Source organism: Rattus norvegicus, chromosome 3 (genome assembly GCF_021556685.1).
Source record: "Rattus norvegicus strain SHRSP/BbbUtx chromosome 3, alternate assembly SHRSP_T2T, whole genome shotgun sequence".
Lineage (NCBI taxonomy): Eukaryota > Metazoa > Chordata > Mammalia > Rodentia > Muridae > Rattus > Rattus norvegicus.
In genome coordinates this window covers 79,240,385-79,301,332 of record NC_141536.1, presented here as the reverse complement: position 1 = coordinate 79,301,332, position 60,948 = coordinate 79,240,385, and the positions used below count along the sequence as shown (strand labels likewise).

Below are 60,948 nucleotides of genomic sequence, written 5' to 3'. Positions count from 1 at the left end.
CACCCCTCATCAAGGAAACTTCTCTTTGCAACAGATAGAGACCATTATGGACTACCACAACCAATCAAAATGCAGAGTTGTGGGGCCCAGCTCAAACTGATAGGTCCATGACACAACAACTGCCTCAAAGGCTCTGGGGTCATTGCAGAAGAGGGGCTGGAAGGAGTGTAAGAGCCATCAGGAAGTTGCCTGTGAGAGTGTCTCCAAGAAATTTCAAGAGGTATGCCATGAAGTTTCACCAACATGGCTGCCTAAACAAGACTTGAGGAAGGGCACCAAAGCCTTCGCTGGTCTGTGGTGGTAGTTAGTACTGTGTGCTCATCAGCCATTTTCCTCATTTCTTCTCTCAAGTTCGTGCTTAAGTTCTGTCTCTTGTAAGCCAGATCTAAGCAATTTCGTTGGGCAATTTCCATATTCCTTAGTATTTCTATAACACACTTACTCCTATCATTTTGATCTATTAATTTCCTTTTTTACATGTGCATACAGGTGGTGTGTGTGTGTGTGTGTGTGTGTGTGTGTGTTATGCATGCATGCATGCATGCATATGTACGCATACCACATATGCAGTGGTGCCCTTGGGCCAGAGAAGTTTTAAGTGACTAAGTGACTGTTTACTTGATGTCAGCGCTGGGAATGGAACTTGGGTCCTGTGCAAGAGCAGCAGACTTACTGGCTGAGCCGTAATCTTCCCAGCCCTGTCATTTTGTGTTTCTGTTCACAAGTCCTGCTGGACCTGCTGTGTTGCAGAGGAGCACTCTGGGGGCTCTGCTGGGAACTCCTTTGCAGATCTAAGCTTTCTTTCTCCTTTCCTGAGCCCGGGGCCTCTGACAGCTGGCAGCACTCCATTCCTGTGTAAGGCATCTGTCTCAGCTCAGCTTCTGCTTTCTAGAGATCATACTCTCCTGTCCCCACACTGGGTTTCAACATTATCTTCAAGGAGAACCTTCCATGTTCTCACTGATCACAGATCTTTAGTACATTTCCCCCCGTTTTGTTTTGTGAGTTTTCTGGCCCTTAGAGACCTATTAGGTTTCTTGTGACTTTAGCCTTGTATTAAAATGCTCAGAGGGTTAACAGATTCGTTCTACAGAAAATTGGGTCTGGTCTAATTATTTGTTTTGTGTTTTAATAGATGGTGATTTAGTTTGATACAAGCAATCAGATGTAGCAGAAACAGCGGCCAGCTGGCACTCCCAGGGTTGAGCCCTCAGTATTTCTTGCCTGACTTCCATGAAGCTCGGATACCCTGCCACCGAGTTTTCTCCTCTTCCTCTTCCTCTTCCCCTCCCTTTCCCCCTCCCCTCTTTCCCCTCCCCCTTTCCCTCCCTCCTTCCTATCCTAATTTTCTTAGTTTGGATGTTTTGCTAGCCTCTTTCTGTTACCGTAAAAATGTTTAAATACCCGAGGCAATCGACTAAAAAAGAGGAAAGGTTTATTTGCATTCATAATCTTAATGTTTAATATGACTTATTTTTATTTTATGTGTGTGGGTGTTTTGCCTGCATGTAGAATTGCATGCAGTGCCAGCAGAGGGCATAAGATCATCCGGAGCTGGAGTTTACAGATGGTTTTGAGCCATGTGGATGTGGGGCATAGAACCTGAGTCCTCTGCATGAGCAGCAAGTGCTCTTAGCTGTGACGCCATCTCTCTAGCCCATTACTGCTTTGGAATTTTGTCTTTTCTGGAGTGTTAGGTTGGCAGGACCCTACAGTGTGCAGCCGTTCAGCCTGGCTTCCTTCACTTTATGAACATGCATTGAAGCTTCATGTCTCTTTTTTTTTTTTTTTTTTTTTTTTTTTTTGGTTCTTTTTTTCGGAGCTGGGGACCGAAGAAGCTTCATGTCTCTTGAGGCCATGCTTTGTATCACAGACTAGCATTGCTCTTTCTGGATGCCCCACTATTTGTTAGTCATTTGCTACCGAAGGATACCTAGATTGCTTCTGGCCTGGGTACTCTCCACTGTGCGGTGTTTGCCCTTGGAATCACATAGCTATGGACCATGGCCCCTGTTCAACACCATGACATCCTGTACCACATTCACTAGTCCTGAAAAGAATAAAACTTCAGAATCCAAAGTACCATTTGTTCTGTGCGTGTACCACTAATATACCATTCTCATTTTTAAAAAATGAAGTTGAAGCATTGAAAGTCAGAGACCAATTTGTAAATAAAGATTTTTTTAAGATTTTGCTAAGTATATTCAGACAGGGGTACCAACTCTGATCTGCCTTCAAATTAAGATTTGTAGTACAGTTGTTAGGGTTGAGTGGAGACTGAGGAGGGGCCTGCGGTGTGAATACTAACTAGTCCAATCCCTAAGCCTACATAAAGTGAGGACAGTGACCATGAATTCTCAGGGCATAATCTTTGTTAGTTATCTCTGAATCAACTTAGGGACACATATTCTGGAACCTTCTTGGTACTGATGAGAGGGCTCAGTAGTTAAGGTACTTGTTGCCACACCTGATGACCTGAGGATGATCCCAGAGACCCACATGGTGAAAGGGAACTGACTACCACAAGTGGGCTGACTTGTGTGTGTGTGTGTGCGTGCGTGTGTGTGTGTGTGTGTGTGTGTGTGTGTGTGTGTGTGTGAATAAACAAATAAAAGCTCCACAAAGCCTTTAGTGAACACTCACCACTCATAATCTTCACTGTTCCCTGGATTTTTGTCTGTTCTCTGCAGTCTCACTCCAGTGAGACTGTTAACTGTTCCCTGCAGCTTGGGGCTGTGTCTTTTCAGCATTTACAGTCATGATAGCACTGCCAGGCCCAAGTCCCTGCTGGTCTCTGGGGAAGCACCCTCAACCCTTCAAAGTTGCTTTGAATTGGTGGAGACTCGAAAGCCTCATGGTGATCATGCTCTAGGGCCAGCAGGATCCCTTCCTTCAAGCCAGGATTTTGCTGAGTCTCAGGCAGTGAGGCTGGGGCTCTCTCCATGCACAACTATCCCTGGCAGCTATAGGCATAGTGTGCCATTATTTTCCTTGGTTTGGACTTGCTCAGGAATACAGCAGCAGGCACTCCGCATGCTCTGTGTGATTGAAACAGGGAGGTGTGCCAAGGCTCTGGTGTGAAAATCAGCAGCTGAAAATCGGCTCGTATGTACCTTGCTCAGCACCGAATGTGAGAGCCAGCAGCCCTTAAAGCATCTACCTGTTTTGCTAGCCCGGGCCTGGGATGATGATTGAGTGAAGAGTGGTCCCCTGCAGAAACCAAGCATCTGCGAAGGTACAGAGCACTCTGCAGGTGCTTACTATGCCTGCAGCAAGGTTATTAGAAATGCAGAACTGGGGCTGGGGATTTAGCTCAGTGGTAGAGCGCTTACCTAGGAAGCGCAAGGCCCTGGGTTCGGTCCCCAGCTCTGAAAAAAAGAACCAAAAAAAAAAAAAAAAGAAAAAAAAGAAATGCAGAACTACTGACCAAAATCGTGATGGGGCCTGGAATATGCCTTTTTTTTTTTTCTGGAGTTTTAAGAATGTATTATTTGAGAAAGGATTTCATACACGTATCCCATGTGTCTTGATTACATCCCCAAGCCCCCTTCTCACTCCCTCATACCCCACCAGGACCATCTTACCTACTTCTCAAGTTCACATACATTTATTTTTACTCCTTGAGGCAAGGTTTCTCAAAGTAGACCTGGCTAGCCTGGAACTTGCTATGTAGACCAGGCTAGCCTTGCACTTAAAGAAATATGCCTACTTCTCATTGTAAAAACTTACTGTTTTTATTTATGTGTACTTGCGCATGCCTCCATGTGTGTTCTGGTGACTGCAGAGGGGCTGGGTCCTTTGGAACTAGAGTGACAGGCAGTCACGAGCCATCTGATGTGGGTGCTGGAACCAATCCAAGGTCCTCTGCAAGAGCAGTAACTCTTTTTTTTTTTTTTTTTTTTTTGGTTCTATTTTTCGGAGCTGGGGACCGAACCCAGGGCCTTGCGCTTCCTAGGCAAGCGCTCTACCACTGAGCTAAATCCCCAACCCCAAGAGCAGTAACTCTTAACGGCTGGCCTATCTGTCTCTCTAGCCCCATTTTTTTCATTAATTAACAAAACTAATTAATCAAACCCACTGAATTCAACTTATGCTGCCTACATGCACATCTGCCAAGATCCGTGTAATCTACTGGTGTCTACACCCCTGAAGACTTTCCCTTCCTCAACCCTCATTATCTACTAATAGCTCCATATTTAGGGGACAGGGGTAATAGGGGCTTTTGAAAGTATTTTCAGTATTCTAAATAATGAAAATGTGTCTGCAGGTACATATGTGCACATGTGTGTAGGTGCCCAAAGAAGCCAGAAGTATGAGGTTCCTCTGGAGCTGGAGTTACAATTGAGCTGCCTGGTCTTCTGGAAGAGCAGTTTGGTTTCTTAATCTGAGCCATCAATCTCCCCAACCCATAATATGCATTTTTATCACATCCCCTGGTGCAGATGATTTTCCAGCCACATGTGGAGAAACTGTGGCTTCAAAGAAAGGTCAAGGCAGGAAGTAAAATGTCTTACCAGAGGATAGTCACAGTGAAGAGAGAAATGGAAAGCAACATATAGTAAAGGGCCAACAGGACTTAGGGCCCCAGCCATGGACAAGATTGTTACTTGCAGGACCCGGCTCTTGTCGAGACACTTATTAATCCTTTCTTCCAACTCTGAGACCAAGTTCATTATCACAGTCAAGACTCACACGGAAGGTAGAAGCCATACACAACACCAGACAGGACAATGAAGTTAGAGAATTCATTCTGAAGCAGGCACAACAGACCAGGCTTCTGCTCCAGTTTCTGGGATGAAGGCCTAAGCCCCACTGGAAATAATGTAGTCAGGTTTGTTCTGGGTGGTAGAGAAGTTTGTTGAAGTTGAGCCTTGGAAATGCATGGTGGTACTTGGGATGGTATCTAGGGGCCACTGATCCCCACAGAACCAGTTCAAGGAAGGTACTGGTATGCCAGAGTTGCCAAAACAAATTAGTACAGAAAGGGGAATTTGAAACAAGGAAAATTAATTTTTTCAGAGACCAGAACAGGTACATGCTTCTTGCCTTTTCCAGCTTCTGTAGTTTTAAGTTGTGGCAATCACAACATCCTCTACCTCTGTCTCCCCCTGGTATGCTGGTAAGTTTTATGTCAACTTGAAACAAGCTGGAGTGATTTCAGAAGAGGGAAACAAAGTTGACAAGATGCTTCGGTAAGATTGGCCTATGGGTAAGTTTGTGGAAATATTGTCTTAGGGATTGATGTGGGACAGTCCAGCCCAGTATGGGTGGTCCTGGGGTGTATAAAAAAGCAGACTAAGCAAGCCATGAGGAGCAAGCCAGTAAGCAACACACATGCATGCACGCACGTGCGCGCACACACGCACATAGAAACACACATGCACATGCACACACACAGCTCTACAGCACCTCTGGCTTCCAAATCCCTGATCTGACTTCATCAATGATGAACCGTGATGTGGAAATGTAATCAAAGTAAGCACTTTCCTCTCCAAGTTGTTTTTGGTCATTGTATCTTAATCACAGCAGTGGTAAGCCTAAGTAAGTCACCTCGATCTCTCTCTTGTGCCTTTCTCAGCTTATAAGAATGTCAGTCCATGAAGTTGGACCCACCCTGATCCAATAGTCCCTCTGCTTAAATCCCTCAACAGAGATCTTATTTTGAGATAAGGTCACAAAAGTTTGAATGAATTTAGGGGATGCACATTCAACCAAGGATAGAGGAGAACCCAGAAATCAGGGAGAAGAGCCCTATATTAGCTAGTTCTCACTCTGTGACCAAATACCTGACAGAGAAATGACCTGAGGGAGAAGAGATTTATTCTGGTTTACAGGGTCTCAGTCCAACACTGCAGGTAAGGCGTGGTCACTGAGCAACTCCTTCTATAGTGAGGAGCACGAATAGAGGCTTGCTTACATCTCCAAAGCCATGAGTAGATAGCTAGAGCAAACTTGGGGATGGAAATAACCCTCAATGGCCCAGCCCCAGTGGTCTGTGTCTCCCAGCCAGGAATCACTTCCCAAAGGATTCACACCTTCTCAAGCAGCACCCCAATGGGGGACCATGTTTTCAAACACAAGAACAGTTGGGACATTTTACTTTCAAACAATAACAAGCCTCTTTGCCCTGTAGGTCCCTCTACTAATGAAGCTGAATCCAAGGTCAGGCAGCAGGGAGGACTCAAGTGTGCACACAGGATAGTGAATGGTGGTTCTGGAGCTGAGAGGCAAAGGGTTGACAACTGGCACAGCCCAGCCCCTTTCTCAATTGACACTGTGCCCTCTACACACATTCCTATCTATGTAGAGCATTTCAACTCCATTGCCACCTAGCAAGACAGAGTATTGTTCATGTAACTGGTGGAGTTGTCATCATTTCACCATGAACTAAATGAAATTCCAGAATTCAGTCTATTGCTTTGTTATGACTTCCTAGCTCAATGGTCCCACTGACTAATCTGTTAACTTAAAAAAAAACCAAAATTGCAGAAGCAACCTCCAGAAACACACACACACACACACACACACACACACACACACACACACACACACACACACACACACACACACAGTGGCTATCATACACAGATAGGCAATGGGCACACATATATGATTATCATGAGGACGGGGTGAGGCTGGAGCATTCATTCCTGCTGTTATCTGTGAAACCAGAGTCTACATTTATGGCTGCTTATTCTGTTGTCCACATTTCCCTTGCTTTTAGCCAAGAACCTTGGTTGCCTGGTTTCTTTTATTAGCAGAGTGGCCCAGATCCTCATTCCTAAAGATGTAAATTATTAATTATACTGTGTTGTCACTGTTGCTGGTGCTGCCGTTTTCTGGTTCCACTTGCTGTGGGCATGAAGTACTAAGAGGTGCCCAGGCAACGCCCTTGTTTCCAGACTCAGTTACTTCCTCCATTACATAGCAGCAACTCAAATATCCCCTTGGTAATTGGGACCAATCACCCCAGATGAAAGAACAAAGCTTTTCCTCACATTTTGGTTCAGTGATATTAAAAAAAACCCAAGAGGTCTAGGTGGAAGTCTTACATCCCAACTCAATGCGAATATTGTTTTACTCCCATACAGCAGCAGTTTCTTTCAGATAGCCCAATGGTTTTCAGGTAGTGAGGATTAAATCCTATGGGCCTGAGCCCACTGGGATAGTTCATCTGTTATGAAGTGAGTTTCTTGATCAGGAGCTATAAATATCCTGGGGATGCCATTGGTGAATAAGACATTTGGAAGCCCACATATGGTGTTGCTGGCCAAAGCAGGGTGAGCCAGGAAGATATCCAGAGTGTGTTTACACTGCAGTGAGAATGAGTCTCTACCATCTCCAAGATGGAAACGGGCCATGTAATCATTCTGTCGCCAAGTGACTTGGTGGCTGCCTGAGGCATGGTGACATATGGAGGACTCCATAATAGGTCACAGCATTTGCAGATTAGGTTTGGAATGGTAGCACTAGCCAGCTCAGCTTTGGCAGGGGGAATTCATGTCCCTGAGCCCATATATTCCATCCATTCTTCCACAGTGGCTATGTTTTGACAACCAATTGGACAGGCCCTGAGAAGAGGCTACCACTGATTGAGCATGTTACTATATCTAGCGATTACAGAAACCTCCTGGGCAGGGAGCGGGAGTGCCTTTCTTGAACATTCATACTGGACACAAACATCTTCAGTATTTGTCTACCCACTTTCCTTCCCCCCAGACTTCCTTGTCATAAGACTTCCCAATGCTGATCAAGTGATCCAGAAACCTGATACCCTCTCTTCATGACTCAGTAGAGCAATCTCTCAGCACAGAGTGAGCAGCCAATAATAGTTTTAGTGGGAATGAGCTAGGCATTATCATCCTTCTAAGTGTTTGATGGTAGCTGGAGCAGATTATAGACCTTTCTCAACCTACTGTGAGTCAAACTGGAGCTGCAGTTCCAGTTCTCACATAAGCACCCCAAACTCTCACTTTGACTGACTTTTACCCATGGACCACAGTGCAGTTCTAGGTTCTAAAGAAATTGCTTCAATTCTTTGTTTTTAAAATTGTGTGTGTGTGTGTGTGTGTGTGTGTGTGTGTGTGTGTGTGTGCACGCTGTCAGTGAGTGTGGAGGTGTACATGTGGGGGTCAGAAGACAATTTTGTGGAGATGTTCTGTCCTTCCACCATTCCATTGGCTCTAGGGACTGAACTCAGGTCATCACTCTTGCACAGCACGTACTTTTCCCAATCACCCATCTTGATGGACCAAGCTTCAGTTCATGTCCAGTAATCCTTAAAATGTGTGGGGATTTAATTTTTCAAAAGTATGATCATTCTACTAACTGGCTATAGTTACTTAGATGAATTTACAGTATTTATGTTCACAACGCAGGATTCTTCCTCAAGCAGATCTGGCCTCTTTCAATCAAGAGGTTGGACATAGGATAACTTAAGTCTAGAAACTACATGATAGACCACCTCTGTTCACTGTAACAACTGAGGCCAAGCTTTTGACTTCTAGACCTAGAAGTTGTTTGTTTCAACTAAGATCATAATTGGTCAGACTCTTCTGGCTACCATGCATGGAAGTGACTAACTGAGTTCACACTGGGTCAAAGAGCAAGGGCCTGGGCCCATCTCCATTACTGTCCCTACAGCATTCTACCTGCCAACAAGATGACAAGGATAAAAACGTGAACAAATAGTGAAAGAAAATGAATAAACCCATTCAAGAAATGAAAATGGAAATAGAACCAATAAAGAAAACAAATGGAAGGAAATCTGGAAATTCATGATCAGAAAAATGAAAAATGAAAAATTTAGGAACTCAAATAAGAACTACGGAAGAGATGGGGAAGGACACTACATACTAGTCAAAGGAAAAAAATTATCAGGAGGACATTTCAATTCTTGACATCTACACTCCAAATACAAGGGCACCCAAGTTTGTAAAAGAAACATTACTAGAGCTTAAATCACATATCTACCCTCACACAGTGATAGTGGGAAACTTCAATACCCAACTCTTGCCAATAGATAGGCCATCCAGACAAAAACTGAACCGACATTTGTGGAACTAAATGAAGTTATAAACCAAGTGTGTCTAACACGTATTTACAGAGCATTCCATTCAAACACAAAAGAAAAATTATGGAATTTTCTCTAAAATTGACCACATACAAAGCAAGTCTCAATTAGAAGAAAATTGAAATAACATCTTACCTGGCCACCACAGATAAAAGCTGGATATCAACAACAACAGAAACAACAGAAAGTTTACAAACTCATGGAAATGGAAGAACTCTCTACTGAAGGAAAAATGGCTCAAGAAAATTAAAGATTTCTAGAATTGAGTGAAAATGAATGCACAACATACCCGAACTTATGGGACGCAATGAAAGTTGTTCTAAGAGACAAGTTCATAACACCAAGTGACTCTATCTCTATATCTAATTAGCGAGATCTCATACTAGCCACTTACCAGCACACCAGAAAAGCTCTAGGACAAAAAGAAAGCACTCTCAAAAGGAGTAGACATCAAGAAATAATCAAACTCAGAGCTGAAATCAATAATATAAAACAACAACAAAAACAAAAAATCAATAAAACAAAGAGTTGGGTTTTTTTCTTGAGATAATCAATAAGATCAATCGACCCTTCTCTGAGTAAACTAAAAGGTGGAGACCTATAGTTCACCAAATTTGAAAATCCTAAAGAAATGAGTAACTTTCTTGATACATACTACTTATCTAAGTTAAATCAAGATCAGATAAGCAATTTAAACAGACCTATAACCCCTAGAAAAATACAGAAGCAGTTATTCAAAGTCTTAGAAACAAACAAACATACAAGCCCAGGACAAAATTTAGCACAGAATGCTACCAGACTTTCAAAGAAGAGTCAAGGTCAGTACTCCTCAAATTATCCCACAAAATAGAAACAGAAAGTACATTGTCCAGTTTATTTTGTTGTTGTTGTCGTTTTTTTTTTTTTTCCAGAGCTGAGGACCGAACCCAGGGCCTTGCGCTTGCTAGGCAAGTGCTCTACCACTGAGCTAAATCCCCAACACCTGTCCAGTTTATTTTATGAGGCCACAGTTACCCTGATACCCAAACCACAAAGACCCAACAAAGAAAGAGAATTATAGACTAATTTCCTTTATGAACATAAATGCAAAACTACTTGCAAACAGAATCCAAGAATACATCAAGATCATCCACCAGTATCAAGTAACCTTCATCCCAGAGATTCAAGGATGGTTCAACATCATAAATTGATAAATGTAATCTACCATATAAGCAAAGTGAAAGACAAAAAAAATTCTCATCTCCTTAGATGCAGAAAGGGCCTTTGACAAGATCCCAAACCCCTTCATGACAAAAGTCTTGGAGAGATTAGGGATGCAAAGGATGGACCTCAACACAATAAAGGCAGACATCAAAATTCTAACATGGTTTTTCAGAGATCTTGAAAGGACAATGTTTAGATTCATGTGTAGAAACACACACACACACACACACACACACACACACACACACACACCCCAGGATAGCTAAAACAATCCTGACAATAAAAAAACTGCTTGATTAGGCTGGAGAGATGGCTCAGTGGTTAAGAGCACTGACTGCTCTTCCAGAGGTCCTGAGTTCAAATCCCAACAACCACATGGTGGCTCACAACAATCTGTAATGAGATCTGATGTCCTCTTCTGGTGTGTCTGAAGACAGCTACAGTGTACTTAGAATGAATGATTGAATGAATGAATGAATATTATTTTAAAAAAACCCTGCATGGTCTCAAATTGTATTAAAAGCTATATTAATAAAAACATAAAAACAGACATGTGAAAAATTGAATCAAATTGAAGACCTAGACATAGATCCACAAACGCATAGACACCTGATTTTTTTATAAAGAGGCCAGAAATACACACTGGAAAAAAAGAATCTCTCTAACAAATGGTGCCTGTCAAACTTGATGGCTGCACATAAAAGAATCCAAATAGACCCACACTTCTTACCCTGCACAAAACCCAAGTCCAAATGGATGAAAGACCTCTCCATAAAAATAAACATAGTGAAACTGTTAGGAGAGAAAGCAGTGAATAGCCTTGAACTCATTGGCACAGGAAGAGACTTTGAACAGAAGAACACTAGCAGAGGCGCTAAGATCAACAGCTAATACATGGGACCTCATGAAACTGAGAAGCTCCTGCATGCCAAAGGACACCACCATTCAGACAGAGCAGCATCCTATATGAAGGGCTTATATCCAAAATATATTTTAAAAACTCAAGTCACTAGATCACAAGTTAAAAATGGGGTGCAGATCTAAACAGAATTCTCAATAGTGAAAACTCGAATGGCTGAAAAGCACTTTTAAAAATGTTCAACATCCTTACCTATCAGGGAAATGCAAATCAAAACTACTTTGAGATTTCATCTTAGACCAGTCAGATGGCTAAAATACCAACAGCCCCATGTTCCAGTGTCTTTAATACAGGAGAGTACTGTGCAGGTTATCAAAGGGAAAAGACATAAACACCAAGCCCGCACAACCCCCTTTGTTTTCTACAATACTGTACTGCCCACAAGGTACGCTAGGGAATTGTGGCATGGAGCTTGTAGGAGTAAGCACCAAGAACTGATTTGACTTAAGGCCCACTCCAGAAGATGGAACCCATACCTGACCTTGCCTAGGTGATCAAGAACCTGAGGCTAGATAGTGCAGGGACCTAGGAAAAAGCCAAATAGTGGTCTAAACCTAGAAAGTAGTGATACCATGACCCCTAATGATACTCTGCTCTTCTCATAGGTCTGTGCCTTCTTCAGTCATCATCAAAGACACTTCCTCCTGCAGCAGATGGGAACCAATACAGAGACCTACTGACAGACATCATGAAGAGAGAAATAGAACACTCAGCCCTAAATCAGGTGCCTTCCTCAAATCCCTCCCTGCAGGGAACCTGCAAAGAGGCAGCCAGAAGGGATGGAGGACTCCAAGAAACAAGGCCTCTAAATCCACAGGAACAAAGCTTGCATGAACTCACAGGGGCCGAAGCTGCACCAGGTCCTCTGCAAACACAGCATGGCTTCAGGTTTAGTGCTATTATGATACTCCTGACTCTGTGAGTCAGTAGATCTCTGATTCTTGTGCCTTCTCTTAGGCTCTTCTCCTTCTGTTGGATTTTCTTGTCTAACTTCGATCTGATAGTTTTTGCTTTATTATATTTTCTTTTGTCAAATCATTTGTTAAATAAGCGAGTGAATAATAAATCCTAGCTACCAGGATAAAGCTTAGCAAGTGAATTGTCATTTGTATCTGCTGGAAGAGAGAAAGTCAGTCTTCTCCAATGGAGTGACAGTAGGTATATCAACCAGCCAGGGCAGGCATCTTGTTCAGGAAGAGTCGAACAGTGCATAATGGACCCACACAGGGCTTTTTGTTTGTTTACTTTTATTCGGTTACAGTTGGGTGTTTGTTTTTGTTTGTATTTTGGGAGTGTATGTTGTTTTATTTGGTTTTCTTGGCTTGTGGGGGTTGCTGTATGGGTTTTTGTTTTTTGAGGAAGAACTTAAAGTCGGGTGGGAAGGGATGAGGAAAGGATGAGGGAAGGACTTGGGAGAAAGGAAGAATATGATCAGAATTTATTAACATTTAAAATTGTTTTAAATATTAAAAAAATTATAAAATAAGAAAAAGTGTTGTTATCTCAGATGCCAACGGGTCATGGACTGACTTTTGAAGCATTCTGTTGGAGGCTCCCTAGATGTTAACCTCTACTTTTAGGAACACTTCATTCCAGGCATCTCGATTGCCCTTCCAAGCTATAATCACCAGAACAAAAGAAATAACAACCTTTAGGAGCTGTATCAAATGTTCCTGAGCCCAAAGCAGACATGGAAAGATTACTAGGTGATGGAGAAAAAAAGTCAAAATTACAGTCCAGCTCGCTCTCCTTTCAGTCCTGGGATAAATAATTTTTTCTTTCAATGTTACAAAATGTAACAAAAAATAGATGCTGTGAGTGCCAGCAATATGGGTACCGTGGTCAGAACACGGGGCTTACTACAGCCAACTGCTATTTAGTACCAACACCAGGGGAATTGGGATTGCCTCCTGGAGGTGTTAGTTCCATAAGTGAAGAATTTAGGAATAGTTCAAATAGAAGGATAAGGACAATTTTATTAGTTTAAAAGAAAAACACGCCAAACATCTGAGGGCAGGTAAACTGTAGGCAGCTGCCCAGAGGAAGAGAATGGGAGGGGTGCTGTTTAAGTGGGCATGAAGGTCAGACACTGAGTGGACAAGCAGCGATCATGAAAGAGAAGGAAGCATTAGAGAAAGAGTAAGGAAACACAGAATGCTGGCAGAAGCCTGAAGTGTTAAGCATGCTTAGAGCATAGGCAGCAAGAAAGGTAAGCTATGGTTTTTTAGCTTGGTTGTTGTATTTAGTTTTTGTTGTTTAGTTTCATTTTTAGTTTTTGTTTTAGATAATTCAGAAAAGCAGGAAGACTTGGAACCAGCATGACAATGCTAGAGGGTGGGAATCAGAGAAGGAAAGTACAGTATTTCATAAAGGACTAATTAGTGCACTTATCTCTTTAGTGTTGCTTAATGTAAGCCTACCTTCCTAAGGGTAGCCCTTGGGCCAGCTGATTGACCCAGACCAAGAGAAATGCTAGGTCTCCACTCAGGACGCAGATTTTATTCTTTTGACCAGAAAGAGATTTTTCTTAAAGAACATTTATTGGTACCCTGACAGTGTCAGGCTTATTTGAGAGATTTCCACAATGATCATATTTTGGTAAATTTTAGAGAACAATTTGCAGAAAATAGTTGACTCAGTGCTACAGTTAGAATTGTCAAATTATGAGACATGGCTTAACCTGGCTTCTTTAAAGATGCTTGTCAGGAGGTCAGGTGGGTGAAAAGACACTTTGCGCTATCTTGAATTATAGATTTATATAGTGTTCCAGACACTGTTATCTCATTTAATCCCACTAAGAGGAGCTATGGCCTCTTAAAAAGTAAGCGGAGCACTTGCCCCAAATGGTGGCATTGCAATGAAATTTAGACAGATCTGTGGACTCAAGTAAAGTTTACTTAGCACTGAGGAACTCAGTCAAATAAGGCCTGCTTTCATGTTCCACCGTAAATGATGTGTAGAAAAGATGGGCACGCTACGTTGAGAACAAAGTGCACCTTAGACTCTTCATGGTTTTCGAGGTAACAAGAGAATTCTATAGCTGAACACATGACCCAAGTCCTCCCCACTCCGGAATCAGTAGAAGTTCCGGGAGACTGCAGTTGCCCTTTGCACAAGAGAACAAAGATGCCAGCACTAGTTTCGGGAATTTATGCCCTGAGGACCTAGGCCTAAGAGGCTCATCTTCATTCCCACCTCCGCCTCACCAGGGCCACCATCAGCCCCCAATTCCTGTCCCCAGTTCCGACCTTATTCCCTTCAGCATCTCCATCCGGCCCTTTAGGCGCCAGGGATGCGGGGCGACCCGGACTCCCGGCTACCCACAGGAAGCGGTGGCAGGGTGTAACAGAAGAGGAAGTACGTGTAACGGAGGCCAGTGGTTGGGCGTTGCAGGAGTTGGTGTCTCACTCTGAAGTTCCCCGGCGTCCGGACAGCTGAGCGGCTAACGAAAGTCGGAAACTTTTCTCAGGCCCAGCCAGGTTGGTCCGGTGAGCCCAGCTCCTGGTGTGCTGGCTGAGAAACGGGGTGGGCGTGTGAGGACTGCCTGAGGGTCTGTTCCTAGGCCACCGACTGAAAGGGTATCGGTCTAAATTAGGGAAAGGAAACCCAGCCCTACCCCTTAGCAGGCCATTTCACTTTACCTTAACCTTGAGGGCGGAACTGACTCTTCTGCTAGCGAGGAAGAGGCCAGAGTTCTGATGGCCGTGTCAGCTGCCACAGGGTGGTTTGCAGGTGGGACAGGGACAGATCTGCATTCCAAGCAAGTTCCCACTACCGCCAAACCCTTGTTCTTTTTATAGTTTTCAAGTTTCGAGTCCCAGGGTGGTGGGACCTTGTTTAGTGCATAAGTTCTGGGACTCCAGGAACTAAGTCTCAGCCAGCGCTCTGGGGTTTTTATTTTCACCCGTTGCCTTAGACAAGTCACATCAAGGTGAGCAGGTCAGAAGCCTTCGTTGACTACTATTAGTCTTATGCCTTTAGAACCTCAGAGAATATGGTACAAGGGGACTTTCTTACACATTTCATAAGCCTGGAGAGTTAGATTTGATTGTGTCATTAACTCTTTGGCAATTGACAGCTTCTACAAGTCCCTACCTGGTAAGTGATAAACACTCGACAGGTTGTCGATGATGAGACAGGGTCTCAGTATTTAGCTCAAGCCTCCTAAATGCTGGGATTACTGGTGTGTGCCAGTTAAGTCGTAATGTCTAACTCCTAAGGAAATTTAAGCAGAGCCCTGAGCCTGGATCTGCTCTATTGGATCAGAAGGTCGAGGAGATGGGGCCTGGGAATCTGTAGTCTGAGCAATAACATGAGTGGACCGTCTTTGTGAACGTGAAGCTTTCTAGACCCATAGAGAAGTAGCTGGTAGATTCAGAGCACGTAGCCTGACCCTTCTGAATTCTGTATTTGCTACAGGGTAAACTTTGGGCAAAAAATGTAGAGGGTTTGATTATCTCAAGGCTGGAACCTGATAAGAGTTTAACTTTTCATCAGGATTGATTTCCCAAGTGACTTTGTAAGTCACTAAACCTTCTGATCCCTATGCATATTAATGTATCTTACCCTTTGCTGCTTATTATAAACATAGAAATAGAATCGTTCCTAAACCGTAGTTTTAAAAGTGGTACATGGATATTTTAGATTTTCATTTCAACCTTAATTTTAAGTTGACAAATTATTGTTCCTATTTATGGGATGCTGTGACATTCTGATAATATGCTTTTGATATAGAATGAGTGCATCGAATTAATACATCTCTTACCTCACATACCTTTTTTGTGATGGAAATAATGAAAATCTACTCTTAGTAACTGAAGTATCCAGTGGTTTGGTCTTTATGGTCATTGTTCTGTGCAGGAGTTTAGTAAAGCTTCCTGTTGTCCAAGTGAAACTGTACTTTGAATCCACAACAAACCCATCTAGCTCCCTTCCCTAGTGTGAGTTCATGTAGCATTTGTGTCTCTGTGCTTCTCTTACCTCATGTAGCTGAAGTCCTTCAGGTTTCCCTGTCATGGATGTGTTTAAAGCCTCCAAGGGAAGTTCTGCACAGCCTGTGGTAAGCAGCAGTGCACTGGGGAACCTGGTCTTGGCCTACTTTTCAATATTCACGTTGTGGACAATGGGAATGTTATAGTTGCACATATTCTCCCATGGAGCGCCATATGAATAACACGGTTTGTGGTGGACTGCCTACGGTGAAAGGGCTTGATAGCCAGTGGTGGACATGATCCAGGCCTTGACAGAGATGTAGTAAAGACAGTGACTTTATGGAGAAGCTCTGGCAGCTGTTGAACCGTCTCTTCTGACTATATTAAAGGCCACGTTTACCCTTTAATAGGCCACGCACTCACTGCCTTTACTAAAACACTCTGTTTTGAAAGCAGGTAACCATTCCATGGTCTGAATGGGGAACGAAATCTCCTGAAATCTCAGAACAGAACGCTCTTTCTTCAACATGGGGGACAAGAGACAGCGAGCCCGAGTGCAGGGAGCCTGGGCCACACCTACCAAGAGCCAGTCTGCTGCTCGGCCAGGCAAGAACCTGTCGGGACTGTGCGTGTGGGTGCACGCAGCTGCCCTCATCTTTCCTCTATATGCTTGGGCTTTCATGAGCTCCCACTTGCGTTGTTGACAGTTTTTCTGTACACGTGCCTGCCATCTCGTCTGCTCTGTGGAGGGTGAGCTGAGAGTGAGAACTCGCTTTCTCCTGTGAAAGTGGATTGGGGCTGTTTGTTGCCTTTGCCTATTACAGTCTGAGGCCACACGCCATCTTCAAGGAGGTCTTATTGGCTCTTGCTGAGACTCTTCTCTCCTATTTCAGCTACTCCTGCTAGAAGCCGTCCTTCCCAGACACCAGGGCCAAGCTGGAGGAGCAAGGAACAGCAGCAATGTGACCGACGGTTTGTGTTCAAAGAACCGCAGCTGGTAAAGCGTTGTTTCTTCTTCAATAATAACAAAGCTGTACTATAAAAGCTTTGTTTCTGAGCACGTTCCCTAATAGTGGCTGAATAAATTTACTTGTGAGTAGCAGAACAAAAGGATTCTAGTAATAGTGAAATGTGAACTATTTCAGTTGTCTTGTATGCCTGAAGATTTTTTTTTGTATTCTGCCCCCATTTATTATATATACGGCCATGTCTCCCTCCACCTTTATAGTTTTGTCAGGGAGGTTCTACTTAAGCCATGACCACCAGCTTACGGCCTTCATGGACTAGCTGAGGTCTAACAGATCTATAATGATGCTGTCTTCAGACTGATACAGAAATCCTTGTGGAATTTCAGTTATTGTAGCAAAACACCTGATTTTTAGCTACCCCTAGGGGCATGTAAAAAGAAAAAGGTTCAGTTTGAGGGGGACAAGGGTGCTGCAGGGCTGGGAATGGAGCTCAATCTTATTTTATTTTCATGTGTGTGTGTGTGTGTGTGTTATGTAAATGCATGTTTACATGTATAGGTGCCTGCAGAGGTGTGCGCATGTGTATGCAGAAGCCAGAGGGTGACATCAGGTATCCTCTTCAATTGATCCCCACCTTATATTAAGCCAGATTATCTCAGTTGAATCCAGAATTTTGCAGTTCAGCTGGTCTAACCAGCCAGTTTGTCCTGGGAGTTCCCTGCCTCTACCTCCTGAGCTCTGCCGTTGCAGATAAACCTCTGCCACGCAGCATTTATGTGGGCGTAAGGATTTGAATTTAGCCCCTCATGCTTTTGTATCAACTGAGCTATCTCCTCAGCTCTCACTTAAAAAAAATATGAGGAAAAAGAGCTTAAAAATTAGGCATCTTGTTATAATAAAGATCATATAAATATCAGAACTCCTCTTAGAATATATCTTCTACTTTTAAAACATCTCCTTTATTAATAAAAGGGTTTTGCATCATTTCTGGCCAACAGGAAAGTTGATTAGTTCTAATTGTATCGCCTTGTCTGTCAGCTGGCCAGTGTGATATAGTTCTGGGAATTGCAGACACAAAGCTCGGTTACAGAAGTGGAAGTGGGCCTGACAACATGACAGCTTAGACCGATCGAGCTTGTCTTGGCTCGAAATGAGAGGTTTGGCGTCTCCTTGACCCTTGGAAGCCATTCTGGAATTCAGATCTGCCTGTTTCCTTGCAGGTTGTACGTGCAGCCCCAGAGCCCAGAGTGATTGAGTAAGTAAGCACCACCACAGCAAGCAGATGCCTGGAATCCTTCCCTCCATCATTTTTCATTTTAAAGAGAATGGCCCAGTAACTCTAAATTTTTAGCTGCTGTGACAATCCTACCTCAGTCTTTAAACTTGGTCTTTTGAGGAGACTTTGTGGGTTTGCTAGTAGTATAGAAAACACAGCAAGATCTCTGCACATTGAAGTTTGCCTATGGGATAGATTTCCTGGCCCCGTTTTACTGGTGTCTGTAAGAGTAAACCAAAAACAAAAAAAGGCTTTCTCCTGAGTCACTGGAGTTTGGCTTGCTGAGAAGCCTGTAAGCACCATTTCCCTAGCAGTCCTTATGAGAGCTGCTGTAACCTAGGTGACCCTCCAGCCCATGTATTAAAACCGCAAGGTTGTTCCTGAGCAATTTAAGCAATGCTGAATGTTCCTCTCTTGTATTGATCTGTGTCTGAAATGTTCTCCAAAGCTGGTGAGAGGAACTTTGGCTTCTTTTCTCCTGCCTCTCACTTTTCACCTGATATAAATGAAGCAGCAGCCTGAACTATCCTTTTATGCTAGCAATTAGCATCAGGTGGATGTTCTGCTCGTAAGCAGTCTATTATGCAATTTCGATATTTGTAGATTGGCTTGTACAAGAATTTGAAGGTAACACAGATGTCACCATATCTCAAAAAATATCTAGTCTCTTGTTTGTGACAAGTTAGCTTTTTAACTAGTCCTGAGTTCTTTCCATTTCCCTGGAGTTTGATTTCCTTGTGTTAAGGGTTAGCTTAAGCCCAGTCTAGGTCTATGTGCATAGAAGCCGTGCAGTATTACCTTCATCACTGAGAGTGAAGGAGGCTGGAAACCACTGCAGTCAGGCTAAGTGGGAGGGGCTGCAATGATAAGTTTGCAACCTGAGGAAAGTCACAGCATGCATCCTGTTGGTTCAGCCTCGCTGAGTCTAAAGTTAACTCTCCCAGGCTTGGTTTGCCAGTTCCTAGAAATATGCCCCACATTCAAAGTGAGACAGTTTCTACATACAGATCAGTATATCTCATTAAAACAGAGCATTCATATCTCAGGGCCTTGTAGATGGCTTCTGTAGAAATGTGATCACTGTGAAATATATGCTAGCCATGCTCATTCAGTGCCTAAGAGCCTAGCTCAGAGATCATGAACCATTGACTAGAACCCTCAAGAGAGAGGTGATAGGAAAACTTGTTAAAATAGTAAATGTCGGGGTTGGGGATTTAGCTCAGTGGTAGAGCGCTTGCCTAGGAAGCGCAAGGCCCTGGGTTCAGTCCCCAGCTCCGAAAAAAAGAAGCAAAAAAAAAAAAAAAAAAAATAGTAAATGTCCTGTTTTCTCGGTTGCTTTTCTGCACTGAACCCTTCACTTGTATATCCGTAAGTTTTGTACCTTTCCACATTTGATTAAAAATTCAGTGAACATTTTTCACCCATCCACTGTGTGTAGGCTTTAAGAATAAGCCACTCCTTGCCCTGTAATAAACCAACAGCCTAGGGAATAAAATAGTGAAGAACTTGTAATTCTGTATTAAAGCTCTGATACTGGCCCAGAGTGGTGGGTGATGTTGCTGGCACAGATGGTCAAGGAAGGTTTGAAGGGAGGTCTAAGTGAGATTTGTGTAGAGGAATCAGAAGTTTTCACTTGGCCATAGTAGGTGGTGAGTCAGGTAGGGGCTGCCGACTGGTAGGGAAGTATTCCAGGACACAGAAACTCAGGCTAGAAACACCTGGAGTGCTGTGTTAAGGGGTGCGAGCAGTCGACATTGAGGATGTTGACACTGGGGTTGTCAGAAGAGGGTCTAGATCTCAGGGACCATGAGTGGAGTTAAGGGGACACTGAAGTTAAGGGGACACTGAAGGCGTTTTACTCAGGAAGAACTCTCTAGGCATATATCATTGAAAGTAATGGAAGCTCAAGGTTTTGAGAGGTGCTTGCCACTTGGAGAGTACTCCAAACTCTGCTTTGGTGATAGATTTGGGGATTGTATCAGCCTAACTTCTGGGTGAAACCTACCCGGGTAGAATCAGAAGTTGTTTTCTACCACTTTTATTTCATGGCCTGAACCTATCAGGGTTCTGTCCAGTGCCATTAATAATCTACCACCATTTTGTCCCTTGTCTAGCTGTAACAGAGGGTGGAGCTTATGCCTCCTTCACAGTGTTTTTCGTATGTAGGAAATGGATCTAGGGAAGGCAGGAATGGGGTAGATTGGTTTTGCCTCCCACTAATATATGCCTTTCCTCTGCTTCTTCAGCAGGGAGGGTGTGTACGAAATCAGCCTGTCCCCTACAGGTGTGTCTAGGTAAGAGAGTTCTCACTGGAACCTGACTATGGCTGTCATCTGGGTTGTCATCGCTTTAAACTTGTCTCAGTAAGGAACAAGACTTGGGTACAACTCTTTTTTACAGCGGAATTCTAGCATCTAAATATTTTCACAGCTTCTGCCACTTACACAGGCTGTTGTGACTGCAGTGTCTCGGGAAGGGAGGACCAGAGAGGTGGTCCTTTTCTGCACCCCCACCACTCGCAGTAACTGAGTGCCAGGGCTGGCTCTAGTCTTTTGTGAGTGCTTCATTATTAGTGCTGCACTTCATGAACTGCATGTATATTCAGTCTGTGGTATTTTATTGCCACATCAAGGGGAAGTCCAGTATAGCTAATCACATATTAAGTGTAGTCACTATTTAAAAATATTTAGAAAATATCTTAACACACAAATATATTATCACTGTAAACCAATGAGACATTTTTAAAGTACATCAGAAATGACAAGTGAAAATTGCTTACAGTAGCTCCTGCTAGATATGAAGCCCAGTAAAACTGGCTGGTGTGGGTTCCTTTAATGGCCTCTGGAACTTCTCTGTCTCAGTTTTCTATTGCTGTGATAAAGACCATGACCAAAAGCAATGTGGGGAGGAAAGGGTTCATCTTACAGCTCTCAGGTCACAATCCATCACCGAGGGAAGTCAGGAAGGAACAGAAGCAGAAGCCATGGAAGAATGCTGCTTACTGGCTTGTTCCTCCTGGCTTATTCTGTCTGTGTTGTTAAACACCCCAGGACCATCTCACTAGGGATGGTTTTGCCCACAGTAGACTGGGCCCTCTCATCGTAGTCATCATTCAAGACAAACCCCCACAGACTTGGTGGTCTGATGAAGGCAATCCATCAGTTGAAATTCCTTCCTTCTGAATGACCCTGGTTTATGTCAAGTTGACAAAAATAAAAAATAAAAAACCAAACCAACCAACCAATCTGGACATTACCCCTTTAAAGCAAAACTTAACAGTTTATATACAAGACCAGTATGTTGTCTTGGTTGAGCACATCTTGTCTTAACTCTACAGCTTTAGATGACCTCTGGGTCTTTTAAGTCACACGCACCTTCTGAAGACTTGCTGCTATCAAGACTGTTCAAGATAGTGTGGGATTCCAGAACTTTCCTTAGGAAAGAGATACAAACTGGCTGAATCTGTGTCAGGATAAGGATGTATTTAAATTTAGTAAGATGAGACATCATTTGGGTGTATTTATTTTGAAAACCACGATGGTCTCTGTCATCTAATTGGTGTAGCTTTAAAAACTTATCTTTTGGCCTCTGCACTGACTTGTTACTCATTTTAGGACAGTATGAAATGGATGGATATCATCTTTGAGTTACACTTTTGGAAACTGAGAGGCATTAAGTGCCTGCCCTTGGTTTTGAAGCCAAGCCGTGTTAGTCATTTCTGCCACTCGTCTCCTTGGAAGAATCTAGAATACTGTTTGAAGAAGAACTCTATAAAGGCCTCATGTATCCCTTGTACTTTCTTGTGTCTTTAGCGGTACCATGAAAGGAGTTTATTTTACATGAAGATCGCATGAGGGAGGTGGTGAGATGATTTTGTCTCTATTTTAGAGTCAAGATCTAATTAATTGGTCCCACAGTAGTCTGCCCTTTCTGTGAACTTTAGCTATTGACAGTTCTTTCTGCCTTAAGGGTGTGTTTATATCCTGGCTTTGTGGACTTGAAGGAAGCTGACTGGATCTTGGAGCGGCTTTGTCAAGATGTCCCCTGGAAACAGAGGATGGGCATCAGAGAGGGTAAGTAGGCCTCTGGGTCACAGTTGTTGCTGCCTATTCCCCATTCAAATGTTTTTGAATTCCCTATATCTGCTTAACACAGCTGAACTCAAACAGGCTAAGACTTAAATTTAAAAGACTAAGAATCCCTAAGGCACAGACAGGAATCAGTGTGCCAGGCAGAAGCCATAGCCTGTGGAGACTCCAGGGAAGCAAAGAAAACACAAAGTCAGTAAGGACTTCAGAAAAATGTGTGCCAATTGGATTAGCAAAAAACAAAGCTCTAGAAACTGTGAAGAAGGAACTTGGCAGCATCTGAACTACTAGAGAAGGCAATTAAAGCAAAAGGGAGAGGCATGTCAGCCACAGACCAGCTAGTGAGGTGTCTTCGTCTCTCTGAGGTCTTGCCTCTCTCTTGTCTGCTCTTCCTGAGCTTGTAAAGGCACACCAGAATTGATTAGCTTCCTGTGATCTGCCCCTTAACTGCTCTCCCAGCACCAGCAATGCCCAGATACTACATATGACCACTAGAGGGCATCTGTGCTGTAACCTAGACTCAGTAAGACATTTTGAACTGCTTGTGAAGAGAAGTGTATGTAAATTGGCTTTTTTAGAAATTCCGGTGTCAGATAGGAGCCAGCCTTTTTAGGGAAGCCTTCTCCCCTCTCTCGGAGTTTCCACAGTGTGGCTTTGGTTGCTTGCTTCAGCATTCCAAGTAATTGTTAATTTTGAGCAAATTATACTTCAGTGACTCTGTAATTCTAGGTTTTCTTTAATAAATTATAAGATTCTTGTGTTAATTAAGTAAATTAAAATAATGCATGATCTCTGCTTAACAGAATGCTGGCTGACGTGTGTGGCTCCCCCAGTCCTCTTTTGGCAGTTTTAGGGTCAAACCCAGGGTCTGTGCAGGCTTAGCAAGCACTGGCGCTGAGCCACATGTCCCCAGCCTGGGCCTGGTTGTTGTTGGGACTGGTGTCTGTTGAGGAGAGAGGGCAACCCCCTAACCTCTCCAAAGCAGCTTAGATAGCACTCACTGTGACAAAAGCAGGCATGTGGTACCATGGCTCACATCTCAGGTAAACAGGCATGCGCAGTGTTGCTAGGACACAGGACTACTTGGTCTCTTGCTTTCAAATGAATTCTTGGTACCCAAAGTCTTTTTCATGAGGCCCAGTCTCTGTTTTCTGCTTTGGAAGAGTTTTTAGGTTTTGCTATGAGTAAAGCAGGCAGAACTCATTCCTTTCCCAGAGCCTTTACCCAGGCTGTCCCTGCCTTATTTCCTGTATAGCCCTTCTAGGTTCTACTAGCCATCTCCCATTTCCTGTCTGAGGAAGGGACTGGGGTCAGGCCTCCTCTCCTTTTGTTCCCTGTACTCCTCGCACAAACGCAGGCATGCAGTGGCTGGCAGCAGGCTCACTTTAACCAGCAACAACTGTCTCAAGAGCCCTGTATTTTCTTTCTCAGATATAACTTATCCGCAACCAAGACTTACAGCATGGTATGGAGAGCTTCCTTACACTTACTCAAGAGTCACTATGGAACCAAATCCTCACGTATGTTGCAATGACGTCACTGACGTCACTGGTGTGGCTTTCTAGTCTTAGTGTCCATTACTAGAAGTAGTTCTTCGTAGAGACAATTGATAGTTCCTGCTTCAGAAAATCCTCTGGGCTCAAAAACCTGCTTCTGGTCCTCTCTATGCCCATGATTTATAGATGGGCTCAGAGAGTGGGAGGAAACTGAAACGATGAATTGATGAATTTGGCTTGGAGTCTCGGTCCCAAGGGAATGAGCTATTTTCCCAACCCCTCCTCCATGAACACTGCTGTGTTTTGCTGTACAGTACATCCCTACGGCTGGCAGTGAGGATAGAGAACCTTTCCACTTCTCAGCTCTGTGGTTATTCGTGAAGAATCTGGATTTTGTTAACTTTGTATTCGTTTTGTGGGCACAGTCTCCAGACTTCCACCTTATTGTCATCTGGACTTGTTTCTACTGCTGCCTTTGTTTTTAAAGATTTTCATGACAGCTGAGCATAGTAGGACATGCCTATAACCCTGCAACTCAGGAAGCTGAAGCAGTGGGGGTCATAAGTTCAAGGCCAGACTGAACAGCACAGTAAAACCCTATCTCTTAAGAAAAAATTCCGTGTAGACAAAGATGTTTTAGTATATAAATAAGCTTGTCCAAAGGCTAGACTTAAGGTCCAAGAAACAGCTCCCTGTTTAGTTCTTGGACTCTCGCCTTTGGAAAAATGTTATGCTTTATTGAAAGAGACTTTGAAGAAATTGAGTTTTGCTTATTCATTTAGACACAGAAATGTGGCATGTTTGAGAGTCCTAGCAACATGTAAGTACAAACCCTTGTGTGCCAAGGTACTGAGGGACAATGGCCGAGGAGGACAAGGCAGGCTGTCACAGGAGGAGCCCGCTGCTTTGAAGGGCTCTATTTCTAGGGCTGGGTGAAGCCTCAGAAATGGAAACCCCTTTCTCTGAAGTAGATTTGGAGACACTGAGGGAACAGAAGCAGCCCCGCTCTGTCACAGCCATTTATCTGCTTGTCTGTGGCCAAGCCATGAAGCTGGGGGCTAAGCAGGCTGTGAGGAGGTCCCTTTTCATTTCCTTCCAGCTTATCTTTCAGTCAGCTTTCTCAGTCAGACATTGCCATGTGTCTATTAGGGACAGTTCTTAGGCTTAAAAATCCATTTGTATAAAACCCAGAAACCCTACAGCCTTGCTCAGTATTGTCTTTCACTTTGGAGGCATGTTTGTTTAAAACAGTTTTCAAAAGAATTTTTTTTCAATGATAAACCTTTTCAGCTCTTATTGAAATTACAGTCTCAGCACTTAGGAAGAGGTAAGAGGGCTCTAGGTTTGAAATAGTTAGACCTTTCCCTAGAAATACAGATGGCGATATGGCTTAGTTGAACAGTGTTACCTTGTGCACACAAGGCCCAGGGTTTTGTTTTAAGCACCATAAAACATCAACCAACCAACCAAAACAAACCCCCTAAAATGAATAATACTTTTAAAAATTACCTATGTGTTTCTCTTAACTGTAAACATTAACAAATCTTAATATCAGTAAGTAGTCTATATCAATTTAATACTCTATATTCTTTGAGTATAAGCCTCATGCTAGATATTAAGATTGTCAAAATAGGGGCTGAACAAATCTTAATATCAGTAAGTAGTCTATATCAATTTAATACTCTATATTCTTTGAGTATAAGCCTCCTGCTAGATATTAAGATTGTCAAAATAGGGGCTGGGGATTTAGCTCAGTGGTAGAGCGCTTACCTAGGAAGCGCAAGGCCCTGGGTTTGGTCCCCAGCTCCGAAAAAAAGAACCAAAAAAAAAAAAAAAAAGATTGTCAAAATAGGGATGGAGAGGTTGTTCAGCCAGGAAGTGCTTGCTGCACAAACATGAGGACCCCCATGAGCTTGAGACCCCAACCCCACAAACCCAGGTAAAACAGTATAGGGTACATATTTTGAATCCCAGTGCTGAGAACTTTGCTGGCCAGTTAGTGTAGCCTGCTTGATGAAGTCCAGGCAAGAGAATAGTTGTCCTGTATCAAAAAAACAACAAACAAACAAAAAAACAAAGAGCTAGACCACACCTCTGGGAGGACACAAGAAATTGTCTTCTCATCTCAGAGCATGTACATGTGCAAACACATTCACACGCACAGAAAAGATTCTCAAATTACAATTCCTTATAGAATTCTGTGTTTATTGTTAATGTATTTTGTGTGTGTGTGTGTGTGTGTGTGTGTGTGTGTGTGTGTGTGTGTGTGTGTGTTTTGAAGATGGTTTCAAACTGAAAACCCTATTTCCCTGACTGTCCACAGTGGGTTTACAGGCCTGGCCACGATGCCCAGCTTTAGTTGTAGGTTTTAAAGCTGGTTTGTCTATATCAATTTAATACTTTGAGTATAAGCCTGAATTCAAACTGAATGATAATAGACCCCATGGATAAAATACATTAAAACTTAGTTGTCTTCAAGTCCCACCAACATGAGCACTTTTTTGTAGACCCAGACCTACCTCTATGGCACTGAGGCAACTCTTAACACTGAAGCTTGTTCTGTGACTTCTGTGTTCTCACATTTCTTCAGATGTCTTTTAAGGATAGAATGCCTTCACTGAACAGCAAGATGATGCTGAGTTCTAATTTAGACACTCGCTTCTAAAGGATCTCTATTTAGAGGATTGGTTAAAGAGTCTAAATTAATCCTCCATTACCCATCCCATATCACCCTTTCTCTATACTTCACTCCCAAAAATAGCTGAGAAAAAAACATACCCACTTAGAAACATAATGCAAACTTGATGTTGTCACAGTGCTGAGTCCCAAGCGAGTGTTAATGAGATTCTCAGTCCCATTCTGGAAAAGCCATCTTTACATTCTTGTTTCTTGGTAAGTGTGTAATTCTAGCATCTGATGTCTCTCTGAGAAGGTAGATTACAGCTGGAGATGGGCAGGAAGCACAGCTCGCCCATGCGGTGGCTGGGATTTCACTTTGAATTTGTTCTCCTGAATGCAGGCCAACTTAATAACATTTTTGTTTTGTTTGGTTTTATTGACCTGTTCTGTTTCTTTTCCAAATCCTGTGCATAGTAAATGTGATGCTCATAGCCCTGCTTTCATTCTGCCTTCACACTGCAGTAGAGCTGTGCTGCCCCGGGGCTAAGCTCAGTACTGCCCTGCCCTTTCTGAGCTCACACCCTGTCTCAGGTGGAACACAGCAGTGCTTCTTAAAGGGCAGCCCAGGGGTCCAGGAGGCCCTTGTGGGGCTTGCATGTATGTTTTTACTTCTATGCCAAGTGTGTGTGTTGGTAGCTGTGTGGCATCTGGTCTGGTGCTGCAGAACTGTGAATGGGTGGGTGGGAAGAACCTCAGTCAGTCTGCCAGAGATCTCGGTGCTCCTCACCACTGAGCACGCCCACCTAGAGTGTGCAACCCATGAGATGGTTCAGTCGGTAAAGGCACTTGTCCCCAGGAACCCACATGGTGGAAGGGGAGAACTGACCCCTGAAAATTAGTCCTCTGACTCTGTCAGTTTAATGTAAAAGATCAGGGAAAGATTGAGATAGCATCAAATTCTGAACTGGGGCTAACTCAAGAAATCAGCACAGGCTGAGCTTTGGACGCAGTCACAGAACCTGCTATCTATCCCACAGGAGTGCGCATAGATTTTAGTAGAGTAAATGCAGAAGCAGAAGAGCATGCTACCTCCTGTGGAGGCAGTGTGGAGTTTGTAAAACGGGCCACTCTCAGCCCGGTTTTATATTGTACATACAAAGTTACACAGAGTGGTTGTTGAATTTTGTTATTTTGTCTTTTTTGTTTTGTTTTGTTTGGAGCTGAGGACAGAACCCAGGGCCTTGTGCTTGTCAGGCAAGTGCTTTACCACTGAGCTAAATCCCCAGCCCAGGTCGTTGCATTTTGAGTGAATTACCAAAGGTAATTATCTCGACACAGGATCTCGCTCCATAGCCCAGGCTGGTCTTGAAGTTACTGTCTCCTGCCTCGGCCCCCCTGGCATTATAGCGTGTACCACCAGTCTCACTTCAGCTTCACTTCTAATAAAGTAAATACCAATAGCTGTAATCTATAAGAACAAAGGTTCAAACCAGGCATGGTGGCGCACACCTTTAATCTTAGAACCAGAGAGGAAGAAGCAGGCAGATCTCTGTGAGTTCAAGGCCAGCCTGGCACAAATAGTAAGTTCCAGACTAACCAGGACTACATAGTGACCCTGAGTCAAACAACAATACAATTCAACAAAGGAGTTTTGAGGACATCAATAATTTTGATAGTATAAAGTTTAAAAACCACTATTCTAAAGTGCATGTCAGGCTCTTCCTTACTTTTAGGAAAACACAGAATTGTAGAGAGACAGGACACAACTCGTTACTGATGTTCCTAGCTTCCTGTGTACATGGCTGCACGGTGTGAACTGTCACTAAACTGGGTGTGGACAGCAAGCAGTGCTGAGCAGTACAATTAAGTTCATAATTTTACAGCGCCAAGAGTGGGTCCTATTCTATAGAAAAGAAAGAACCCATGATTATTGACATACCATAGACCAGGATGGCCTCTCAAATGCTAGGATTACTGGCACACACCACTATGTCAGGCTTCTGGTTCTATTTTTATGAAGTTATCCACTCTATTTTTTTTTTTTAGTGTAAGTTCATGGTCGTTGTCTTCAGACACACCAGAAAAGGGCGTAGGATCCCATTACAGATGGTTGTGAGCCACCATGTGGTTGCTGGGATTTGAACTCAGGACCTCTGGAAGAGCAGTCAGTGCTCTTCACCACTGAGCCATCTCTCCAGCCCCCATTAGCCACTCTAAATATTAAGTATTTCTCAAGAAAGCAATTTTGTTGTTTAGAATGAAATACAAATGGGATGAATGGAAGGCACCCAGGTGAGCATTCTCTTGTTCTTCCCTTGAGCCTGGGTCTGTGGACCCGGGAGCTATGTCAGCTCCACCGCTCCTCCTAGCACAGCACAAACTTCCCAGAACCACCCTGAACATACTGGCATTGGCTTCTTTGTGAGGACGTGCACTGCAAGAAACACAGGAGATGGCTGTCGCTCCAGCCTTCAGGTCTCGTTCTCTCCAGCGGTGTAGGAGGTTGACTTGCTTCGTTCAGTACACAGAGAGAGGGAGGAGATGGTTACTCCTCTTGCCGTCTGTTTATTGCCTTGCCCTCTCAGAACTGTGCTAATTTCATATTTCTGTTTTTTCATGGCTGTCTACTGTGTCTTGTATGCCTGTCCCTGTGCTTGTGGGCAGTGGCTTCCTGTGCTGTGGACTCTGAAGAGCCGCATTGAGGAGAACACTGGCCACACCTTCAACTCCTTGCTGTGTAATTTTTACCGGGACGAGAAGGACAGTGTGGACTGGCACAGCGATGATGAGCCATCCCTGGGGAGCTGCCCTGTCATTGCTTCACTCAGTTTTGGTGCCACTCGGACTTTTGAGATGAGGAAGAAACCCCCACCTGTAAGTATTCTCTGCCCTAAACACCGGCTTTCCCTTACCTCCTAATCTGTGAGTGCAGGTCTCCTAAAAGCCACTGCTTCCAGCCAGGATTAGAGGGTAGGAATACGTGATATTGGTGAAACATTTTCAACCAATTGCTTCCTTCATTGGAAATGTGGCCTGCAAAATGCCCACTCATGCATTTGCTAATCCAACAAGAATTTTCTGCTCTACACCAGGTCCTGTGGATTCATTAACATTGACAGAAAGAACAGACAGCTCTTACCCTATGCAAGGCATCTATTGAAGAAAGCACTTAAGTGGTTGCAACTGTGATTCATGCTGTGACTGAAGAGTTACAGAAGGGTGACTTGGAGTAGTGGGAGCAAGAAGGGAGATTTCAGAAACTTGGAAGGATGTCCCTGAAGTGGCTGTCACTTCCTGCGCACCTGTGTGGCACCACTGTTCTGGGAGGGAGCATCATGAGGATCCTCGTCCCCTTCTTAGTTGTCTACTGAAGGTGTGTGAGGTGTGTGAGTCTGTCACTTCTTGAGAGAGAGGGAGCTCAAACCAGACCATAAGGCAAAAGTGTGCTTAAATTGAGGTTGGGCGATAGCGACTAAACTGACTTGAATTTCAGTTTTTCACCCTGGCTCTCATTTAGATTACATTTGGATTTGTCTCCCAAGTCCAGCCCTAATGTTTTGAATCAAAAGTGAACCTTAGAACAAAGATAGAAAGCTGGAAGAAATTCCAAGAGAGGAAACTCAGTAAGTCATCCTGATTTCAGAGTTCCTGGTTATTCAGCTCATGTCATTAAACCAGGCCCCAACAGTATGGAAGGCCAGCAGGCTGTGCTTGATTATGACCTAATTCAGGCCTCCTACCTGTCTCCTTTGCATCAGGTACTTGCATAAGAACACAGCTGACAGGACGGGCAGGCTGCTTTCCTGCAGTGCCACTGGGTCTCCATGCCTGTTGCTTTACAGCATTGACTTATTTGGCACATATGACACCAAGCTCCATTTCTTGAAGTAATTTCCATTTTTAAAAGTTTGCTCTGGAGTTAGAGAAAGGACTGGAAGAGCTTGAAGGGGCTTGTGACCCCATAAGAACAACAATGCCAACCAACCAGAGCTTGCAGGGACTAAGCCACTACCCAAAGACTATACATGGACTGACCCTGGACTCTGACCTCATAGGTAGCAATGAATATCCTAGTAAGAGCACCAGTGGAAGGGGAAGCCCTTGGTCCTGCCAAGGCTGGACCCCCAGTGAATGGGATTGTTGTGGGGAGGGTGGTAATGGGGGGAAGATGGGGAGGGGAACACCAATGTAGAAGGGGAGGGGGAGGGGTTAGGGGACTGATGGACAGGAAACCAGGAAAGGGAATAACATTTGAAATGTAAATAGGGGCTGGGGATTTAGCTCAGTGGCTTACTTAGGAAGCGCAAGGCCCTGGGTTGGGTCCCCAGCTCCGGGGAAAAAAAGAACCAAAAAAAAAAAAAAAAAAAAAAAAAAGAAATGTAAATAAATATCCAATTTAATAAAAATGGAAAAAAAATAGGATGCAAAAAAAAAGTTTGCTCTGCTTTTGTTCCCACCTAAACTTTGCTTATTGAGTAGAGCATTCTCAGTCACCAGTGTGAGAACTGTGACCATATTCGCCTAGAGAGTTGGAGTTGAACACTAAACTGCCCAGCCTTTGCCGGGGTCTTTTAGGCATGGTAATACATGGATCCATACTTGGGTCCCACACTGCATGTCTGAAGAGATGTTCTTGCCTTTGTCAGATAGCAGAGTGCCTGATGTTTCTGCAGACACTTTTCTCAAGCAGACAGATGGGACATCAGCTCTTTTGCAGGCTGGTCCTGGGGTTGTAGAGTGAACAAGTAAGTAGGTTAGGTGTGCCTGTGCATAAGCAAGATGCGGCTTCTCAGCTCCAGTACCTACGCTTTGGTATCACCCTCTCGTTTCTTCATAGTTATTTGCTTTGTTGCCAAATGTTTAAGTCTTCAGTGACCATTTTACCCACATATATACAGCACCACCCCCTTATGGAAAAAAAGAGAGCCTATTTATAGATGGGAACTTAAGAATTCCCAAAGTATGCTTTCTGGGTAGTTTCAATGTACATCCAGTTCCCAACTGCTAAACATAGGCAGTACGCTAGTGCCCAGAAACACCCCTTCCTGTCTCCCCTCCCAGCACAGAGGCCCTTCATTCCCTCTTAAAAGACCTTTCTCAGGGACTGGGGCTACAGCTCAGTAGTAGAGTGCATGTGCAAGGCCCTGAGTTCTAAGAGTACCATAGCCAAACCAAACCAAAGCCTGACACAAGGTGAACAAGGATTTATTGGTAATAACTTGTTATGTTGTAGGCTGGTGTGTGGTCAGCAGACAGCATATACAACATTGTTTCTGGGTGTGAGGATGTGGATCAAATCTCTGTTTAAGACACAAACTGCCCACATTGAGGTTGTCTCTTCCTAGGCTTCCTGAAGTCTGTTTTTCAGGAACCTGAGAAAGTATAGGTCATGGAGTAGTGAAAGAGGTCAGGTCACCTCAGTGTCCCTGTGCCAGCCGTGTTAATGGAACATAACACATCTCATAAGTGAAAATATCTGAGGTCTTGAAATAAAGTTGGCTGCAGAAATGAGTTTGGGAAGAAACATAAACAGCCAGTACCCCAGGTTACTGGCGCTAGTAAATTTTGGCTTCTGGCCTCATTTTAACTGATTGAATTTGGCACAGTTCTTGTGCATACTCTCTATTTTGACTTGTTTAAGATGGAGAAACGAATGTTATTGTGTTTGAGATTATAATCACACATTGGTGATTACAGCTGAGAAGTTCCACTCTTGAGTAGACACAGCACATGTTTAAACTTTTGAGGACTCACTCAGGCTTCATTAATAGATTCCAAAACTCTGGAACCCCACAAATGTAACCAAATGCAGAAGCCTGCTTTGAGTTGACAGGCGTGGAAACATTTCTCAGGGTGTATATCCTATTGCAAATGGGCCTTTTCCACAGGACTCGAGGGGACTCTGCAGATCTTTTTCTCCTCGTCTATGTAGATTCAGATACTAGCTCAGAGAGTAAGCCTCCTGACTCCTCACCCAAAGTGAGACTGTACACTAAACAGGTAAGTCACTCCTCTGTGTGGGCCTTGGAGGACTGACTCTGAATGTTACTACTTACTGGTGGTGTTTTCCTGACTGCCAACAAGGCAGATGAGTGAGTTAGTGGTTGTAGGAGGGAGTCTCCCACACTCCTATCAGCTTTGTTCTGTCTGATGAGAGGCTATCACCTGCCTGACCTAGCTGGTTTCTTACCTGAAGCAGATGAAGGGCAAGAGATTTCCTGTATTTTACATAGGTGTGGAGTTTTGAGACAAGCCTTTGGGGCTACTTACAAAGACTTTTTGTTTGTTTTTTCAGATAGGATCTCATGTTACAAAAGCTGGGGTTCTCCTGCTTCTATTGCCCCTCCCACCCCGTGCTGGAAATGCATTCACCATCATGCTTGGCAAGAAAAATAGTCTTGCCTTTTAGTTTTTTTAAAACAAATTCAGACTCTTCCACTGCTGTAACTGCTGCTTGCTTTGCAGTCTGGCACCTGATCTTTGCAGATCTGGTACCTGTTAATCTGGCTGCCCCACATCCTACACACTTTCAAACCGTGTCCCCCATGCTGAGGTGATAAGAGAGCTCCCGTTCCATCCACCCTCTGACTGGTGGAGCTGTCAGGATTAACCATGCAATGTCAAGGCCCCCATCCATCCTATACTGCTCTGTGCTCGAAGGCTGTTGAGTCTTGCTCATTTATTTCGATCATAGACTACTGTTTCCTCTAGTGGCAGTAAGGTGTCAGGGGCACCTTGTTTTGTACCTGATCCCTTCTTTCGTATGGGTCAAATCAGAGACTGGCCAGTGCCAGTCTACCAAATACTCGGCAATGGTCTTTGTGCCCTGTCAGAGTGGGTTCGTGAAAGCTTTTCTGCACTCCTTATCCCAAGCCCAGTTGTTCTTTCCATACTACATAGTGTCCCTGTTTGCAAAGATTAGCCTGGTTCTTTCCCCCATCTAACTCTAATTCTATACAGAAGAGCAAACTAGAAAAGGAACTACAAAAGCCGCTTGGCAGGCTGCTATTTCTCTGTCGGTTACCATGGAAACAGTGATGGCTGGGGGGTTATTAGATAATAGCAGGAAGTTTGTGATGCACTGGAGGGTTAGATGCCAAAAGCCTTGTTTTTGTAGCAAATTACCTTGGATGAGCTCTTTTCCTGATCAGCTGCATCGTGCCTGTGGGAGGGGCTTCTCTCCACTCCCAGATAATTGAGCTGAGGCAAAAGGGCTTCTCTCTGAGCCATTTCTCTCCCCAGCACCTTATGAAGGGAGTGGCTGTAAAAGCAAGACTAATGGGTGAGTCTCTGAGAACACACTGCTAGATGATTTGTTATGCACTTCTGGGAATACTAGAGTATTAAAAAGTCAGCCTGATGATAAATATTGACCCCTCCCCCTCCGCTCAGGAGTTTAGAAAGAAGGAAGATACTGAGATCTAAAGTATTTTGGTACTGAGTGGAAACAGGACAGGCTGGAGCGTTCAAAACAAGTGACGACGAACCTTCCATCTCAGGCAGTGGCCCCCTCTGCTATGGTTTTCATATCATCCATCCTTTTAATTATTTTGAGAGAGTCTTGCTTGTCTTACCCACCCTGGCCTCTGGCTAACAACCTCCAGAGGGCTGGGATTACAGTCAGCCATCATCTAGAGTCTCTCCTTTTTCTTATACCATCTAATCGAAGAGTCTGGCCTGAGAGCTTACAAGAAACACTTAAAAGAAGTTCTTGATGGCCCTGCTCTTCTCAGACACCCTCCAGTGAAAGTCGGAAGTCAGCCATGCTTCCTGTTTCTGCCCCTGGGCTGGAAAACAGCCCTCACCTGTATGCTTTATGCCTACTCTTTCCTCATAAAGGGAAATGATCGTTGGTTAGTGACCTCAAGGGAACATGGAAATGCTTTCCCGAGAACATAGTTGGAGTAATCAGTGGATTTGAGCTATTGTAAATGCTCTGGTGACTGCTTAATCAAGAGCCGAGGACGGTGAGAAGAATGTAGTGGAATCTTGGGAACAGGGACAGCCACTCGGTCAGAGACAGTGAGGGATTTGAACTCCTTGGAGTGAGGGTATGAATGAGGAGGGGTGAACGTCCACAGGAAGAGTGAGTAAATAAAAATACACAATGAGACTTGAAACTTTGGGAAGTGAGAATTGCCATTTGCTTCCTTGATACTTGGTCCCAGCCAGAATCAGTGCTCTGACATGTTCAGGGAATAATCCCCAAGTTTTTGTTTGCTTGTTTGTTCATAAAGAATCTCACTGTGTAGCCCAGATTGGCCTGGAATTTTGGATCCTTCTGCCTCAGCTTCTGTATGTTTGATTATAGGTACGCCACCATGCCCAGTGAGGTTCCTGGGATTTAGGGTTTTCTTTTCATTCACATTTTTATGACAGAGTTTGTTCATGTGTGTGGACATGTGTGCATGCATGTGTGTAATATGTGTATGTGTCAGAGCATGCATGTTGCCATTTCACACATGTGGAGATCAGAGGGCAGCTTAGAGTTTGTTGGCTCTCTTCTTTCTGCCATGTGGGTCCTGGGATCATACCCAGATCATCAGGCTGAATGACAGGAGCCTTTACTTGCTGGGCCATCTTGCCAACAGTGAGCCAAAGAGATGGGAAAGGTGGGCAAAGTTTGATCCTGCAGACACTTGAGAATTTCATGGAGAATTCAGAACATGAAGAAGCCACTGAATGTGTGGAGCAGAAGAGCTTGACCTGGGTGACTCTGTAAAAGGTCAATGCTGTTCCTCTGTGGAGCCTAGGCTAGAAAGAAGCAAGGACAGAGCCAGGCACCAATGAGGAACTTTATTAACCTCATTTATACCTGGGGTAAACTGGATCACCAGAGCTAAAGAGAGCGTGAATTTGTAAGAAGGCCTGAGAGCAGGGACGGGGAAGGATATGCTACCCCTACTAGATTGAGAGTTGACCATCTTCCACATGAGAGGGCTCTGGGGATGTTCAAGCTTGTTGAGACAGTTAGGTTTCAGTTAGGATGAAGAAGAAGAGGACCCCTTCAGGTTGAGGATATTGACATGCTTTCTCTTTCTGACAGGAATGCCAAAGAATGTGATGGAGGGTACAGGAAGAGGCGGGGTGTGTGTGATCAGATCCTGTCTAGATTTGGTCTGGGAAGGAGTACTCTGCCATTGCTGGGTTTCCTCTCAGGTGACTGTGGTTAGCTGGATTCCAGGTGTAGCTGGATGTGCTTTCCTGTTCATAGAGGACTGTACTGACTGGTTTTCTGTGTCAAGTTGACACAAGCTAGAGTCATCAGAGAAAGAAGCCTCAGTTGAAAAAATGCCCCCATGAGATCCAGCTGTGAGGCATTTTCTCAATTAGTGATCAGTTAGTCCAGGCCATTGTGGGTGGTGCCATCCCTGGACAGGCTGAGCAAGCCATGAGGTAGCAAGCTGCTAGCAAGCAGCACCCTCCATGGCCTCTGCATCATCTCCTGCCTCCAGCTTCCAACCCTGCTCAAGGTCCTGTCCTGATTGCTCTGATGATGAACTGTGATCTGGAAGTGTAAGCTGATGAACAAACCCTTTCCCCCACAACTTGCTTTTTGGTCACGGTGTTTGTCACAGCAATGGAAACCCTGAGTAAGACAAGGATGGAGATGGTTTCTGGTGCTGCACTCTTAGGGGCAGCTCTTTGATGATAGCATTTCCACTGGAGAACACTTCTAAGTGTGTATTACTGAAAATGGCATCCTCGTCGCTAACTTCAGGCCTTAAGGCCACATCCAGGGCAGCTGAATGGCTTTGGCTGTGAGTGTAAAACTGGGTTTCTGTTGCCTCAGTTCATAACTACCCACCCCACCTAGACCCTGGACTGTACCAACAGTCCAGGATTTCATTAACTTCTAGCATGTCTAGCTGAGGAAGAAGGGTAGGGATCTGGTTGCTGATGTGGGCTACATAGTGTTCCACTTTGGTGTCTGCAGAGAACTGTGCTTATGCCAGAACTAACCTGACCTCCAGACCCTCTGTGTGAGTCAGCGAGGCACTGGTGTGTTCCTCAAGGATCAGTGACTGTACCTGGAGTGGGTGATTGCTGGCATCCACCGGCCCTTCCTGCTTGCTTTTCTCCTTTACTCACCAGAACCTTTCAAACCCAATGAATGCAAAAAACAAAAACAAAAAAACAAAAAAACAAAAAACAAGGATGTGTGGGTGGGGGGATGGGGAGTGGTAAAACCCCAAAAAAGTTGCATATGGCAGGTGAGTTTCAAACTGGTTTGCACCTCTAAGCTCTGTGGTCCAAAGCTCTGCTTTTCCAGATCTTATTTTGGAGCAGCTACTTTGGGTTTTGTTTTGTTGTTGTTGTTGTTGTTGTTTTGTTTTGTTTTGTTTTGTTTTTTTAAGTAATGTATTTCAGATCAGTGCCCAGTGTGCTGTCACTTCATTATGGGCTGAGTCAGCAGAGTAACCACAGAGATGATTTTGTGGGGTCCCAGCCCTCTGCCGAATACTTCCCTTTTCACCACTGTGCATAAGACCCCCCTGTATTCAGTGCTGTAGTACCCACCTCAAGCTGGAGGATTCCTGCAGGTGCGCCTGACCACGGAGCAGTGTTTCTCCCAGCCAGGTCCTCACAGGCAATACAAACACCACTGGAGGAAACCAGCTTCAAAGAGATAATATTGTTGACAAAAGGAACCTCATTGGCATAACCATGCATTGAGAGATAGGGCAAAAGAGGACATGTGGCCTTAGCATGTAGCTGCCTATGTAGCTGCTGCACTTTTAAAACATCATTACAGTTAAAAAAAAAAAAGGAGGAAGAGGAGGCAAAGGAAGAAGAGGAGGATGAAGAGAAGCAGCAGCTTTTAGCATACATATCAAGCAGTTTTATCAGTTTTCTGATCCTTGGGCCAGAGAGCTAGGGAACAAACAACAAAACCAACCTCTACTGTATCTGTTGTCACGTTGAGAAAACTCTCCTTGCTCCTCTCAGTGTTCTAGCATCTTGGCTCTGTTGTTGGTCATGAAGCACAGATTTGGGGATGGAGGTTACGTAGCTCAGTGGTAGAGGGCTTCAAGACCCTGGGATTAATTCCCTAACACTGCTTCCCTCCTTGGGGGTTCGTGGGGGAGAGCATAAGCGCAAAGATGCAAGTCAGCCAGCCAGCGTGATGGCCCAGCAGATAGAAGAGCTTTCTGACACAAACTTGAGTTTGGTGTCTGGGAAAAAAAATCAGAATGTGGTGATACACATCTGTAATCCCACAATTCCTACAGAGAGGTGAGAGGTAAGCTCACATGTCAACTAACATGGAGTGAAATGGCAGAAACTAGAGACAGAGAACAGAGACTGCCTCAATATGGTGGAAAGGCCATATACCCTGAGTGTGTGTGCATGTTCTCCTTTTAAAAGGAGAAGGGACAGGAATAAAAGGAGTTGGGGAGGGGGTAAGAAAAGAAGGAAGGAAGGGTTGGGTGGAATGAACTGTCTCCTTTTCCTTACATCTTAGCTCCTCTGGAAACATCTGTTCTCCTCTGCCCTGTTAGAAGTGTATGAATGCTGCTGTTTTCATGCACTGTTGCTCACTGGGTCCACCTTTGGCAGGCGTGAAAACTCCATTTTTTTTCTCTTACTAACTTCTGGAATGCTGACTTGTCTGGGTCATTCATGTACTTTTACTGTTACTGCTTATCTCCTTTGAGGTTTTCTTGACAAATATGGATTAACTATGGATGTTAGAGCTTGACTTCAGGTCTGTCATCTTTCTCTTATTTTTCAGGAGGGTATAAGCTCCTGTGTTGTAACTACCAAATGACAAGGTCCCTTTCTGTCCTGTGTCTGTCCCCAGTGCAGAGCACTGTGTGCTTTGATTAAGGAGCAGTAAGAAGTGGAGCCTCAGAGCTCACAGCCTCGCCTGCACTGTGGTAGATAACTTCTCTTATCTCGGCTTCTCTGTCACTTTCTCCGTAGTCGAGACCTGTCTCGACTTCAGAATAGCACATGGACGCTCCAAATTCAGCTTTATAGTTAGCCATTATTTTCTCCAAAAACACCACCATCACCATCCCACCACATATAAATCCATTTCTGTTGATTGTACCACTATTTTCTTGGTCAGGTTAACATTTTCAGTTTGTTGTTCCCTGATTCTCATCAAATCAGCATATAAATATCTTAATTCTTATTTTTCTTTTTTGATATACTATTGCCCAGTTTTGCCTTGTACTCTCTTGGACCATTAAGATTAGAGTTGCTATACGATTGTCCCGACCCTCTAGTTTAGTTTGCCTTCCTTTCTTCTCCCAACCCCCACTCTCTTCTTCCTTTTTCTTTCTTTCATAAAACATAGTCTTTCTATGTAACCCAAGAGAGATTTGAACTGATAGTGTACTTGCCTCAAGAACATCGGCGTGCACCATCCCCTGCCCTGTCTTGCGGCTAGTTCTTCATTGAGCTGTGTAAAGAGTCCGTCCACTCAGTGACATCTTCATCCCAGGCTCCTTTACCACTTATCCAAATGCCAAAACTGCCTTTTCCCTGGGTCCCATCAGCCCCATTCTATGTCACCCCTCTATCCAGTGCCCAAATGACAGGTAGTAGCGTTAGGAGCAGCACCTGCAGCCTTCTCCCTACCAACCAGATACTACTTAGTACTCACTGTGTATCAGATACTGTGCTTAACTCTGAGGGGTGACATTGAGGAGAGAAAAATAGAAGTCTCAGGAGCTGTCCAATAGGAGTGCATGGCTGCTGTGCTGTACAACAGAAGGAGTGTGGGCCTTACTGTATTCACAGTGGGACATGACCCATTCCTATGTCTAAGGATAACTGTGACCCTGTATGGATAGCAGTGAGGTAGGCAAGAGCAAGAGAATACCTGGTGGGCAGTAGCTCAGTGGGAGGCTGCTACCTTGAACCAGATGTCATGAGAAGAAGAGAAGTGAGTAGACTTAAGGTATTTTGTGGGAAAGAAGCCGTAGAACTTGCCAGTGTTTCAGACATGGGGCAAGAATCAAGAATGACTCACACGTTTTTGGCTTGCGTGGTTGGTGGGTGGTAGTGCTGTTAGTTCAGATGGCAGAGGAAAGGGATTTGTTGATTTGATTTTGTCCTTTTGTAAAGAGGTCTGTCCTTCCAAGATTTACTTTTAAGTGTTGAGTGTTGGCATGTATGTGCACATACCATTTGCATTACCAGGTGTGCACATAAGCCAGAGGAGGTCGTGGGATCCCCTGAAACTTGAGTTACAGACAGTTGCAAGCCACCAAGTGGATGTGGGGAATGCAGCCCAGGTTCTTAGCGAGAGTGTCCTGTGCTCTTAACTCCTGAGTTATCTCTCTAGCCCCAGGAATTCTTTTTCTGCATGCTAGATTTGAGATACCTAGAACTTACACATGTAAAGTAGGCCACTGACCATAAAAGCTTCAGTTGTCAGAGACATCATCTAGATTGTGTGGCCACCACCAGGTAAATGCTGATCACACACAGTGCTTAGCTGCTGAGCTACATTTTAACACCTTCACCCTTTGTCTGCCCTGAATCTTAAATCAGTGCCGCTACTCTCCCCATTGTAATGCGGGGTAATGTGTAGATAGGGTAATAACTGCACGGGACGGCTTAGAAATTATTTGCTGAACTTTAGTAATAATTTGTTAATGAATACTATATAAAGCTGGGAGATTTGCACATTCCTATCCAGGATGAAAGAACTGAAGGAAAGGAGCATATAGCCAACCTTGGGTCTGTTTCTGTCATTTGGTTTAGTAGCTCAGAAAAGTCCACTGCTGGTGCTGGAACCGTGGGCAGAGTGGAACCCATAAGCATGTTGTCAGGTGTGTACTTTATCTATGCCTGGCCTGCACAGGGACCCCACTATCCTTTGTATGGTTGCTCTAGTCTCCTGAATTATCTCTTTTCCTACTTACCCCGTCCTGCTTAGCCCAAGTCCTGTCTGGACTTCCAGGGCTGCTGTAGCCAGTGAGTCTCCCGATGCCTCTAGCACAGGAACTAGCAATTGCCATGTGCCTGGTGCTTCCTGTGAGCTTGGGGATGAGAAGCGGGGAGCAGGCGCTCGCTTGGTTTCCCTTGCCCTTTCTGCCATTTATGTTTTGTTTTTATAGTGATGTTAGTAACAAGATGGGGTGAGGGTGGGGGTTCTTAACTAGCTTTTCTGAGGCTCAGAGAGATGCAGAAGACCACTCTGCTGTTAACTCAAAGAACACGGGGAAGCACATTTTGTTTGAACAGCCTTTTCTGCTATGGGGGAGACAAAGATTGTAATATCTAAAGACACAGTAGCATGTGGAGCAGTGGAGGGGGTCAAGGAAGAGCAGCAATGACAGCAGTTATGGGCTAGCTGGGGTGGCTGGTATAGGAGCAGGACAGTTCTGCTGGGAAGACCTTGAGCTGGGTGTGACCTTAGCTGCCCACAATTAAAACTTGAAATTTCTTATAAAAACCTCATTTAGCTCCTTCCCCAGAAAAGCTAAAGGATGAGACAACATTGGGGAGCAGTAACAGGAGCTGCTCCTCAACATGATTCACCCCTATGTGCAGACCCTTGGCTCCTCAGGATTCCCACTGCCCGCTGTGTAGCTCCTGGCCATATCTCTCTTTTATGCTTCTTGCAGATGGCTGGTTCCCTTCAGTCAGGTGAATGTGCAGGGTCAAGAGGAGGCAGTGTGTCAGGTCTTGAGGAGTGGAGCTCACCTCACAGTGGGAGCAGCATGGGGAAGTGAACTTTCACTCCAGTTCCTGTGCTTATGAGAAATGAACAGCATCTCCCTGTGGGTCTGCACCTAGAGTCAGCCATGCTATGTGTGATGTATGTGGTATCCGACATTTCACCTTCCCCATGGGTCCAGCACAGTAAGCTTGTCCCCAAGTCTAGCAGGAAGCCTTCCACTAAGTACTTAGTTGTTGTTATGAGAGAAACATTGGGTCCAGGGCAGTGGTTCTCAACCTCTGGGTCTTGACTCTCTTGGGGGTCAAACGACCCTTACCCAGGAGTCTCATATTAGGTATCCTATGCATCAGATATTTATATTACCATTCAAAACAGTAATAAAATTACTGTCGTATATTCATGTAATATAACAATGAAAATAATTTTGTGTTGGAGGTTAGCACAACATGAAGAACTGTGTTAAAGGATTACATTACAAAGGTTGAGAACCACAGGTCTAGGGAGTAGCTCTGGTTGAAGGCTTATCTGCCATACATGAACCTAATTGCCCTTCCCCCACCTCCAATGGTATGGAAAACAAACAAAACTCCCCAAACAAAATGAAAATGCTGTGTCAACTGAAGAGTTAAATCTGAAAAACGTCAACTCTCTCCTTTTTTTTTTTAACTAAAGGAAATAGAGTTGTATATTTAACTTTCCTCAGGATGGGAAAAGCCTTTGTAAGCATAAAACCCATGAAAGAGGTCAGAGGAAGGTCAGTGGAGTCAAGTCCAGACATTTTTTTATTCAATATCAAATAACAGTTAAAGAGCAGATTAAAAAAAAAAAACAAAAAACAAAAAGCAGTAAGTCCAAGACTTATGCAAAGGGAATGAATGGCTTGTCTGCTTAGTGTCTGCAGTCACCAATGAGTTAGCGAAGAGTTAATTCCCACAACACAGTGGACAGAGACACAGACAGAGACTACAGTGGAGGGAGGATAGGTACTGTCATACTTCGCTCATGGAATTACAAATTGCTAGAGGCTTCCTCTGCAAGGAAGCAGAGGAAGCAGCTTGACTGTAAACCAAGCACCTTAAAGGTCAGACCCCTTGCCCAGAATTCCACCTTTAATACTCTATCCAAGAGGTCTGTGTTTAGTGATGCTTCCCCACAAGTCTACTTGCTGTAACTTTATTCCTTTAAAAGCAGCAGCAATAACCTATCAGTAATCCCGTGTATCAAAATCTCAGTCTCACACTGTGCTCTTTACCGTTAGACCCCAGCACTGGTACAATGTCTGACACGCATGTAGTCAAACGTACCTGAGAGCCTAAAGAAAAAACTGTGCCTGTGCAAAGAATAGAACATGGCAATATTTTTGAATTATTATGTATTTTAAAACACCCAATGCTCATACATTAAAAATGGGGGATGCTTGTATAGATGGATTACTGCGTGTGAACCCTGGAAGGGAGGATCAGAGTGAGTTTCTATGTATTATGGGCACTTTCTTCAGTTACTTAGCATCTGTCTACTGATGTCCTAGTCACAGTGTGTTTCTAAGAAACAGCAGTGCATGACCAATTGTTCCCTGCCACCCCAATTGTGAGAGCAGGAAAGCTGACACCTAAAAGTTAAACCTGTACCCATAAATGAGTTCTGATACATTCTAGAAAGAAGATATGAAGGTTTTGAAGTAATTATGGGTGATACTTCTAACATCGTTTTAGGACAGGAAGCGGGTAAGTACCTGAGAAATGCAGATTGCATAATGTGCATTACCTTTTCCTGAGAAGGAATTGCCTCGTTTCTTGTCTGTGCTGGCCATAATGACATAGCATAAACATCCAGGATTTTCTCCTAAGTACTCTCTTCCTGAGGAAACTGAATAGAGTAGCATGTTGGTGGAGTAGGAGCAGGAGTGTGCAAAGTCTTAGCATTCTTCAGGAACGAGTACGTGAGCATCCAGATGGACTGATGGACTTGAGAGTGAGGGTACTCTTCAGCGCTGATAGAAGAAATATGCCATTCGTGGTTTTCTTTCTGTTTATAAGGTTTCAACATCTACAATCACCAATCACTCCCCCAGTAGGTTGACTTAGACGCTTCCTTTAGCCAGTATCAGAGATAGACTTGTGCCTGTGTGCATATTGGAGTGTGTGTGTATGCCTGCCTGCGTGCGTGCGTGCATGCTGTCTTACCTGAGTACAGCAGGGTCACAGGCGTGAACTTTGGCCATTGGTAGCCATGACTGAACTTCTCTGATGGGGTGGGCCCTGCTACCCATATCTAGCCTTTGCACATAGGAATTTCCCTGGCTTTTTATCTGCCTCCTCGGTTAGAGTTAGAGTGTCACTGCCTCCAGGTGCTGCTCTGTCTCAAGAAAGATAGGTCCGTTAATGAACTCTGCCACGTTGGGAGGCTCCCTTGCCTTCTTTAACTGTCTCCTGCAATTAGGAATGTGCTTTCTAAGTCACTGGTGTTAGGCGAAATAAATTACAAGCCAGGGAGAAACAATATTACCTCTCATACCATGTGCTGGGGTGACCAATTCTCTATCCCACTCCTTAGGGACAACCTGAACTGCTCATCCTCAACGGTCTGCCTTTTGGTGTGGTTAGTGGCTATGCTGGATAGAATGTGTTCAAAATACACCTGAAATTTTCTCTCTCTTGAAAAATGAGATCATTAAGCTTCATTTCCACCAATGCTGATACTTGCCTCTTGGCATACAGAACTCTGTTTTGCCTCTCAGCTGCATTCCTGGTTCATGGCTCCAAATGGAGTCACAGTGCTCTCCCGTCCCACCTCTACCTCCCCACAGGGTTGTGGGTGTTCTATATCTCAGAATTGCCCTGGTGTGCTCATGAAGTCTTCTCTCTGAGCATCATTTCACTCTCATCCTCCAGTCTGTACCGTTACTGATTCATGACGGCATGTTGCCCTCCCTGAAAGCAGGAGAGACCCTTCTGCCTACAGCCAAGCTTTGGCTTGAGCTGACCAGCCTTTCAGTTAAGCCTTTATAGCCCTCAGACGTCATGGAGGATGGGCCCCCTCTTTTGATGTTTTTCCTTAGCAAGGCATTCATCTCTTCTGACATACTTTTTCCAAGCACCAACTTTTGCCTTCTGAAGTGAGGTGAGGGTGGAGGTGGGTGTGGGCCTCCATGGGCAGAGTCACTTTCCAGTGTGTTCTGGTTGGCTGAGCAGTCAGAGATCAGTGCTTCAGTACTTACTTATTCCTGGAAGAGAAAAGGTGGCAGACACAAAACAAAACCAACCAACCAACCAGAAGTTGTTTCGAACATTGCTTATGTCTTCTGTCTGTAAAAATTCTGGCTGTCCTTGACAAAGTCACTGCCAAGGGCTGGGCCCTGGAACCTAGATTGTTTATACAAGTTCAGTATTGTTTTGATTTTAGATTTTCCTGGGGGAAATCGTTGTAAACAGTTAAGTTCTCAGAAAGACCTCTGCAGCAATAAACATAAACAGATTTGCACTACAGTAAATCCTGCAGTAACCCAAATGTAACTATTGCATGGGAAGGGAGACAGATGAACAGATAGATAGGACCAATTTTGTCCCAGTCTCACCCAGGGAGCTCCTAGTGGCTGAGACAGGAAGCCACAAGGTTGTTCACTGCACCCAGCAGCTCTGAGGAGGAACAAACCATGTCTTGACCTTTTTGCAGGTGTGCTGCGGTGACAGTATCAGGCTCTGAGCCGAGCTGTCCAGGTCTCAGTAGCCAGGATTTGTGATCTCTTCTCTAAGCACAAACATCAAACAACCAGGCTTCATAGACAACGATGGTCTAATCAAGCCAGAGCTTGATCTCTTTGAGGAATTCCTGTTTGGAAAGAGACAGGAATGCCTGTCTCAAACACCTAGATTAGCCAAGGGAAGAGCTGGGGTTAGTTCTAAAGCAGTGGCCTTCTACCTGTGAGTTGCAACCCTTTGGAGGTCAAACAGCACTTTCACAGGAGTTGCCTATGACCATTGGAAAACTCAGATATTTATATTATGATTCATAACATTAGAAAAATTACAGTTATGAAGTAGCAATGAAAATAATTTTATGGTTGGGAGGGAGGGTCACCACAACATGAAGAACTGTATTAAAGAGTTGTAGCATTAGGACGGTTGAGAACCACTGATCTAAAGTAATTACCAATTAGTCAATTAGCTTCTCATAGCCAGGTGAAGCAAGCCTTGGTCAAAGGCTGTTTTCTTCCTATGTTGAATCATAGCACTGTACAGCAGAGGTAGGTGAGTCTTACCTCCTTCCCAGAACAGGGTGGGCCTCTCCGGGGAACAGTAACCACAAGTAACCCTTACACAGTTCTTCCTGTTGCCAGTCCCCAAGTCATTTACACACATGGTTTGAGACACAGACTGGCCTTGTGTAGTAGATGCTGTCTTCATTTCCATGTTACAAATAACTGTATTAAGGAATAGAAAGGTAAAATAGCTGTCTGAAGGCCAACGAGTTACCAAGGGAAGAGCATTATGCAAGTTCCACAGTCTGGCTCAGGAGTAACTGCCTCCAGGTTCTCTTGCTTCATGACCATATAAATAAAAAACTTCAGTGGGATGGCTGCTGTTTTCTAGGAAGAGAATGGAGACTATACTTATGTGGAGAGAGTGAAGATACCATTGGATCACGGGACCTTGCTAATCATGGAAGGAGCCACGCAAGCTGACTGGCAGGTGAGGGCTTGCAGGTACCATCAGTTCGTTCTCTGGAGGCAGCTTCTGCCCTGGCTGAGGACTCATTGCAAACTACACAGAAGCTAGTGCTTATACTGAGCAAGTAGCAATAAAATTATGTCATGTCTAAGAAGTTGACCAAAACAGGCCTCTCAGCAGAGGTTCTAGTGTTAGTAGTGATCAAGGAATCGGTGTCTGTGCTGCCATTGCAGCCACTAGCCACTGTACCTGCTCACACTTAGAAAGTGACTGGCACTAATTTGCCTGGAAATAACCCCAGTGGCTACTCTCTTGGGCCTCACAGCACCACAACTATTCTAGATCAGTGTGGGTGTGGTCTCATTAAGTACAAACATTTGAAGTAAAGCAACAGTTAGGAAAAGAAGATGTGCCTTGCTGCCCGGCGCTGGTGCAGCCTGCTGGGATCAGCTGGGAACTCATTTCAGAGGAGACGACCCTTTCCCACAGAACTGTAGAACACCTAGTGCTGCTCATTTAGACAGGGATAAAATGAGACTATTTCCATATTTGTCTTTATAAATAAGTTACAAATCATGTTAGACTAATAAAAATGCTGGACAACTATTTATATTTCTCATCCAGCACCGAGTGCCCAAGGAATACCACTCCAGAGAACGGAGAGTAAACCTAACCTTTCGGACCGTTTATCCAGACCCAAGAGGAGCCCCCGGTGATACTTCTGCAGAGCTGCCACTGAGGTGAGGGCTGTGCACCCAGCAGCCCCTCCCCATCTCCCAGAAGCACTTCCAGAAGCTGCTGCGTGTACCTCCGTGATGTGGCTGTTTGGAAATTGTGTTTGCTTCTCAGGTCCTATTCCTCCTGAATGAGAGCTACCAACACTTCATGCTGTCCGCATGTCTACTATAGGGACAGTTACTTGAGACAACTCTCTAAATCAAGGGTTGTCCTTAGGCAAATTAAAAACTGCTCTGGCTGTGCTTACAGATGATTTGGTCCAAAAGCTTTTTTCTTCCTGCCCTGTCCCCTTTAATTTGAAGAAATACAAATGGCCTTGTGCCTCTGGGGAAGGTCTGAGCATGTTTGTTCCTTATGACGTTAGCAAAGTGGGGATATAAACATGTGTCAGTGACTCTGGAGCCTTCCACAGGCAGGCAGCTGCTGAGACCCAAACAGAGGTGGCTTCTGGGCTTTGTTGAAGTCTTCCTTGACTCCTTAACCTCCGGGCTTGTGTGTCACTGTAATGGCAAGCTGTGTATTCGGGGCGCTGTTCATCCAGCTGCATCTCCCAGCTGTCAGTCTTCCTGGGCACACTTAGGTTACAGACCTCTGACTACAGAGAAGGCAGCAGCACGCTCCATCCACTCCCCAGGCAGTCCTACCTGGCACCCCTGTAAGGAAAGACAGTGCTGTCCCCTGGAAGCGAGGAATAACCAAGAATGTCGGGGGAACCAGGCTGAAATTTTGGTTGAAGAACAGCAAATGCCCTGTTAGGAACAGCTGTTCCAATAGATTAGTTTCCCCTAGAGAATTCCTTGAGTCATTTAAACCCAGGCCAGATAGAATCAGAGCAGCCCTGCAGGGAGTAGCTTGGATGACCTCATGGCTCTTCTACCTTAGATTTCAGAAGCCTGTGACTAAGGCTCTTCTGACTCAGTGTTCCCTTTCACTGGGTGCCTGAGTTCAAGGGTTAGCCTGTGATGTCACCAAGGTTTCCAAAGCAGAATGGGGCAGCTGCCCCTTGTTGCATCATAAAACACATGACTCGTTGACCTTGACTCAGGAGTAATGTACCAGATTAACTCAAACCCAGAGAAGAGTGCCTGTCAGGGGATGAAAGTGGGACACGGGTTAGAGTTTCTCTTTGTCCTGGAGGGAAATTTACTGTCTTGGTTTTTAATCCTGTTTCCATTCCACGCTGTAAGATGAATGGTCCCCATGACATGGAAAGGTGCCAGAGGCTGGGCAGGCTTGCTCGGGTCAGGTGGGGCGAGTCTGAATGGATCTGAACAGACTCTCCGGTTCCTTGTGTTACAGTCTGGGTTTTAAAAGTGTGTAGAGCTCCTTTTGTAAGAAATCCTAAATCTGGATACAACTTGAGCATCATACTAAGCCTTCCGAGGAAGAAGGTATGAATCACCATAAACAAGCCCTCTATTTAATCTCCCAGCTGTTCCCCCATTAGTGCCAAGAAAACCTGGCCAGGGTGTATGGTCAGCCTTGATTAGGAGTTTGTGACTGAGACTGGAAATTCTTCCTTTCTTCCTTATAAATGGAGACTGGCAGGTGGCTCCAGGTCTTCCAGCACCCCACCCCCACTGTAGGGGCTCCTCTTCCTGCTTTAGAGCAGAATTGCTCTGCACCCATCAGCTAGTCTGTCAGACCACTGAGAGGCTGTGGTCCTCCATCTAGGTTTTATGGGCAAAGAGCAGTCATAGCTTCTGTTTCTTGCCCTTCCTGTAGACTCCCTTGTGCAGTCAGTGCCAGATATTTCCACCGCTAGGACCCCATGCCTTCTCAAGTATCAAGCAGGCTCTTGCAGTAAGACAGAACTAGAGTTTAGACGAAGATCAGTAATGCACCAGCCTGCAGCAGATCTTGCCCGGGAACTGAGGCAAACCTGTTTGCTGACTCCAAGCACACGAAGCAGAGCAGCTGAGCAGTGCGCAGGTTTTGTTTTAGCGTCCTCCGTCCTCCGTGAGCTTTGGTTGCCTGCAGGCTCTGCCCTATGAGCTTCTGCTCAGCACCTCATCGCCCCCATCCTGATCCCACTGTAGAGGTGAGAAGCTGAGCCCCTAAGAAGTATTTTAGTGCACTTGTGGTGGCAGAGATACATTTCAAAGGCTAATTCCACAGTTAGTGTGCCCTTCCTCATCCATGCTGACAGGGGGCGGAATCAGTCTGCTGAGCCATAGCCAGCTGCAGGCCAGATGTGTGTCCCCCGACTTCTAGTACATTGGGGCAAGTGCCTGCATCTCAGATGTCCTTACCCAACATGGGCTTCTTGTCAGAAGCTCTGTGGCCCACTGCACTAGCAGTGTCTTTAAACTGGGGGAACTAGTTTGGGCAAGGGTTGGGGGTAGAAGTCGTGTGCTGTGAGTTTAGAAACAGTCTTGGACAACATCCCCAGCAAGTGGCTCCTGAGCATAGCTAAGCAAATGCTCCTCAGACTGCCCCAGGCGGGTGAATTCCCCCCAGTTTCTTCTGTCATCTTAGTGCATGGGACCTCGGATGGTGTGCACACTACGCATGAGGCATCACATCTCCCGTCAACAGCCGGTGCACCGGCTTTACCCCAGAAATGCAGCCAGCCTCCAACCACGAGGGTTCGGGTTCACTAGCTCAGATCTCTAACATATGGGTCACAGTTCACATGTGAAGGAGTCCTCTAGTCCTTTCCGCTAGCTCCACTGCCTAGAGCCTGCTCTGAATCGCATCAGTAAAGAGCCCAGGCTGCCGAGCCGAGCCGTGTCACAGCAGCCCTGAAAGAGTTAAGTAGGTCTGCAGTGAGCACAGTGCCCCCCTGTGACTGTTTCAGGGGAAACCTGACAGATGATGGGCTCCTGCTCTGCTGGGAATATTTCTTCCTTGAGTTCTGGCAGCCTTTTCTTGGCCGCAGAGTCCCTAAGACCCACTTTGCCTTTTCTGGTCATAAACACTTAGAGTGTTGAATCTGAAGTCTTGATTACTTTATTTTTTAACGGTTCCTTTGAAAAGCCAGTTGTTTCCATAGTGATGCATTCTGTTTAAGTCCTTATATATGATTCCACCCACAAGCTCCCACCAAGGGACTAGTTCACAACTGCCCTTTCCCCTAGCTTCCCATTTTCTCTTACAGACACACACACACACACACACACACACACACACACACACGGGATAGGGGGTGCTGTCAGATTTGAGCTACTGGAGTCCATTCTTAGATAAGAGCCCTGGATCTGGTAGACAAATGACTTTGATGTGTATCAGGATGGAAGGCTAATGGTGCTTCTCCCAGCTGAGTTAGTAGTCACAGGCCTGGACTGTTACAGAGCCTTTCCCTGCCTGTGATCAGAGCCCGGTGTTGGGCTAGGCTATTTGTATATAATTTGGGGGTTGGGCAGTTTCAGAGCATCCAGCTAGGAAGCAACATTTGTAACCAGCATCATCAAAAGGATGACTTTTGTGCTGTCACTCCCCCTCAGGGGAATGATGATGTCACTCAGCATAGGGACAGTCTCATCCTCAAGAGGCTTCCAGAATGTGTCACTGTTCAAGCAGAGCTTTGGTCCCCAGTTCGACCCACTGGATTGGCTCTGTAGACAAATCCCCTAGTGTGAAAGGGATGGGAGCCCAGGAAGTAAGTACGCTGCTGCCTGCTGCGCACATTCCTTCAGACCTGAGTAAAAGCAATTCCAGGAGTTGCTCATTTGTAAGTGCTCTGGGGAAGTGTAGCACGTAGAGGACTTAGGGGATCCTGGCTCTTGTCTGTGAGTCAGCGGCAGAGCCAGATAGTAGCCGAACTCCTGGGACTGCTGGTTCTTGCCCTGGGCATGGTGAAGAGACTCTGGGCGCAGACAAGAGGGAGCGACCAGCCGCGGGAGCACTGGAGAGCCGCGTGACCCGGGCTGCAATTAGCCTCCCACCGCAGGAAGGCTGTGGGCGTGCGGTGACAATCTCGCCGCCCCGCCGGGGTCTCCAGAGCACGTAATACCTTGCCCTTCCGAGAGGCTGTAGCGAGGAGGCGGTGCCCCGCCTTCCCTGCCTCACCGGGTGCCAGCCTCACTACTAGCTCCAAGCCTGCTAGAAGAAAAGACCCCTCGGGAGCCATTCTGAGAGGAAGGTTGTATTCTCCCCCGCTGAGGATCAACTGTGGGATAGTTTGTAAAGAGTAGCCTTAGGCTTTTCAAACTGGACCCAGAGATGTTCCCACCGCAGGACCACCCAGGCAGGACTGGAGAAGAGTCTCTTGGGGTGCCACCTTTTGGCCTGCAGGTTTCCCCCCAAGCCTTCAGCTTCCCCTCGCTGTCAGGGAGAGGGAAGGAGAGATTACAAACCATCGAGGTTGCTGGGAGGTGAGACAGAGTTCTGAGCCCCTCATAAGAATTTCCTTCATGGCCCGAATCTTGCCGGTCTAGGTTAGACTATTGTCCTCACTGAACAGGCTAGAAGGCTGATGCATAAAGCACACCAGGGGAACAAAGCAGCCCTGGAGGTGACAAGGTTCATCTAACACTCCCAGTAATCTAGTGAATGAACACACAGCAGCCTCTGACAGGCCCCTGGGCCTATGAAGCAGCCCTGCAAAGGTCGGTGTTAACATCTACATACTGCACCAACCAAGTGGCTTCATTGCACCTTGCAGGGTAACAAACCTCCCTTTCAGCCACAGTACTGCCTATAGGACAGAAACAGGGAGCAACTTGACAGAACCACTGCAGAGCTCTTGGGAGTGAGGTAGAGAGAGCTTCAGCCTGAGTCATGCAGACCTGGGCTTTTGTGTCCCAGCTCAGACCTTCCAGAGTTACCCAGGAGCAGCCAGTCAATCAACCTTCCAGCCTCAGTCTCCTCAGCCATGAGGTGAACACACGTGCAAGCCTCCTCTCAGAAGTCTTGAAAGGGTTGACATCTGACATTTCACATGCCCTGCTAACCCCAACCATGACTTATGATGCATGGGTGGTCCTTTTCTGATACAAGGCCCTCTGACCATGCCCATTCCCTGGGTGTTCCCTGCACATTACTGCTGTTGCAGGCATTGAGGTTGGGGGTGGGGAGGCTTTCCAGAGAATGGGCAGAATGAAAATTGTGGGGCTAATCATATTAAGAACTGATTACACTTAAATTAAGTCCCCCACAGACATTCAAGCTGAAGAAAGCTCTCAGGTGCCGAAGTGGCCTAGCACTGATGCTCAGCTGGCCATTGGCTGCCCTACCACATGCTCCCCGGGTAATTGGTCTAACGCACACCTTATGGCTGGAGCCCAGGGCCCCACTGCTTTCTCCCATGAGATCATTCTTTGACATCCGCCAGGCCCACAAACAGGTCACCCACTGATTAATTACAGAACAAATGCACCCCACCCCCACATTGTTTTCTCTTCTCCCACTGGCTGGCCTTTCTACATCCTCTACTGAATGACTTGGCCTAGAAGATGAAACAAGACTGCTAGGCTTAGAGCTGTGTTCACGACTGGGCTCTTCTGTCCAGAGACTGTTGGATGAGGTGGTGGATAGATAAAAAGGAGAGACAATCTTTTCCACTTCAAATGGAAGCAACCAAGGGGAGCTGGATTTTCCTTTGCAAAAATTAGTTCTTTTCCACTTCTTACCTCAAAAGGAGTGTGCATTCTTTGTGAGAAATTAAAAAGAAAGAAAATCTTTGTAACTCCATAGCTGGAGAAGGCAAGCCCACATTTCCTGGTACTTTTTCTGCACATCTCTGTACTTTACAGTGAATTTAATCTTGTGCCTTGGTGTGAGACATTCGTTCTTATCTCCAGCATTCCCGAGAGGTTACCCGGTTCAGGGAATGGGAGTGTATGGGAAATGTAGTCCTCATATAGTAGCAATGTATGGGGTATGTGGATCCCTGGGGATATTGGTGCTGTCTTTACAACTGGCTGCTTCTGATTTGGAAATTGTGAGGGTGGACGTTGGGAGGCAGGACGGCAGCCCAGCTACAGCCCAGATATTGGTCTTACCGAGATCTCAGTTCAAACACAATGATAGCAGGTAGCACTCCCACCAGGCACCTTGTGAAGTGCTTTACATGTGTTAATGTGAGGTGCTTTTGTGTGTGTGTGTGTGTGTGTGTGTGTGTGTGTGTGTGTGTGTGTGTTCACATGGCCACATGCTTTATACATCCTCTCAGCAGCCATGAGGTACTATTATGTGTATGTGTGTATGTGTTTGGGCACGTATATGCACATACCTATGAAGGCCAGACGTCAACCTCTGGTTTCATTCCTCATGAGTCCTTGATATATATATATATATATTAAAACAAGGTCTCTCATTGGTTGGTCTGAAGGTTGTTGATTAGGCTAGGCTGGGTGGCCTTTGCCTAGTGAACCCCCATGCCTCTGTCTTCCCAGCGCTGAGATTCTTTACCATCTGAGCATCTCCCAGAATCCAAGGTGCTATTTTTATCACCACTTTACAACAGGAGGAATCTAGCACCGCCCTTATCTTTAGTACCGCAGCTGTGTGCAGCCTCTCCCAACCTTTGAACATTCTGCGGTTGCTCCCCAGAATACATTTTTTAAAGTGGGGTGGCCGCTTAGGCATAAAAGACTGTGTATATTCCTGAGGCTCAGAATACATAATGCAAGTAGTTTCCAGAAAGATTCATCCACCTGCTTGTTCTTCTACACAGGATTTGAGCCTGTCTGTGGCAGTAAGCTCCAGCTGTGTACCGGGTCCCACCCTCGGTATTCTCCAGCACTCACCTGCTTGAAGGAGAAGCAGCCTTACCCCTGACCTTGGGAACTTAGCACATCACAGCCAGTGTTAGGATAGTCACTGTCGTATTTTGTGCCACTCGTGGAGAAAACAAGACCCGCTGTTGAAGAACCACAGACGTAGGGTAAACGTGAAGCAGTGGGCTCTGAGGACCATTGCAGCAGTAGGCAGAAGAGGCAGCATAACGTGGGGGAGTGGTCAGGGAGGCCTCTCTGATGGAGGAGGCACTTAGAGAATAGGGAGGCAGACTCTGCAGAGTATAACAGCTCAAACCTCATGAGCAGGGAAGAACCTGAGGTAGCTTGTGTCTAGAAGACCCGTGTGTGAAGAGTGTCAAGCTGGGTGAGGTAATGAGAGGGCACGATGGACCTGGATAGTGCAGAGAGCTTGCCTGAGCAGGGGCTTGATGATGGGGAGCCTCTAGGACTTCAGGGTACTTTAGGAGTGCAACCAGGATTGATGAAGTTTGATTCTCATGGCTCCCACAGACTGTTCTGAATGCTTGTTCCCTGGCTAGTGACACTGTTTGGGAGGCTGTGAAACACCTAGAAGATGGGTCAAGCTGGCAGAAACTATTGGGGTCAGTCTGCTAAGGCTATACCTGCTGCATTCCCCCTGCTTTGTGCCCCCTAGTCTGCCATGGGTGTACAGTGTTTCAGTCACAGCCTCCAACAACCATGAACTCCACCAAGCCCTTCTCACTATGATGGAGTGAACCCCTTTGAAACCAGGACCCCAAATTTATCTTTCTTCACCCAAGTTGCCAGGTATTTTGATGTTAGGGTAGCGAATGTCACTAAGATAACGATGCAGAGGGAGATATGGAATCATGTAAGATCTGTGGAGACTGTGGCAGGCAGAGCTAGGTATCTGGGCGGCCCCCGGGGATGGACAGAAATGTACCAGGCATCATTTCTATGGAGCAAGAGAATAGGCAGACCCGAGACTCATGCTGTGAGGGTAGAACATCTGTGTTAGTCCTGAAGGCATTTGGGTGGGGACCATAGAGTCCACCCATGGCCAGTCAAACTTCACCCTCCCTATGGAGGCTACTCTGCAAGCAGGCAGGGTCTGCCAGCCACCGAAGGGCTGCCCCACCACCCCACCATGTCCTTGGGTAAAAGGTGCCTTAAGGGCTGCTTCTAGAAGTGGATGACAGTTCAAGGCATCTCTCCTCAGAAGACTTCTGGGAGCTGAGTGCTTCATAATATCTGTGGTAGCAAGTGTAGAGGTGGGCAGAGAAGGCAGGTTCCCTGTACTACGCAACGTGGTTCTCTCAAACTCTACTGGCAGGTAGACTTCCAATAAAGTCAGGTCTCAGCTCCTTCCCTTAGGACTTGGTGGTTTCTCTCCATGTGGACCAGACTTGTTGCAAGGACGGAGAGAAACAATGTTTGTCTGTCTGATGCCAGCAGCCCTTCTGTGGACCAGTGAGTGATATGGAGGAAAAGGCAGAGTGGGCAGAGCTTGTAGGGCTCTGGGAAGGACTCACCTTCACAGAACAGCGGCTGTATGCGCAAGTCTAGGACAGACTGGGGGAGCAGGACCCAGTTTGTTGAAAAGAGATTGGGGCAGCCACAGCAGGGGGGTGGGGGAGACACATCGTGGACACCAGTAGAGGAAAAGTAGAGGACTAAACCCAAGTGTTTCCATGGAGAAGGAAAAGCAGTGACAGAGATTGGGAAGGGACAGTCCTGATAGGAAGATGCTCGAGAACATTCTGTCACAGCAGCCAAAGTTCTCTCCCACCTTGTTATTAACTCCAGCCAGACTGGATTCTCCCCAGTTAGGTCAGGAACAGCGAAGGACCACAGTTTCTACAGAACAGACAGTGAGAAATCAGGCCCGTGACTCAACTGCAGGAGCCGGCTAGGTGATCATCTGTCTCAGGCTCCTGGGTGAAGCTTTTTCTTACCTCAGATCTCAGTTTCCCCAGATGGAGTACACTGCCCCAAGAGCCTACTCTCCCACCCCAATTCACTGCCTGGTATCCCCAGGACTCTACAGCCGTCTACCAGGTGGCTGCCTGCAGCGCTGAGTGGGAATAAATCCTGAGCCATTTCTGTTACTGTGGGAAAGCAGTAGTGGGCATGGATGTTGTCTGTACAACTACTCTCCCCCATGCTTGAGACTATAGACTGTACCAGCGAACACTCATTCTTGCTATGAGAAAAATGACTGTCAGTTGATTGACAGTTGAGACTCTAGAACCTTTCCTGGGCCCAGTGGACTCTTTTTTTACCTCACCTGCTACAGACTCCTTCCCTGGGGAGGTCCAGCTGTCACCATGTAGGTAAGACCGTCGGAACTTACAGACCTGGGTTCAAACTCCCAACCCACCTCTGCCTGGCTGTGGAGCCTCTGGGAAGTTTCCCCCATCTCTGATTCTGTTTCAACAAGAACTTGAGGGTAGTATTCTTTCCTGGGGTGGGGATGCAGATTTCTGGGAACACGATAGTCACACCTATTCTACACTGGAACCAGGGCCTGAGATTAATACTCAGGAAAATCAAACATTGAGGTCCAACCAAACGACTGGCTGGAGCAATGGCCGCTGTTCCTGCTTGAAGAATTCAAGAAGAACATGCCTTCTGCTTTTGGAGTAGCCATTTCCAGCGTGTGCTGAGAGTGGTCTATGCCCCAACACATCCTAAGAGTTCAGAGACCTAGCACCAGCAGAATCTGCTGGTACCCACAGTCTGAGTAGGGCACATGCCGGCCTGAGGAAGAGGGGCTCTGGGCCCCCAAGATGTGCCAGCAACCGAGTGCAAGGCTGACTGAGAATCTCATCGCAGGGTCAGCCTAGCACATCGTGCAGCAAGGTATCTTTCCAACCCCAATCTGTGGACTCCATTAAGATGTGCACCCTTGATAAGGGCCCAGGTTTCAACACAGTGTGTTCTTATAAATTACCGAGTTTGATCCCTATAAATGCCCCGACCAGGATGATACAGGCATGAGGCTTCACAATCTCAAGGTGGCAGAAGAACGTTCTAGCAAGTTCTAGAATCAGGACGTGCAGGGAGGTGGTCTTGAGCTGCTGCAGTGTAGGTTGATGTCCTTATGCAGGTGAAGGCAGACACAAGATAAAACGAGGCCTGTCATTGGATGAGAAGGAAAGGAGGCGGGAACAGAGGTTTAAGAAGGAGAGAGAGGAGGAGAAAGGAGGAGAGGCAACACTGCTGTTCATCCCCATGCTTTGACTCAGGACCAAAGCCTTTGAAAGTCCTGTTCACTGATGTCTACAAGGCCCTCCATTCCTCCACCTTTATGCTAGAGACAGCTGTGGGCCAAGGACATCTCTGTCATCCAGAGACTACTGGTCCAGACCTGCCCTGTCCAAACTTTGGAAAGTGGTTCCTTCCTGGGCCCCTGGATTAAGAGACATACTCTTACTTATATTGACTTTTGACAGCTGCAGGGCCTGGGACTTTGAGATCCCAGATGACTTGCAAGGTCCCACAGTGGGGACAGTGGAAGCCCTTTTCATGGACAGCAGAGACTGGATTCTGCCTGAGAGAACCTCTGGCAGTCTGCCTTTATGGTGCTGGCTCCAGCTGCCCTCTGCTTAAGGAACTTTGAAAGCAAGGTCTGCCACTTTCCCTCCCCACCTCCACTGGGTCCTTTCAGTTGGATCTCAGTGTTTTCCAAGTTGTCCCAACCTGGTGGACGAGTAATCCTTCTGCTTCAGCCTCCTGAGAAGAGACTTCTTTCATCTGGAGACTTAAAAATGTCGTCAGGGCTTGCTTTATAGAATACACATTTCTGGCTCAGGGTCCAACAGCAGCAGAGAAATGCCTTAAGAGGCTAGGGCATGTTCCAGGGTTTGAGCTTCCCCATCTGCCTAGATGGGGTGGAGCTGGATGGATCTAATCCTGTTCCCAGGAAACAGTGAGGTTTGGGATGCGGGCCAGGGATAGGCTCTACCCTTACTCTGTTGTTTGTTGTGTTGTGTGGCTTTGGTCCTCAACCCTGTCCTCTCTGGCCTTCTCTGGCTTCATCTCAAAAGATTACAAAGATATCCTGCCTTGCTGTGGTGGCTGAGGAGAAACCATGTTGCAAAGTTTAAGAATGTGGGGACACAATGATACTCAGACCTGTAGGAAACACAGAGACATGGACCTAGGTGGGGAGCTGTGGCGAGAAAATGCCGTTAGCAGAGACATTTCTCTCTCAAGCATTGCTGGGCCACAGGCTGGACAGGATCTTCAAGAGGGTCTCTTGGTCTCCCAAGAATGTCCAACTTTCAACCTGGATCTGTTGTCCCTCGGGACTCCTGATGGGAGCAGCCCTGCCATGCTAGCCCAGCAGCCTATCAGCAACTGGTGTCCCATTGCCCAAGGGACGGTGCAGCCCAGATTAGAGAGTGATCTCATCACTGCCTGAAGAAGACCACAGGTTCTGACTTGAGGCCTTCCCTGGCTCCTCCCTTCCTCTCTGAATGTGCCTCTCTGCCCTCTCCCTTTTGCCTGCTCCTTGCTCAGTGCACACTAAACCCCCCCACCCCCCTCCTGGAGCTTGCTGAGGATCGTCATGGCAACCCTCCAGCCAAATTATTGAAGCACTTTTTATGCTCCCAATTGTTCCAGACAAGTGCTAATTCTGAGTGAAGAGAAGCAGTTGGTAGGATGCTGAAGTCAAGGGCTTTGTGCCAAGGGCCTGCTGCAGGGTGGAGTGAACACCAGTGGGAGAGAAGGGTGTGAACAGGAGGAGGTTTGGCCATCCAAAACAGCCTATCTGCTCCCTTTCCCTTCTCTTATGTCCCATTCACATCATACACACAAACAGAAACACATGCACGTGCACACACACATATAAATGTAGACTCATGTGCACACATGCGGACACACACACACACACACACACACACACAGACACACACACACACCCCTCAAGTGGCTAGAAATACCCAAAATTCAGACTGACTTAGATAGGCCATCTGAAATACTACCTCTCATTGAGTACCTAGATCGCAGAGAACCACTCTGGGAAAACGTTAGGGTAAGTGGGAGGCTCTAGCAGCTTCTCATAGCTTTGGATCATTGTAGGTATGTGCCAGTCCTGAGGAGGACCCTGAATTATCGCCCTGTCCTTCTTCCTGCTATGATGTGTCCTTCAGGGCCTGGTCTTGGCTCCTAAGATACCCTCACATCCTGCTGTCAACCACCCTGGAGCAGCATGCTAGGGCCTCCTTGAAAGCAGAGCTATGGGCATAGGAGAATTGATGGCAGCTTTTTAAAAGCCTGGCTCCGCCCAAAAGCCAAAGTGTGGGCAGGGACAGTGGAGGGGGTGGTGCCAGCAACCTTTCCTGTGTGCTGCCATTTTCTTACCCCATCTACTCTGGGTGGACTGGGCCTTCTCCCTCAGCCACAGCCTGGCCTGAGAGAAAGCACTTGCTTCTTGAAAATGGATCTCTTTAACCCTGCATCCTCCCCCAAAAGAGTACAGACTCAGAAGGGTTCAGAGAATCTAGGAGTAGACTCTTGGCCTCATAGGTGTCGCTGCAGCTTGGGGCTACTGAGAAGTTCGACAGGTTCAAGACACAGGTTGTGAGCGACTGAATGGGTTTAGACATCCAGACGCATCTGACATCTGGTCTGGTTCTGGTTCTGGTTCTGTCAGAAGGGAGATTGCAGAATACAGTGGGCTGGAGCAAACCGTGAGCCTGCTCCTGAGTCAAGCAGACCTGGCTTTGGGTTCCTGCCTCAGGGCTTGGGTGGTCATGGCAAAACACCAAGCTTCCATGGCCACATTCGTAAAGCAGGTATGGAGTTAGGAGCCTGCAGAGGAGTCCAGGGGATGTTTTAGTGAGATGATGCACAGAGTACAATGGGCCCAGAGTCTGCACATGGCAAATGCTCAACTGAGCACATTGCTGTGGCCCTCTGTGCACTCATGGCTACAGTCCTGACGAGAAGATGACTATCGTACATCTTTAATGTTAATCCCCCAACCCAGGGCATGCAAGCAAGGCCGTGTATAAAATTGGATAATGCCCCCTGCCAGAGCGCCCAACCTCCACAAATTCAGCCCAGTGGCCAGCAGGAATCCAGTCCTGAGCAGCTCCAGTATGGAGACCCATCCCCAGATTTGTCTGCCCCACCCTGTTCATGACAAACAGAAGGCTTTACCTATAATCCTAGCACTTGGGAAACAGGGGCTGGAAGATTGGGAGTTCAAAGTCATCCTTGACTCCAGCAGGCTCTGAGCCAGTCTAGGTTGCATGAGATCCTGAATCAAAAAACCAAAACCGGCTGGAGAGAACTAAGTCAGTGAAGTGCTCACCCCACAAGATAAGAACCTGAGGTTGACCTCCAGCATCCATGTAAAAAGCTTGGCACAGAGGCCTACGTCCAAGGTAGGCCAGGTGGAGAGAAATACCTGAACAAACAGAAGGCACTTGTCCTTTTACCTGTTGAAGACGGGTAGATGGGAATATATCAAATACTGGGTTAATGTCCCCAGAGGCATCCTGGGCCTTCCTCTTGGCAATAGCACCCAATATGCAGTCCAACATCAGGACTTTCACCTAGAAATCCGACTTCAGTTCCCTGTGGCTTAATATGACTTCTTTGAGGCTGTGAGTCAGGCAGGGAGATAGACACTGAGCCCCTAGATGTCCTGTGGAGTCGGGGTTTTTCCCTGATCCCTGACATTATGCTCTACTGAGGAGGAAGAGGAGCTGGGAAGACTCAGGCATGAGATCATAAGGACAAAGAGGGCTTCGACTTCATGCTAGCCCATGTTTAGATCTCTGAGGCACTGCTCACTTAGACCATCGACCCCAAGACTTTACATAGGCTTCCCAGGTGCGAATTCAAGAATCAGAGTGACCCACCCATGGCATAGCAGGGTCTAGAATATAGTTGTGTCTCCTCTAAACCTGACAGTAACCCTTGGCTAGCTCTTAGGGGTGGAGTGGAGGTGCAAAAAGGACACCTTTGATGGGGCTGGTTCTTGAGCCACTCTGAGTTGGAGATGGAAGAGGGCAGGGCAGGGCATGTGACCAGGCAGTGTGGGTGCTCAGATTGGCAGTTTCTTTACTCTTGCCATCTGGTTAGGGCGGTGCTGGAATGAAGATGCCCCATAACTCAAGCATGCTAGGTTAAAAACTGCCACTGATCACACAACAGCCCTCAGGTTTTGAGGGCAAATTCCATCTCTCTACCCTCTCTGTTATTCCCCAGGCAAGGAGGATGACCTCGTGGCTAATTTGGGCTGCTTACTGTGAAGCACGAACTTCCTATTCTTGCTGCCCTACACCAGGATCAGGAAATCCCCATTGAGAGTGGAGAGGGACTGTCCAGGGCAGCTGCCCCCCCCCCTACCACCGGCTGGGAAGTTGGAACCAGGAGAGCTTCCTGTTAGAAAGGAAGACTTGGCAGAGACAGCATGGACTGCTGGGAGCCCCCAGAAAATGGTGAGCTTAGTGGTTGTCCATTCCAAAAGGGCTTGTGTGCCCTATTGTGTGCCAGCTCCTCCCGGGTGCTGGAGAAAGGCAGTGACTAGTGCTAAAGTCCAGGGAGAATGAGAAACAACATGCACAGCAAGTATGCAGAGTCCTAACAAGGAGATGGATACATTGCAAAGTAAAAGGGGGACTGAGGGGCTACCTTGAGGA

General features: G+C 45.7%; 1 protein-coding gene across 9 annotated transcripts; it reads left to right on the top strand.

Annotated features, from left to right (window-relative positions):
* The first annotated feature begins 14,601 nt into the window (after positions 1-14,601).
* On the top strand, positions 14,602-46,872 carry Alkbh3 (alkB homolog 3, alpha-ketoglutarate-dependent dioxygenase). Of its 9 annotated transcripts, none has more exons than XM_087653261.1 (10): positions 14,602-14,674; positions 16,580-16,732; positions 17,020-17,123; positions 18,315-18,349; positions 20,617-20,664; positions 22,340-22,443; positions 23,890-23,978; positions 29,238-29,447; positions 45,807-45,905; positions 46,509-46,872. In XM_087653261.1, the coding sequence occupies exons 2-10, from the start codon at positions 16,654-16,656 to the stop codon at positions 46,626-46,628; spliced, it is 888 nt and encodes a 295-aa protein (XP_087509387.1). In that variant the 5' UTR covers positions 14,602-14,674; positions 16,580-16,653; the 3' UTR covers positions 46,629-46,872. The 9 variants fall into 9 exon arrangements, 6 of the variants coding, with proteins under 6 accessions (XP_087509387.1, XP_087509390.1, XP_087509388.1 ...); NM_001014180.1 differs by having other exon boundaries at positions 14,615-14,674; positions 16,583-16,732; positions 46,509-46,870; XR_015683171.1 differs by lacking the exon at positions 23,890-23,978 and having other exon boundaries at positions 16,583-16,732.
* The last annotated feature ends 14,076 nt before the right edge of the window (positions 46,873-60,948 follow it).

What these genes read in the sequence shown, in the direction of transcription:
- Alkbh3 (XM_087653261.1), top strand. Translation starts at nt 16,654, where the DNA reads ATGGGGGACAAGAGACAGCGAGCCCGAGTGCAGGGAGCCTGGGCCACA. An exon ending in CCAGTCTGCTGCTCGGCCAG is followed by an intron (nt 16,733 to 17,019) that starts GCAAGAACCTGT and finishes CTCCTATTTCAG; the next exon opens with CTACTCCTGCTAGAAGCCGT. An exon ending in CTATGGAACCAAATCCTCAC is followed by an intron (nt 23,979 to 29,237) that starts GTATGTTGCAAT and finishes GCTTGTGGGCAG; the next exon opens with TGGCTTCCTGTGCTGTGGAC.